General features: G+C 36.2%; 2 protein-coding genes, 3 long non-coding RNA genes and 1 other non-coding gene across 6 annotated transcripts in view; all 6 read left to right on the top strand.

Moving 5' to 3' along the window:
- Positions 1 to 4,836: 4,836 nt before the first annotated feature.
- On the top strand, positions 4,837 to 13,182 carry LOC145785913 (ZP domain-containing protein-like). Its single transcript, XM_082597608.1, has 8 exons — positions 4,837 to 5,056; positions 6,652 to 6,789; positions 9,160 to 9,359; positions 10,351 to 10,505; positions 11,148 to 11,277; positions 12,025 to 12,134; positions 12,299 to 12,335; positions 13,021 to 13,182. Exons 1-8 carry the CDS (start codon positions 4,837 to 4,839, stop codon positions 13,180 to 13,182), a joined length of 1,152 nt encoding a protein of 383 aa, XP_082453734.1.
- On the top strand, positions 6,165 to 6,238 carry Trnav-cac (transfer RNA valine (anticodon CAC)). The gene has a single exon. It is a non-coding gene; the product is annotated as a tRNA-Val (tRNA).
- A 10,815-nt stretch (positions 13,183 to 23,997) lies between the features above and the next one.
- On the top strand, positions 23,998 to 28,734 carry LOC145785914 (uncharacterized). The gene is made up of 5 exons (XM_082597609.1): positions 23,998 to 24,087; positions 25,286 to 25,492; positions 27,503 to 28,001; positions 28,221 to 28,273; positions 28,654 to 28,734. Exons 1-5 carry the CDS (start codon positions 23,998 to 24,000, stop codon positions 28,732 to 28,734), a joined length of 930 nt encoding a protein of 309 aa, XP_082453735.1.
- Positions 28,735 to 39,009: 10,275 nt separating this feature from the next.
- On the top strand, positions 39,010 to 41,025 carry LOC145786013 (uncharacterized). The gene is made up of 3 exons (XR_014291247.1): positions 39,010 to 39,094; positions 39,259 to 39,458; positions 40,864 to 41,025. It is a non-coding gene; the product is annotated as an uncharacterized LOC145786013 (long non-coding RNA).
- A 15,000-nt stretch (positions 41,026 to 56,025) lies between these two features.
- LOC145786012 (uncharacterized) lies at positions 56,026 to 57,908 on the top strand. Its single transcript, XR_014291246.1, has 3 exons — positions 56,026 to 56,119; positions 56,284 to 56,486; positions 57,748 to 57,908. It is a non-coding gene; the product is annotated as an uncharacterized LOC145786012 (long non-coding RNA).
- Positions 57,909 to 71,246: 13,338 nt separating this feature from the next.
- LOC145785972 (uncharacterized) overlaps positions 71,247 to 72,089 on the top strand; it is a 57,660-nt gene continuing 56,817 nt past the window's right edge. The window contains exon 1 of the long non-coding RNA XR_014291230.1: positions 71,247 to 71,313. This is a non-coding gene — a long non-coding RNA (uncharacterized LOC145785972). The remainder of the gene's footprint in view (positions 71,314 to 72,089) is intronic.

A 72,089-nucleotide genomic window follows, 5' to 3' on the forward strand; every position in this document is an offset into this window, starting at 1 on the left:
AAATTTTACAAATCGTAAATCGCGCAAATTTACGCGATTTACGCTTCTTTTAACTAATCTGTGGAAGCAATTTCAGAATCGCTTACTCTGTAGGGTTTTTGTGTAGCTGAGTTTTTTGTGTTCTTTAATTTTAGCCGCAGTTTTTGCCCGTTTGTGTGTAGATAAGAGCTACCTGTAATAAGTTAATAGCTGTTTATCTGCTAATAAGTTTCATACAAATATTACCCTGAAAGTGTTTCCAGAAAGCGTTATAATCCATTATTTAAGTGTAATTTTTCAAAAATTTTCCGGGGGAGCATGCCCCGGACCCCCCTAAAATACGCGTGCCTTCGGCACGCTCTAACCCCCACCAGCTTTATTTCTTCCCTTGCTTAACCCACCAGGATGCGCCACTGCACATCAGGTGGCGATGTCTTAAATCAAACATTTTGTCGTTCTCTTCAATTCATCAAATATTTGGCCCCCCCCAAAATTTTTTTCTGGCTACGCCACTGATTAGTCTTGTTTGTATTGGTTTTACATTATTAATTGCATATTTACTGCGTGATAAGAAAAGTCATTAAAATAAACCTGAACTGACGATAATATATTTGCTGGGCAACAAAAATTTTTAACAACAAAGTTTGGTCTATAAAGTTCGGTCTGAAATATTTGATTCACTCATTTCTGAAAATTTGCTTTAGTTTCGGTTCCCTATTCGCTCTACCACTGCTAGTTGATTTCAACTTTGAACACACTCATTTAAATATGTTACGACACTTGTTATAATGAGTCTTACAAGCAAGCTCAGGAAAATATAAATAGGCATTTTTCTCAACATCAATCCGACGTTGTAAGGTATCAAGATGATGTTATTTCGCTTGATCATAAAACTTGGCTCAACTTTACATTTTTCGGCTGGTGGTAACCAGGCAAACAGCTATAACATTGAGCTACTATGCTTTATAGCTTATGTTGTAACTGTTTCATAGACGATTAAGACGAACACCATTGTAGGGATTTGGTGGTCTGAGGCTAACATAAAAGTAAAAGAGTTAGTTAACAAAATCCATTCTATTGCTTGAACATTGTTTGCTATTGGAACAGCATGTTAGATCAAAGTTGGCTTCTAATCATACAAAGCCATTTTGGTTACTTGGTCAATCCTTTTGTAACAAGAATCAATAAATGGTTTTTGTTTGGAAATGAGTGAACAAATACTGTTGTGGCTTGGATGCGCGATTGCTTAGTCTTAGAGAATGCTCGATATGCCAAACTATATCCTTGTAAAACTATGCACATTTCGCCGTAAAAGAAAAGCGATAATTATTTATTAGTATAGTCTATTCTAGTACGTAGCCTACTCATGTACTAAGGCGATTTAAAACGTTGTTCTGTTTGTTGTTGAAACAAAATTTGTCACAGCAAAATTTCATTTCATATGAGACAAAAATAAACCAAGACTGCGACGAAACCAATAACCTCGAAAGAACAGCAGCACCTGGTCATGGACGTCGCTGCTATTATAGCAAAAATATAATGAAAAAATCATTAAGTATAGGAAAGTAATGTATTCTATCATGTTGAGATGATTCTGAAATCCTTGAAAGCCATGCTGCAAAATCACTTTGAAATTTCAAGCAGTCTACTAATATACGAATTTTGCAGCGCGTTTCATCATATGAGATTTTTTTAGGTTTGTTTTAATTGTATATCGAAGCAAAATTGCTTGTATTTAGAAAAGATTATTCACAAAAAAACCTATTTTAAAACCTAAATCGAGACAAGGGATTTTTCTCCCGAACGAATTACTTGAAATTTTGAAATATAAAATAGCATTGAATAATAGCGCTGTAAAAAACGTAATCAACATCACCTGGTGAACAAATTTTCTGAATTTACTTCTAGCCATGCATCGCCTCATTAGTCAATAACAGCAGCCCTTGTAGAACAGATGGAAGTTTTTCTTTGCTTTTTAATTACAATTCGTTGGTGTAGGGCTACTTAGTTACAGACAAATGCTTTGAGCGCATTGTAACTTTCAAAACCAAATTTCAAACAAAAGAATGCAGAATGATGATAATATTGGACTAACTTCCTATGTGCTCAAATAGGGGTAATTGCTCAAATATTTAAAAAAAATATATTTTTTTCCATTTTCTGTTTTTGTTGGTTTTGGATAAGTTAAGTCTTCTTCTACAAAATAAACTCATAAAACTTGGAATATGTAGCCTAGAAGGCATTGAAATTCAATTTTTGCGAAGGCCACTCTTATTTTTGACAACCAATTTATTGCGTTTGGTGAGCATTTTATTGCTAACTTTGCATGGTTGTTTTATCGTTATTTGTCCTTTCAAAAAGACTAAAATTTAATAAAATTTCCCATAATGCACAGAAAAAGCTGACTGTGCATGTTCACGAGTTATGTATTTCCAGTCGTATATACTTCACATAGTTTCTCAAAAGTGTTAACATTTCGGCTATTTTGAATTGTAAACTTTGGAGGGCAATATCTCCAATTAGTGTTTTGGTGCATGTGGCCCCACGGGAACAAGCATAACTTCATAACCAAACATCACAATCGTGTGAAATTTGGTATATATGCTAAGAACAACTATACCTACAAAATTATGAAAGCGTTTTTTATATTATTTAGGAAAAATGGAGATATTGCTAAAAATAATTTCATTGGCTGTTGCTAAGTTGCCATGGCAACCAAAATTAAATACAAAAACATAGTTTTGTGAGCAATTAATATTAGAACATATTCTGCAAGTTTGGTGCCTGTAGCTTAATTGGTTTTTGAGTTAAGCTTGTTATTGTTTTTTGTTACTATGGCCCCCGTTGGTTACCATGGCAACCAAATGATTATGAACGATATTTTTCAAATGTACTTACTTTGTGTTATAACAACATGCACAGCAAACGAATGTCCATTTTCTTATAGTCTCAAATTTATGCCATTGAAATATGTCAAAATTAAGGCACATTACCCTCTTATACTTAACTAACTTACTAGGCTACTAACTGCATCGAACGTTTTAAGAAAATGCATAGCTGTGTGTTAGGCAACTGGAAGGCGGTTTCCGCTGTACAGGAATAGCGAAGGACTTTTTATCACCATGTCAATGTAATTCGTTTCCACTCAGCAACTTGCTCGGAGTTTGCTTCAATGAAATGACAAAAACAACTTTCGAGCAATTTTCAACGAAGTCTTCTCTGTTCTAACAACCTAAACACAACTGTCTATTTCTGATCCTTGTAAAACTAGCAAAGAACTCTGTCTGCGAGTGAAAATCTATAAATTGTTGTGCAAGAAAGCTACACCTCAGCCTTTGAGTGTGTTCGGTTCCGTATTGTGTTCCTCTCTGGTATCGCTGCAAACATAGACGCCTACGCTTTGGTATCCTTAATATTTTGGCCTGAGGCATTGTTGTAAAAATCGAAAGCTTTTGGTTCCGCGTGAGTGCGCAATAAAGTAAAAGTTATTGCTTTGAGAAAAATCTACTCACTTTATCTTACGAGAATTATAGTTTATTTCTGGGTTCAAAATAAACTATGCTAGGAAGATATTTTTAGCATGTCTTTATTGGAACAGCTGTAGTGTTCTGGCAAGGTTGCATTGCTGTATCATAACACTCCACAGACAACAAACTCCATGTTTTACATTGATTCAACGTTTACAGACGTAAAAGCGTAAACGTACCTTTCAGATACATTACAGATCACAAACTTAAACCGAAAATAACAAAATATTATTGTTTCGTTTTGTCTTTTAGATGCAATTGTTTTAGTTCAAATAAAAAGCCTATACTGTAAAAATTTTACTGTATTGTAGTTCAAAAATATGAGTATTATTAGCCTACAGGTTTGCAATAGGTTCAGTATCACTAAGGAATAGCGAAAAATCCCGTCTAAAATGACACCGTGTGTGTCGCAAGGCGAAATTGCTGCTTCGAAATCTCGACACAGATTACAGGAACTGAATGAAAACCGGCGGAAGTCGCTACAATGGCACCTGGACAGGGAGTTAAAATGGCGCAGCATGCAGGATGAAGCCTAGGATTCAATTCTATTCCTCTAGTGCAGCTCTGTGCAGCTCTCCACACTGGTCTAACGTATAAAAATGAAATTTACAACCGAAATCAAAACACGTGTTTTTCTATTTATTTTAGTTAGAATTTTTGACATATCTAAAATTAAACGTAGAGAAAGTCAAAGCAAGAATTGTGAAGATTGTGAAGGGATATTAAAATATATAATATATTTCTGGTCACTCGTCGGTAGACTGGGTAACAACTGTTTACAAAACGATCATGAAGCATTTAGAAGCCTTGCTTAATATCATAAAGCCATATATTCCCAGTGTTGTACGTTGACGCCGTCAACTTTTTGTTGACGCTGAGGCTAGCGCCGTCAGTTTGTTTTTTAGTTGACGGAAGTGATAGCGCCGTCAACTATTTTGCCGATTTTAAGCGTCACCCGCTATGCGTCACTTTTCGTTTTCATAGAAAATCTCGTTTCACAATGAGAGTTAAATTTTGTTTGACGTTTTGACTTTCAGATTGATCGCAATGAACAATCTTTTCTGTGGCAGCTGTTCGTCTATCCAGTTATGCAGTTTCAAGTTTGTTTATCGTATCCTGGAAATCTGAGTTGAGAAAATTTGAAATCGAGAAAAGACGAAATCGTAAATCACTATAATAGCGCGAGAAATTAGCGCTAACGCCGTCAATTTCTTTAAGAGCTGACGCAGTACTTTACGCAGTAAAGTTTTTAGGCAATTTGCGCTGACGCTGACGCCGTCAATTTATTTCATTGACGCGTACAACAACACTGTATATTCTCAACACTGACATGCTAAATTCGACTAAACAATTTATGGAAAAGCTGAAAGATTTTAAATGTCCTCCTGATAGTGTTATGGTGAGTTTCGATGTGACATCGCTATTTACTAACGTTCCGTTACAAGAAACCATCAATATTATTTCTGATCATATTTCTAATAACAACCAACCGCATCGACCACTCATTGAGAAAAAGGATTTCATAAAATTGTTAAATCTGGCCACTGAAGGTATGTTTGTGTATAATAATCGCTTGTTTAAACAGATCGATGGCATCATCATGGGTTCTCCACTTGGTCCAACTTTGGCCAACTTCTTTTTAGCGCACTTAGAAACGAAAATGTTTGAAGTGTTTCGTGATTTTTACTTGAAAATGTATGCACGTTATGTTAACGACATTTTTGCAATTTTTGACAATGATCGATCTTATTCCCAATTTCTAAACCTTTTAAATGCTCAACATCAAAACATCAAATTTACGGTTGAAAAATCTGATAACACTATTGCCTTTTTAGACGTTGAAGTAAAAATAAATCATGATTCGTTTGACACACAGATCTGGCGAAAACCCATCAACACAACACTGGCCTACTTTTAATTTACCGTAGGCCCTACAACGCTTTTTGCCCAAATAGATGGATATCTGGATTACTTCTATGTCTTTTATCTCGTGCCCGTTTGGTTTGTTCGACGGACTTATTGTTCCACAATGAAACTAATAAGTTGAAAAATAAGCTGCATAGCCTATAGCGTTGCGTTGCCATATAGCTTTGCCAGATAAGGAATTCTGCCCTAATTTGATAAAAGTTTAAAGCTGTTGAAAAGAAAAGCTTGTATTTTTGATTTTTTTTTAGTCCTGGGCAAAGATCAAAACAACAATGAAAAAAGCATCGAAACCAAAACATTCGGCAACTCCGGTGTTAGCCACAAACCCTAACAATGATTTCAGATGAAGGAAATTGTTGAAGAATGTTGTATGGACTTTACAAGAACGTTTTGCAGCTTTGTCTGGACATTTATACCGCAATGTAATACGCAGCACGCGAATTATTTGTCCATGTATTTTTGTAATCCATAAACATGAACCTGTACATTCAGACAATCGCTTTCCGAAAAATATTTGAAAGATTCATACCAACCTATTCTTAAAAGCAATACGAACCCAAAGCGTGTACCATGAGGAACCACGCAAGGTTCAATAACTTATTTGTTTTCTTAACTGATTTGTTTATAACTTAGTTAAATGATATTTGCCATTCGCTTTTGTCTTCATAAACCATTCTGTTTGCAAATGGTAAAATTCTTTTTCGAACCGAATCGCCAGTTGGTTGAAATGTGGTTTTCGTAGTGTTAGTGGTTATCACGTTCGCCTCACACGCGAAAGGTCCCCGGTTCGAACCCGGGCGAACACATTTTCTATAATATTTGTACAGTTTTGAACTAAGATTCCATTTAATGATGAACAATCAGTTCAATCAATCAATCATTTTATTTTTCGTCATCAAATGGATACCCGTCATATTTTTTGATAAAATATGGAAAGCTTTTTTGGATACAAAACCGAAAGATATACCCAAAGAAGACGATTATAGCAATTTTTTTGATGTACCATTCTTGGGAAAAGATTCGGTAAAATTTAGCTAAAATTGTTAAAAAGAAATTCGTTTGTAACATCTACCCTGCATATAGAACGTTCAAAGTAGGCAGTTTCGTTTTTGTGTAAACTAGTTTTTCTTTTTCACCAATGTTTTTCTTTCTTGAAATTTTTTTGTCTAAGTTAAAAAAAAACTGTCAGGTACATAGCTGCAAAGGTATCTTTTTGCAGTTTTCAGCATCGACAAATGTTCCAGTGGGCAGAACGATTGTCATGAACTTGCTGCATGTCACACGACAATCGATGGATTCTACACCTGCATTTGCAACGAAACAACATTCGACAACAACACACAGGGAAGATTGTGCGGTAAGGTAGTTTACTTTTATTAGTATTGCTCAACGTCTGACGTTGAATTAATGTAAAAAACGACCGGTTTTACTCTCAGTCTAGGGCAGAGGTGACGAACCTGCGGCCCGGCAAAGAATTTTGTGCGGCCCGAAAAACAATTTGACAATCGCTCATGCATTAAAGACAAAAGACATCTCAAAGCTAAAATGCACTTTACAAAAAGTCGTCACAGGTCGAGGCTGACAGGTGAAAATCTTAGTATGCAGTTGAGAGTAGGGTTGGGATCCCGGGAAATCCCGATCCAGGAATCCGATTTTAACCCGTTTTTCTGATCCCGATCCCGGGATTAATTTTATTAAAATCTCGGGATTTCCAGAAAACATGTACAAAAGCTGATGTAGCGCTATATCGCTTGACGCTCATATTATTTTGGTTTCAATGCAGCTTTACAATATCAGCTGGTTGTCTTGAACACTCCACATTAGTGTGATAAAAATACCAACCATGACATAACAATGAACTACGCAATCGCTTCAGTCGTAGCATAAGTGCAATTGAGTATCTTAGTTAGAAAGACGGTTGCGCCATGGTGCTATTAGGACGGTTTCTGCTAATTCTGCCCTATCTTTTTACAAAGAAGAAATTAAAATTTAGCTCAGAATATCGAATTTTAAAGATGTAAGTTCAAAGAGAAAATCCGAGGTGTGGCAAAACTTTTTGTATTGTAAATCTACAGAAAAAGCAAAATGTAACTTCTGTCAAGCCGTTTTGAAAGCTTCAGTACAAAGAGACTAATAACTAAATTTGGAAATTAGCAAGGACGAAGAAAAGCTTTAGGTTTCGAATCGACGAGCGTCGGAATGCCGAACTGGTTCACCTTTTTGGGTACCTCAAGAAACCTTCCTACATTGATCAACCGCAGGCTCAGCTTGGTCATAAAATTAAACGTCAGAAACTCGCTGCCCAGGCCACGAACGTTCTTCAAAGATTGTTCCTAAGCTCAACTGTTGAATTGGATCGAGGCTCTACTGAACAGCATGAAGATGCCATGACAGAGGATAGCCTAGTAGCCATGTCACTGAAATAACTTAGCTCAAGAGCTGCATGCTTTCGTAGCTGAAGATGAAAGTGCAGAAACACAAAACTTTGACGTCGGCGCTCGAGTAATGCAAAAAGAAATGCTGCTATATGAAGCAAGCAAAAAAAAAGCCAGAAAACCTGAACAATTTATATGGGGCATTGAAAAGTACTAAGTCAACATCTGTTGAGGCTGAACGTGCATTTACAGCTCTTGGATATTTTGCCAGCAAAATCTGAAATCGTCTTAACGATGATACTCTCAATGCTCTCATGTTTTTGCGTCAGTATTACAATAAATAAATGTGGTTTTTGTAGCTTGCATGTGTATTTTCCTACTTTGCTAATCCCGAGAAATCCCGGGATTAAGGAGTAAAAATCCCGGGATTTCAAATTTGATCCCGAAATCCTAACCCTAGTTGAGAGTTGCCACATCGTCTGTTCGACCTAATATTGAACGCTTAGTCAAGCAAAAAACTTTTCAAAAATCCCACTAAGCAAAAAAATTCAAAGCTTCAATGTTATTTTTTAATATTTTATGCTTCAATGCTGCATTAGATAGCTTCAGCTGTATGATTCACACGGGCTTTTGTTTGTTGTTTGAAAAAGAAATTTCATTAACTGATTTGTTGTTTCGGAGCATAATGGTCGAAACATTTAGTCAACTTGAGCAAAAAAGATAGAGCCAAAAAAAAAAGAAATCATACTCATATGAAAGCAAACGCTTCCAAATTAAACTGTCTTCATTATCAGTGCAAGTACTGTTGCTCTATCCTTTTTGCTCAAGTTGATTTGTTTTTATTTTTACTGTTGTATGTTTCGATTCTGCGTAAGATAATTTCCACAGTGTGGGATTTATTACTTTCATCATGAATAATATCTTGACTCGCTTTTAAAAGATTTCATAGTAGGTTACGATTAAAAAGTTGTGTGGCCCGATAACTCATGTGTAATTGACAAAGAGGCCCGCCACCGCAAAAAGGTTCGTCACCCCTGGTCTAGGGTTACTTTATCTGTTCATATAATTAAACGTGCCTTTCAATGGATTCTGTTGATGCATCATTCAAAAGATGTTTTTTTACATTGTTGTTTCGTGTGTAAACATTGTTCTTTTCACCGATCAGGATGCCCACAATCTCTTACATTGATAAATTACTACACTTCGTTTACAAAAGGGTCGACTCTGATATCTTGAACATTTTAAGGAAACTTGGGTTTAAAAACAAAATATAAAAGGACACAGAATTACATTTCAAAACTTTTCTGTGATTTGATGATTCTTATTTTTTTAATATGTTTTCACTGTTTCAGAACATCCGTTTGAAAATACATGCACTCCGGAATTGATGTCAGTTCGTGTTATATCTTCTTATTTCAAAAAGAAAAATATCCAACTTGATAATCTCCATCTTGCTGACTTCTCCTGCATCGGAAACACGTCCGTGACGTCACCAGAACACTGGGAGTTTAGCATCCGTGGCGATCTTACGTCATGTTCAACATCAGTTGTGGTAACAACTAATTGTTTACGTGCTTGTAGCACTAATGATATTGACATATTGTAGTTCGCTAACGTATCAAATGTCGTCGACACAGAAACCTTCCAGAAGAAATCAATACTTTTTGCTGTACAACAAGTTACCCTACTCAGGATAATTATCCGTTTTCATGGTGTATCTTGTGCGCTAAGTATCTAACAGTAACACTAATGTTTTGGTTGATTGATTGTTTGTCGTACCCAGGCTTACACCTAGTGGTTGAAGATTTAGATTATGTGGACGGGAAGGCAAGGAAGCTTTGAGCCACATACCATGCATGCATGCTCTTGCTCGTCGTCGTGTGAGCCTCTGGGGCCGAGGGTCTATCCTTTTACCACCTCAGATTCACGATCTTCTCGGACTACACTGGAAGGCTACTGGAGAGCAGCCAGTCTTTGGTTTCATCATCCATGACACGCAGACCTTCCACTCCGTTAGGTGGCTTGAAGATGGAACAGTCATTGATGATGTGGTCTGCGGTCTGATCCTCGGCACCACACTCACAGGAGGAGGAAGAGGCCATTTCCCATTGGTGCATGGTTGAGCGAAAAAGCCCGACGCCCGTACGGAGACGGTTGAGGCGCACCCATGCCTGTCTTGGTAGTGTCAGGCCGATGGGGCGTGTGTCGGCGTCGGGGATGAACGAACAGAGTCTGGTAGCGCTTGACCTCCATTCAGAACTCCATTTTTGGTCCGCCCAAGCAGCCGCAGACGGGATGCTCTTGCTTTTGAGCGGTGTCGAACCGGCGCCCTTTCGATTGCCGTTCCAAGGTTCTCACCACTCGGCTATGCAGGCGATCGCACTAATGTTTATTAACTTACATGAAATAAAAACTTGTTAAAATGTTAATGAGATTGTATGTCGACTTTGGGTTAGATTTGATTGTTAAGTTTTTATAATGTACCAATTTTGCTTTGCGTTAAATTTACTTTTACTTTATTTAAAAATTTGTTACTTTTTCAGACAAACTCCACTCACATATCGTATCTAAACAAGCTAACCAATGCTGTGAAAAGCGGAGTGTTTGCGGGAACATTGATAAATTTGCCTTTTTCTTGTTCATACCCCTCATCGAATATCAATGTGTCTCTCCCGACTCCATACTACTCCCAAGCAAAGTAATTCGTTAGTTGAGCTCTGTATAAAATTTTTAGTATTTAGCCTACATATTCTAAGATGAGATTGACATTCATTTGAGTAATCAAGTGAATATCAATTAGCTCAGTGCTGGGAGCTAGAACCAAGACCAATTAAAAACAAGGCTCCTAGCTCTTGAGTAATCATGTGACAATATGGCAACACTTGAGTAATTTCCTGAAATGTGGGAAACGGTTTGAGGAATATAAAGTCCTTGCAATCTTTTGTCGTGGGTACTTTTTGTGAAATTTGCATCTTATAATATTGTTATGACAATAACGCATTTGCAGATATTAAACTGAAATAACTAATCAGAGCAAAAGAGCATAAAAAAACCAGTTTTTTCAGGATGTTTAAAGAGCACCCTTTCTTCGTCTCTTTGTGATAATCCGAGTCATGCTTCTCCTCTCCACTTGTCCTAGCATCCACCTTTATTTGAAGTCTTCCGTTTGCAATTTTTTATCTCTTTTTCAATTGGTCTAATTGTTACTGCACTGTGATGAAGTAAACTTGTTTACTATTTACACTTTCCATTTAAATGATATTGCATATTCACACAATCGTTTTTTATTTGGCTCATAAATTTATTTCATGTAAACCACTTTAAATCAATCTCATTTCAGTGTGATTACAATTTCCGGACCAAACGGTACTGGGACGTTTGTGGTCGGGATGAATATCTTCACTGACTCAAGCTATACAACAGTTAACAACGACACAATATTTGCCTCAACCGACATTATATTTGTTCAGGTGAGAAGGGGAGTGCTGTAACTGGTAGCAGAAATAGCATTGGCTGACCAGCCGTTACATTGGCTCTCCATCGAGTTGGCTGTATTGCTCTCCATCGAGTTGGCTGTATTGGTTGTAGCTCAGATATGTGTCAATTCAAAGTCGATAATTCAAAGCGGTAAATTCAAGGCGTTCAATTCAAAGCCGATAATTTATTTACGATAAAGACAATGACCTTAACACCAACCCAGGAATCTCTGAAGAACAGAGATCCCTGCCTTAACCCCTCGTCTTCGAATCATCGCCTTTGAATTGTCGGCTTTGAATCATCGGCTTTGAATCATCGGCTTTGAATTGTCGGCTTTGAATAATCAGCTTTGAATTGTCGGCTTTGAATTGTCGTGATACACTGTAGATCATGTTACAGTAAAATGAAAATGGTTTCTTAGTTCTAGCCTAAGTAATTATACACAATTTGTCAAACACGAGTAGCCTACATTGCAAAGACATTTCAGAAACCTATGGTCTGTTTTTATTAGTAAGATTTTGGCTTAGCTTGGCACAATGGTACACGATCCACAGATTGAAAAAAAACTATTTCTTTCAACTGGTTTTAAATCAAATCACCAGATACCAACACATCTCTCCATTCCCTACCAGAGTCCAATCACTAAAAAAATCTCAGAAGCTACAATTTTGGTAAATTTTAATTTGAAGTCATTTTGTAAAGAAACAAGCGGCAAGTCACATAAATTATTTTGTTTTCAGGTCAAGCTGACTGCTGATGATGCCAGTTTAATTTTGCTTGTGCGCGACTGTTGGGCGACTCCTAACAGAAATGGAAACGACCCAGATGCTTACACTTTTATCGCAAATGGGTAAATAATTGAGAAAGTCGTGTGACATTGTAATCGTTCTGCATCTGTGTAAAATTCCATTTATATAAATTTTTTTGACTAAAAGCTAGCCACATCTATTTCATTTCGCTTTATTTTCTTTCTCTTCTCATGACATAGGTTTTATTCAGTTTGTTGTCTTGCAGATGCCCAGTCCCTGGGAAGGTTGCTGATTCTGTCAAAGTGAGTCGCTATTGATATGAATTATATTGTAATTGAAGCCGTTTGCATCAAAAGTTGATAAGTCACATATTGGCATTTTGAGAAAACAACGTTTAAAGTTTACAATTATTATGCTAAAAAATTCATCTATTAAAACATTTTACTGCGGATATGTGAGTTTGACGGTGATTTTGATGCCTTTTAGGGGTGTAAGATGTTCTGTAGTTTTTCTGTATTTTTGAATAAAATGTGGTAAAAGGTAAAGGTCCCATACTCAGATACTGAGCTTTGGGGAATGAGAAGATAAGGTTGTCATTATACTAAGCCTTCGGCAATAAGGAGAGTAGGGTGGCCAGTTCTTTTCTCTCGGCCGCCTTTACTTCAGCAACTACGCCCACCCAATTTATTACACCCTGGGTAGAGGTGAGCGGTGTTTTTCAACAACCAGCTGAAGTCGGAGTCGAACCAGGTTTGCATAATCGGAAAGCCAACGCCTTATCCATTGCGCCATCCAACTGTTATAAAAAAATAAAATAAAAATATTGTGGACTTCCCTATAATTAGTGACTTTTCTCTCTAATCAACTTGTGCACAAAAATTTCACAAATCAATTTTCTGTCTAACAGAAGTTTGTGCAAAGCAGTTGTTTTTAAGCTTTTTAATCGTTTACAATTTGTTTTAAACAACATTGTTTCCTGTTGTTCAGGTAACTGCCAATGGAGTTGGAAAAGTTGTTAATTTGTACAGTCAAGTGTTTGGCTTTGTCGACTTTAACACCACATTCTTGCATTGCACGGTTGATCTATGCTCAAGCACTGCTGATGAGCAACTTTGCGCTAAAGTAAGAACAACCGCTTCTTCCAACTAATAGGATGTTGCAAATTTTACTATTGTGCCTTGTGTATTCTGTTTAGACCCTATATTCAAGTGAAGTTATGGTTTACCATGAGAATAATTGACTTTAATAAAGCTACTAGCTTTTGACTTGTTTGATATAGAAAAGTAGAATATACAGTGCCTACCAACCTTATAGCTATTTCCTTCATTTGCGGATGTTGATCTTCAACAGGATCGTTGCCAGGGTTTTGAATAGAAGAAATAAAGCATTTTTTATTCAACACAAGTCGAAAAGAAGACGTGTAGGATGCTAAGTTTTAGGCTAAAGCACGCCATTTCTATACATAGAAGTGAAATACACAGTAGCTTTAACAGGAAGTCCAGAAGGTACTTTTAGACCCGGGTCCGGGGTAATTTTAGGGGCCCAGAATCTTTCCAAAGGACCCGGGAATTTGAAAACACTAGCGCTTATTCTTTGAACATAGCGCGTTTTTATTCGAAGTGTCTTGATGACAAAGTGTCATTCATGCAAAGTCTAATGTGGACTTAATGGTAGGAATAACTGAAGACACAGCTTTTGAAAAAAAAAACTCTTCAAAACTACTCTTAAAAACATGGTTGACCATCTGTATTATTATACATATCATCTCATCCGCGTAAACCCATATTGAAAAGCAGCTCATTTTGATATGTTTTCGATTTTTAATTGATCCATTCTAATCACGTGATTGTAGGCTAACCCTATAACTTCCTTTATGTGACAATGTCTAAAGCCTATGCATTGACTTGAGTATCTTGCAATGATGCCTCACTCGCATCAAAAAATATGTGAACTTGACAAGCCAGAGGCCTTTGTCTAGTTGCAAGGAAACAAAAAAGAGGACAAGACTGAACGATTGATGCTGGTGACATGCCGCAGCCTTCATTCGCCTTCCCAGCCGTTGAAATTAAGCTTAGAATCATCATCTGCCTATTTTGTTGAGACACTTAGTAGTTTGGAATATCTTACAAGTTACAACTAATCTGGCTACGGGAGACCTGTTCGTAAGTGTTTCCAATAGTGGACTACAAGTCTACAGATCAAGAAGCAAGAAAGCGTTCTCCGTGTGTAGAAGTTGCTGTATAGTGGAAGAGAGTATATCAATGTAGAGCTAAACCACAATTATAAACATTAAACAACCTTGCTTGTTTCGTCTAATTTGTTCTTTTACTCTGTGTTAATACTTTGGTTGATCAGTTAAAAAGGGGTGTCACTGCTGTTTTCTTTGTGCATGTTACAGTGTTTGTACTATCTCAACCCCCAGAAAGCAAAATCCGTCAACGTCTGCAGACGTTGAATCAATGTAAAAATGGCCGATTTTGCTGTCTGGGCTCGAAGGATAGTATTGTAAGTAATATACACAATGAAAAAAAGTTACGCAAGTTCCCATACCGACAGGGAGACAACGAGACGACCATACGGTCTACTAGTCAATTGTCACCCTACGGAAATGACGATTTTGCCATAACAAGCTTACAAGAGAAAAAAAATAAAACGTTAAAACGTTCCCACGCTTCAGCATACGCACCAAAAAAGCATATTTAAGATAACGTAGACCTAAACACAAATGCAAAAGCAATATTATAAACGCAAAATATTATAAACGCAAAAGAGGGAAACAGAAAACAAGATGGCGAGACGAACTCTACCAATTCGACAAATACTGGACACAAACATACAAAGACAGACAAAATTATAAAGATATGGGGAAGGCCTTCAACCTGCAGGGGAACAACAATGGCTGACAATGATGATGATGAAACACAAATGACAAGTTGGTTTCCATAACATATCACTTACGATGCACTGTAGCTTTGTAAAATTAACGTTTTGATCTCTTTTTTGACACAACGAAGTGATAATTTTTTTAGCCTACTTGGAACCTCTGACCAGACCATTGGTCCCAATACCTGCATGGACTTTTTGCCAAGTTCTGTGTTTGATCTATTTATAAAATAGTTGTTGCTTCGTTGATATCTTGTGTTATGCTGATGAATGGATGAAGCATTTGTAAATAAATCACAATACGTAGACGGATATTGATTCATATGAACTTTGTACATATGTTTTTTTATTTCAATGTTATGTATGTCTTTCAGTTTCAAGATGTTCATTTTGAAAAATAAAAAAATTAGTGTGAGCATAGTAATTTTGTTTCGTAATTATTCTTATAACCTTTTTTGTAATTTTAATAGATCCAGTACACTGTCACAGGCCTTTCTCCAACTTGGTATACAATATTGCAAATGACAGTAAATCAAAGCCTGATACACATCTTTTATAGTGTCTGTGTTGACATAATTTCTGAGTTTAAGCAACGCCCATGAACCTTTTGCTACTTTTCCCCAAATTTTAACTATGTGACATTTCCATGTTAATTTGTTGTCTATGTAAACGCCAAGGTATTTTATTTGATATTTTTGTTGAATGCTTGTGTTACCAATGTTAATGTTAAAATTTTTTATGTATTTTTTATTTGTTATTAGCATGTATTCAGTTTTTGAGAAATTTGTAGATCTGGTTATTTTATTGTAGATCTGGTTAACACTTTGGGTCTTTGTTTGATTACAAGAACACTCGTCAGATCTTCGAGTTCAGCATCTTGGTCATCAAAGACCTCATCGGCTGATACGTACTACAACTACTGCATACACATGTTTACCGAGCCAGGGTTGTAACGTTTTTAGTGTAATCAGTTGCTTTTGTAGCCTAACGCTGTTGTGCTGTTACAGAATTGCCCTTCCAGAAGTTTGAGATCTTCAAGGAATTTCTTGAAACGTGCAAAACGAGAAAGCAATAATCATTTACTTTCCTTGGGCCCATTTCGACCTAAACCAGGTAATTATGTAAGTATGACGAGGCACTTCAATATAACACTGCAGTGGATTCAGGAAGGCACTTGTTCACGTGCTCCTCAAAACCGAGAAAAACATTGTTTTGGGTTTTGTAAAAATTTCTTGCTCGTTTGGTCGGTATATCACATTTACCTAATCGACCGTGTAAACCACTAGTAGTTTGAGTATAGTGAATATGAACGTGGGAAACAAAAACGTTTATGTTCCTCAAAATCAAAGGAACTTTGCTGATGAAATATTGTGAAGTAAGTATCGACCTTGCAGCTAGAAGCGAACTTCAATCTAATTCATTACATAATAAATTGAGCTTCAAAATATTAAGCAATGTCATTGAGTCATGCTAAAGCATGCATCCGACCTATAATTATTCAAATAAAATGCATAACTTTTCATTTTATACTTATAAGAAATACCCATCTGCTCGGCATGTTTTGCCACTATTATATTTATTATATTTCTTAAATAAGTAAGTTATGTGTTTGGTGACTTCGTTGGAAAAAAGTCTAAGATAAAGTTTTAATTTTCGATTTTAATTAATTACTGACAATCAGTTAAAAGATTTGTCGGTGTCAATTGCAAGTTTGCTTACATGCAAAATTATCAGTGGACTATGGTTTTTAAGAATATGTTTTCAACAGAATAATCTATTTCTAAGTTTGTTTATTCTACTTTTCAGAGTTGCAAAGGCTGCCGAATATATTTCAAAAATACAAGATGTTAATTTGTGGAGTGATTGGAGGGTTTTTGCTTTTGATGCTGGTTGTCATTTTAGCCTTCTCGTGCAACAGAAAATTTACGAAAGAAAACATCAAAACGCAAGATGGCAGTGTTAAGTCACAACATCACAGTGATGCCACAGTGTTGCAGAATCAAAACGCGTTACCTTTGGCTGTGCCGTTTTCCGGCGGTGACCGATGCCAATCGAATCCCTGTACGTGTGATAGCACCAATCTGTAACTTACAAGGAAAAACTCATCAAGAACAAATCTGATGCAAAACAAGATTAAAATTTTGTATCCTTCGTTTCTTCAGTTGCTTTGAAACAATTATTTGAAAGAAAAAATCAATAACAATTTGATTATCATGTCTAGGTGACTAAACCTGAATTTGTTTCGATAAACTATTCTCACCATTCAAAGCGTATTATGTCCAAACAAGACAAACAATAAAAATTTTGACGTTCTGCGTCCTTACAGAGCGCAATCGAGGAAACAATTAGCTACTTGATGCCTTTTCTTGCTTGCAGCATTAGGCTAACGTCGTGACGGTATACTGAAAAGAAACGCAAAACTAACGTAAACTGACGTAGCGTATTTGGTTTGGTGCCTGACGTAAGTTTTCTAATTGCAAACTGACTGCGCAGCGGGAAAAACAAGGAAAAGATTGTCGTTGGTCAGACCGACCTGCTACATGCCGATAATAAGTAATGGAATTTCTGCAATAAAAGCTAAAAAAGCTCAGGATTACTTCACAAACGTTTTAAAAAAAAATGTCTATGGTAAAATCAACATCTGAAAATGTTATAGCAAAATGCAGGTTTACGATTTATATAGCAATTATTCGCTCCCCTCCACAATAACTCAGTTTGTTGAGCGCATGGCTTTGAGAACGAAGAAACCGCAAAATCATACAGCACTGGCTCTTCTCTCGGGGTGTGCGTTTGAGCAACGTTTTTCATGGATTTCTCACCGTTCAGCGGCGCCTAGTTGATGGAATAATTCATAGACAATAACGCTTTAACAATCGGAAACTTTACTCTGGCAATCTCGGTAACCGGCCCTGCGTCAAAAGCCTCTACAAGTAGGCTATGCAAAATTACCAGAAATAATGTAAGTTTTTTCAGTCCACGCATGAAGATTTAAAACCAACCATTCTTTCAACTTTTCTGCTTATCCACCCGCCAGCCTATTAATAGCCTATACAAGATGTTTTAGACATAATCAGCTGCTGCTGCTGTAACTTTTGCCTAGCTAGAAAATCATTTTTGAGAAACAGGCATTCCACTAATCTACTGTACGACTCTAATATAGAATTTACTATAAGGATAAAAAGTATTTCGACAACTTACAGCAATCTCTTCAACCCTGGTCGTAAAATATTTTGAGTGAAGTTTGTTTTGTTCCCCTGGAAAAAATACATGTGTTAAGCCATAACTATCAAATCATATTGATCTTATTTCGAAATAAATCTCATTCATATCATTCCTTCGTTTTCGAGAAAACATCGATGATTAGCTTTTGGTTTTGAATCTTTACCCTCGGACTGATCAAGCCTTGATTGGTTATTCCTGGTAGTTTCACATGCTTGTTAGTGTAGAGGCTCTTGACAGTTGACACAGGGCCGGTTACCGAGATTGGCAGAGTGAAGTTGTCCGATTGTTGAAATGTTGTTGCCGGGGAATTATTCCATTCACTAAATGCCGCTGAATGGAGAGCAAGGCGCGTAACTACTGAGCTAACGGAGCGGATTATAGTTGTATTCTGTCTACAAATCCAAACAATCTACAAAAATCCAAGAAATGCTGGTGCTGCTTGGTAAACAGATAATAATCATTTGTTGTAACATTATCTGAAAAGATTTGCATATTTGTTTTCAAATTGCTCGTTAGGTGCTTTCTCCTTTCTTGTGATCTTGGTTGCGAGTGCGAGCAATTATTCTGGTGTCGTGAGCACACATTTTACCGGACTAACAGATATTTATTGCTGTCGTTCTCCAAATCATATTTTGTTTCATTAGTTTATTGCCTTAGTATAATTATTAAAATATATGTGAGGTATATTAATGCAAGGCTTAGGATGTAGGAATGTCATCACTTTATATCAATTTTATCTTTTAATATATATCAAACGGTTGCAACATCCTGAAGCTGCCTAATAGAGTGGCACGTCATGGATGATGGAACAAAAGACTAACTGCTCTCTAGTATCCTTCTAGCTTAGTTCAGAAATGTCGTAAATCTGGAGTGGTAAAAGAATAGACTCTCGGCCCCAGGCTCATACGATGATGACGATCAATTTTATTTGATGGACTTGAAAGCCAACAATAGTTTTGTCTAAAATAAAACATATAACAAATATATACAGGCGTGAAATGTCGATGGGTCAAACTCATTTATTCCTACAAGGAAGTTTTCTATCTTTTGGACATTTTTAATTAATTTCTACTTTAAATTAAAACGGGAGTCAAATAATTTTTTCATTGTAATAAAGTTAATGTGAGTCTGATGTTTTATTCATAGGATTGTGGATAGATATTGCCAATGCAATAAAACTTAAGTAAAAATGTCAAAGAGAATGATAATGTTGCAAGAAAATTAAGTTGTTGATTTCAAGTTTTGTTTTCCGTTGTAGACATAGAATTTAAACTGGTAAGCCTATTCAATCAAAATGATAACCTACATCATTACCATTGAATATTAAAAGTGCATACTGTAATTACTTAACACACTGCAAGAGTTAGAGTATTAGTTTGACTTTTTGCAAGAAGCGATGTAAGAAACAAGTGTTAGCTTTTCATCTTATAAAATTTGCAAGTGCATTCATAAACTCTGTGCCTCACCCAGGGCTTTTAGTTTCACAGTAAAGTAGCTGGAATTCTTTGGACCTCCGATTGCATTTCCGTCGTGTGCTGTTGCTACGGTGTTAAATTTTATTTCAAATGAAATATTTGAAATGAAGCGAGATGTCATCAACTCACATTTCCACCATTAACATTTTGCGCACCGCCACAATGTGGCAACATAGCCTATCACATTACACGTGTACAAATGACAAAAAATGAATTATATTTTTACTTTGTACGACGGTATGACACTTAAAAGAACGCCGGTTCGACACCGCTCAAAAGGCCCTGGCTGTGTAAATGGCTTTTGTCTCTTCGCTTCTTCCAGTTGTCGGTTGTGTTAAATATGTAATAGCAGTGTACCACACGTTGTCGCAATAGATACAAAATAAAACATGATTATTATGTATTTCGGTCCGGACACTCAATGCCATGCATGAAGGTGGACACGAAGATTGGCTTCCTTGCCTTGTCATCTATTTGATGTAAATCTTCAACTACGGGCCTAGTATGCCTGCATGCAGCAAATACTCTTCTCATTTTCTTCACGCAATATTCTTATCACTTTCACGTGATGAAGTACAATCATGGTCAATCACAGTCGTTGCCATGCACCAAACTTAAAGAAAACGACTTTAGAACGTCACAAAGATTTAATTCCCCAAGGCTAAATGAGAAAGACTAGTAGTTTGTGACTGTGTTTTAAAAGAGCCGTTTCCCAACTACCTGCAGCATTTCAGTTCAGCAACTATAATTGTAAATGTGAAAAGACAAGTAAAATAAGTTGTTTGTTTGACGTAGCGTGTAGTTTGTTATTATTGTTGCGAGATACGTGTATATAACTATAAGTGTACAATTTGTCGTATGTATATCGCATTCCGAAGGTGGGCCGAGGGTTTATCCTTTTACCACCCACTCGGTGTTTATGCGGCTGTCAGCCCGCAAGCCTAGACGATGATTAGCTTCCTGAAAAATCAGTACTGACAGGGTGAACCGCGAGAAGGTTATCGTCTTTCCCACCCGGCTGAAATCTGACATCAGAAAAGCTGGCCTGGGATCCCTGCTCAGCACACCACATCTCCATCGATTGCAAAACATCGCAAAGGACAAAACAGAATGGAGATCCTATCAACCTTGTTGAAAGACTGATCGAAGCCAGCGGATGTCAAACGGTTTGGCTACACTGGCGGCGGAGACAGTTACAATAATAATATCGCATTCCAGAGCTCACATTCGGCGTCGCAAATAAAGTGCTTGATCCAGCAAGTAATTCCAAAAACATTTACTGCAAAAGCTGACGGTTGTTAGTTTGGCTGTAAATGTAAATATTGTATATTTATGTCGATATACGAACACGTGACAATTAATGTACTACCAGCTTCCTTTATAGTGAGAAAATTTGTTGTTCAACGTGCTTGAACAATAAAACAACAAATCAATAGTTTTATTTCGTAAAGGCTAAACCTTAAAATCATTTGACCAGCTATCACTCACAATAGTTTTCAATAAAAATTTAATTAAAGTTCTTAAAAAAAATTTATTAAAATTTTCTATAAAATTTTATGTTTTGGAAACACTGTCATGAGTATTAGCATGGTAAAATAATTTAAAGGTTTCGACTTTAGGAAAAAAACTATTGATTTTTTTTCTTGGTGATTGCGTTTGTATTAGGTTGATCGCCCATTTGAGGAAGAATTTTTGTACCAGATCTCTTTTTCCCCTTAGCTTTTCTTCTTTTGACTGTTTTAACAATATTAAAACTTTGGTAGAGAGTTTGCTTTGTTGAACCATAGAGAAATAAAACAGAGTAACCTTAGCAGGTTTAACATACTTTTTTTACACACAAAAAATATAACATAATTAAAATAAACTCAAACGTTTTCGGCACGTACGTGTGTCCTCATCAGGAATTAAATCTGTAATATACATAAAATGAAAATCGTAAGAGTAAATTTGACTTTGCACAGTAGGCTAACTGTAACGATACTCTGGACTGAAAAGCACAAACTGAACGAGTGACACAGGAATGATTATGAGTAAATTATGCGGTGGGAAACAGATCACATGAGGTGTAAACTACAGGCATTGGACAAACAATTAGAACACACACAAAAGGAACGATGAGCCACAGGCGAATAACTGCCGGTTGAGAGACGGATTATTACGCTTGATTCTTAAGGCTTCCATGATCTCAGTCTGAAAATCAGATCTGCCTCGAGAGATGATTTTAAATTAATGGTCGATCGAGACATTGTCAGTGCACGTTTCACAACAGGCGATGTGCTCTTTAATTGCACTTTTGGTTGTTAAGAATGGATAATGCTCCCCGGCCCTTGTCAACAAATGTCTGGTTGACATAGCAATGCATCTACGGTTTGCGTCACGCAAACAACTAAATTTATACACAACATTCGAAGAAAGAGCAAAGGAGGGTAGGCGACTTCAGTTGAAAATATTGGTGCACTTTAAATGTTTTATACACAGGATGAATGTCAGATGAAAATTTCTTTTTGATAAGTTTAGCAGTTTTTTTGCAAAACTTGTTGAATTTTAAAACTGTTTAAGAGTTTATTGACTTAAACTTAAACATATTCATTAAACATTCAGATTTAAACACTTTCATGGCTGATGAACCAAAAGCCACGCCTGAAGAAGTAGATTTTAGTTATTTTATTAGAACACCCTTTCTAGGAAAAGATCCGCTAAGGTTACTCTGTTTTATTTCTCTATGATTAACAATATTGTTAAACAAATAGCACACTGCAAATCACAGATGCAACGCAAGAGGTGACTGAAAACAACGAAGAGTCGTGTAGTCATCGAGTCAGCTGTTCCTAGTTTATTTGAAATGCCAAAAAGTGACTTGCCAAGATAAACCTTGCTCTGGAGCTGTGTCGAACCGACGTTATGTTAGACCGTAGCGCAACCGCTCTCACCACTCGATCAAGCACGAAACACGAAATTTGAATACAGCATATCCCATACAGATTGCAACATATCCCCCCAGACAGCAGGTCAGTCGTTTTTTACAACGTCTACAGACGTTGAATCAATGTAAAAAGCGACTGATTTGCTGTCTTAGTGTTACTTCGATCAACATTCTTCGTACTGCCTGATCACCAGGACCAGAAACAAATAATTTTTACTTTGCAAAAAAGTTTCTGCTAATTTGTTTATTGTGAAAAAAATACACTTGTGCTTTTTATCATAATGGAGTTGCCTATAATATAGTTGTAAAATTTCGTCCCGTTCTTTTGTTGACCTGTCAATTTGCAGTAGGCTGCAAGCTTTCCAAATTGAAACCCAGACTTCTTTATTATTTCTATTAAAAAGCTTTCAACAAAATTGATAGTTCATTGATAGTTCATAGTTAAACGTTCCTTTATTTTTACTCAAGACAAGTTGAACAGCGTTTGTGAAAATTGAGAATGTTATCAAGTAAAATATCAATTAATTCATACATTATTAATAATGTGCCTCTATTTTCTCCCAGCATGTCATTAACTTACGTTTCAATAATAAGTTTCCATCTCATGAACTTATGTAAAATGGCTTGGACGCATCAATATCATATCGCGCTTCACTTCTCAGGCCATGAAGTGTCCAAAAACATTTGCCAGCATCGACTGGCAAGTTTTTCTTTTGCATTGCACAGCTACAATCGTCTGTAGACGTTGAATCAATGTAAAAAACGGTTGATTTACTGTCTTGGAAAGGACATGGAAAGATACTTGAATTTTCAAACGAATAAAAGTTATGTTGGCCAACTTCTCAGCTCAGTTTTTGAAAAGTAAATTTTATTTAATAGAAAAAGATATCTGATGAAAGAAGAATTCACAGCTTGATTAAACAAATGGTTTCATAATCTTACATTGTTGTATTATGAGAATTAGAACTAAAATTACGCAAATTGGAGAACGTTTGCAATACTCCTTCCGTTTTGACGTATGTACTTTGTCATTGTCATCTGATCAGTGAGTTGTCCTGCGCTATTCATATTGACAGAATATCTTGAGAAAGTTCATATTGCAATGAAAAGATTTCCTTGATAAATAATATGAAAAATATGTGAAGTATTATTTAGGTTTTTATTTCAGCTGGGAATTCATTAGCAAGGAAACTTTCAGGTGGCGAGATTCATTCGAAAACATTCAGTTTTCAGAACAAGCAAAACAAAAGTAGACCTACTCAACTGCAATGAATCTGAACAAAATGTAATCGTTGGATATTGCTTTCGCTTCTTTTCATATTTAAAAAAAATTACATGTATAGTATTTACGATTACAGACGATTACGATTACAGTATTTACGATTGCAGAAACATAAGAATCTTTGTTTCTGGATAATGCATTTACTTTTCATGCTGATAGTTTTCTTTGTCTGTAAGAATATGGTTGTGCAAGGTTGCACGGATCTTGGGACACCGCGAGAGCCAATAAATGTCCGTGCCCATAAAGCAGAGAGTATTGTGTACGCAGAAGTGGGTAAATCACAGCGTTGTGTATATTAACGTTGATTTGGTGTTTAAGTACGGTGAAGTTAGGTCACAGTTTTGTACCCAGACAGCAAACCAATCGTTTTTTAAATTCAAGCAATTTAAGGATAGCCTAAATTCAACCATTTACTTCAACGTTAAATTGCTGTCTGGGTAATAGCACAAGTTGGTAGAAAATTGAAGCCTTAAATGTCGCTCTTTAACTACCTCTCTATAATTTATATTTGGTTTTGTTTAAATTTCGACTGGCAATTTAACTCCATGCTGCAAAGTTAATTGCTTCATGAAGCATAATTACATAATATGAGTTTGTAAACATTGACTTAGGTGGAAGCTTCCTTGTTTAATTAATTGAGGTCACTTAAATGCTAAATATTTCCTGTGCTATGTGGAAGTTTTATAAAACCTTCTAATGTCTAAAAATGCATCAAATGATTCAATTGAACATTTACTTTAAAATCAAAAACTGTTTGAAATCATGTTGAATGAAATTTTTATAGAAGTAGTGGCACTAAGGTGGTGATGTAATTCACAGACAACAATACCTCAACAAGCGGAAACATCATTCTTTCAACTCTAGTAACCGGCCTTGCGTCATTGGTGCACAGTCTCTACAAGTATGCGAAACTGCCAGAAATAACCTATCAGAAGCTTTTTCAGTCCGAGGATAAAAATTCAATCAATCAAGCAAGCAAGAACAACGCAAAAGTTCAAAACATCGGACTTTTGTTCTTATTGAAATCGTTGAAGCATCGGTTTGAAATGTTAGTAAATAAAATGGAATCAAAAGTGAGAAAAACTAACTAGAAAAGGCGATCTGGTACTAAGGCACTTCCTCAAATGGGCGATCTACCTAATACAGAGACAATCACAAAGAAAAACAAATCTATAGTTTATTTTCTAAAGTCTAAACTTTCAGATTATTTGACTAGGCTATCACTCACTGCAGTATTTCAATAAAAATCTATAATTTAGAGTTCTATTGGACAAAAACTGCGGTTCCGCAACATAAATTATAAATTTTTATTGAAATACTGTTGTGAGTGTTAGTCTAGCCAAATGATATGAAGGTTTAGACTTAGATAAAAAATGGTTATTTTTTTAAATAAAATGAGTTTTTCTTGATACACCTTTTGTATTGTTTTTTTTTTTCTTTTTCTAATCATTTATCATTAATTTTAAGGTTAATCAATTATTTCTCTGGAAATTTCAACAACAACCATCCAATTCCTTCACAGCTGAATTCCGAATGCTGTGTCCACTTAAAAATAAAGACCAAGTAGTTTCTGACATAGAAGAGATTGCCGTCGCTGGGCTGGACGATCCAAACAGATTTGAGCCACGGTTCAACGTCACGGATATGGGTTGGTCTCCAGGACGTTGTTTAAACGTAAGTTAATGTCAGTTAGTATTTAGATTGTTGAAAAATGATTTCAGACAGCAAATAAATCTCTTTTTACATTGCTTCAACGTCTGCAGACAAACGGTTGATTTGCTGTCTGAGGAGCTGATGCAAGTAGTACTAGTGATTTTATGTTGTCTTCTTTGGCAACGAACAGTTTATTTACTTAACAATATTAACTACCAGTACCTGTTTTAACCTTATGCTGCGAGTTTGCTATCTTCTTCGTTTGAACCTTCTTCGCCACTCCAGGGGTCGAGGGGCTCTGCCTTTTACCACCCTTGAGCAGTGGCGGCGACGCGGTCTAGATGTTTGGGCAGGTGTCGAGCAGCCATTGAATTGATTCGTCATCCAATTCGCGCAGACCACGCACACCATTTGGCGCATGGTAGATGGCGCAGTTACAGATGGTGTGGTCTACGGTTTATTCCTCCATGCCACACTCACAGATCGCGGATGGAGCCATCCCCATTTGTGCTATTACCACAGCGAACACGCAGCATCAGGCTAAAACAGGTCGTTAATATCAACATTGTGAAGTAAGCAACGATCATGCTGCTAAAAGCGATACTCAATCTATTGCAACAGTTTATTTATTGATGCTATACTGCACCATATCTAACTACTCAAACGCTTTATCCAACTTCTCCCTTTTCATTGCAATTTGTTTTTATGGAAAGCTACAAGTGTTTCTGTTTATTAAGCCTACCAAGTAATGTCAATATAATGTTACACTCTGCTATGTGGTGAAAGCGATTGAGGCTCGAAAGGAGATTGGTTCGATAATTTTCAAAGGCACTTGCCGAAAGGTTGTGGGGGGAGGGAGTTGATAGTAGACACAAGCATTTTACTTTTTGACTTATGCAGCATGCTTTGCTCTGCGGTAAGTCAGATTTGTCAAAAAACATAAAATTGTATACCTATACGGCTAACAATACTTTGACATTAAATAACATGATATATCATGCAGGGAGCTCCTTGCATGCATGCCATAACTTCAGATCATAAAATAACATGGAGCAAATTTAAAATTCTAAAAGTTCAAAGTAATTATTATCAAAACCATATGTTTTCTAAAAGTTGGTTCATCAGTCAAAAGGTCCATGTAACGAATCGTTATGATGACCACTTTTCTAACTGTTTGTAGACAGCTAAAACCTCAATTGCTAAGGCAACAGGGATCAGTTGAACATTGTCGCATCCCAAGACTTTTGTGCTGCATCTGAAAGCTGACTGTTCATCTCCATACACTGAACCTTTAATTGTCGCGACGACTATCAGGCGGAAAACAAAAACCAAAAGATACCAAGCCTGCCCAGTTTGTAGAAAAGTGGTGAGACGCCCGCTTGAGACGCCCTCTCAGAAAGCCTTCGACACGACGACAACGCCCCTGGACAAGATGGTGGCGAAAACGTGCAGTCTCGCTCCACGTTCTGATTTATTTTGAGTCCAGGTGTTAAGACGAAAGACAACACAGCAACTGTTTGTAAAGAGCCATTGAAGGTGCTGGTCTGATGTATTTAAATTGTTTTCATGTTGATTGAAAACTGTGCAGTGTTGAGTATTTAATTTGATTCCTCAGGACACATACGGTTTACTCTCTTCCCGCTCTGCCGTTATTTTTGAAATTGAATTTCATTGTTTGTGTTTTGCCATGCTAGACAGGTAGTCACTATCAGATCTTACCCCTGAAGAAGTCAGTCATGTCTGATTGATAAAACGTCGAAATAAAACCAGATTATCACTTTATTCATCTTGTGGTAGTTCATCTTAGTTTGCACCAGAACAACGTATTTCATGTTATTTCACTAAATACCTGGTGAACAGCCTTATTTAATGTTTAGCATAAATTGATATTACTTATAATAAATTATGAACCTATCTTTGTATATGTGCAGTTTCAGAGTTTCTGCAGGTGTGTGTGCTAAAGGTACTTCACATACTGTAATTTATTTTTAATCTAATTGATTCACAGATAAATAGATTCTCTTGTTGCAGGCGCATGTGGAATTGGGGAGACGTTATTTTCTTTTCATTCGAAAATTTAAAGATGAAGAAAAACATCTAAATGGTCTTCCAGTTGTCTTTGCTCCAGATGAGATCAATCAACAAAATTCGGTGATTACGGACACAGCAGAGCACAGAAGATCCTTGGAAGAGTTTATTACATCTGACTGCCAATTGCCAGAGCTTTTCCCAAATGATAAGTTGTATGATAAAAGCTTGGAAGAAGATGCATTCGACGAACCTGAATATTACATTGAGCCATCACTTCTGAGCACAAACGACCTGAAAGAAATAGAACCAACCGTATTTTCTAAGGATTCCACAACATTAACAGGCACAAACACAGACGAGTACATGACAATTCTTGTGACAGAACTGTATAGAAAGAAATCAAAAACAAAGAAAAATGCTCCAAAGTATTCCGAAGGACCTCAAAAACTAAAAGGGATAAAATTTTGGCAGACATCTCCAAAACAACGGTCAAACGCAAGTTTGTCCCAATTTCACTCCACACTGCTAATAATTTTTTGTTTACTTGTAATTTGTGTTGTGTCAGAAACTGGGAAAGGTTTTGAACAATGAGCAATTAAATTTAAAGTGATTGTCAATGTATAAGGCCTACAACTATTTGTTACCACCACGCTTGAAATAAAACTAGATGATATGGTAACTCAAGTAGTCGTTTCATATTACTCTTTGTTGTTTCAAGCTGTGCTCTTAAACAGGAATTTTGCGGAAGCCTGGGATTCCGTGGAGCATGAAGTGAGGTTTAAAGGGCTCCGCAAGGGTTCTTCGTTTTTTAACGGAGATGGTTTCTTGCTTCAAGATATTGATGCGTCATTCCAAATTTTTAGCTTACCGTGTCAATGACCGAAAAAGAAACATTGGTAGTTATTGCGTCACTGGTTATTGTTTTGCTCTTAACAAAAACGTTATTGGTAGTAAGGTTATTGCGTGATTATGTTTATTAGTGGGAATTCTGTGACAGACGCAAAAGTTAATCAAGGGTTTCGAGGTGGCCAAAAGGTTGAGGAACGCTGCGGTCTGAAGCCATTTCCTTCATTTTATAAATTAGCGTTCAGCTTAAATGACAACGTTAATCTCTCGAGAAATCTTATGACTACTTTTTTATTTGCTCTCAGAGCACTATGCTGGCATTTGAGGCCCTGCCTAATATATACATCACAAATAACTTATGCCACAGGAAGCAACTCGAAGTTTGAGTTCTCAAAGTTAGATGAGTACGCATGATTTTCGTGAGAGAGGCATCACGAAGTTTTCGTCAAAAAAAAAAGGATTTTGTTTTTAGAAATTTAGCTTAGGCCTGTACATGATTAGTGTAGGCCTACACATGCCGCAAAATCCGTTATTTCTACATTGATTTTTCGCCTGCAGATGAAAGTTAATAAACGATAAAATGTCCATCGGAATTAAAAAAAATGCTGTGACAACTTTTTCAACTCAAAATCATCAACAACATCAAAGCTTACTGCTGCTAGATCAAGTTGACTACACGAACAAAAAAACCACGATCAAGCAGTGCTGGTAAAGTGTGCGCTTGAGAAATGCATTCCGTTGTAGCGGCACCTAGTGGATAGAATATTTTACAAACAACAAGACTTCAATAATAGGAAACTTCACTATGTCAATCTCGGTAACCGGCCCTGTGTCAGCGGTTTAAACCCCCAAGAATTAAGCCAAGTTGATCATGTTCAAATGCGAGTTGTCCCAAAAAACTGTGGAAATTGAAGCAAGCTAAAGCTTAGACAGGACGCCAGTGAAATGCAGAGCGATAATTAAAAACTGGTTTGCGAGTCGAAAGTACTGTAGCCTGGTGGTGCGGTACTGATGAGCCCAGCCTTATGGGCAAAACACTAGTGGGTATCTCTGTCAATTCGTGCTAAAATCCGCTGCCAAAACATGCAGTTTCAAAGTTTAAGGTAAAATATCACACAGAAGCAATAAAGCATTAAAAAACTATGACACAAATTTGATTTCAAAACAGCGTCCGCCAAAAACAGTTTCCGTCTGTACAAAACAACCTTTCATTGCGGATGTTTCTGTTTCAAAGACGGACTTTTTAAGTGGTAAAAACTTTTAACGTGCGCTTCTTCGAGCGTGTGCTGATTTCCTGATTCCATAACCATCACGGCGGTGTAGGTTACTGTAATTGACTTGAAACACGCAATTCGTATGCTTTTGTTGCGTGCATACATTAATCAGGCTAATCTTATCCTACAACTTAGCAAGCACTCTGACATATTTTTCTTTATCACTGACACCACTGTACCAGACAAATCTGATATTTACTTTTCTTTTTTATGTTACAACATATTGTAACTATTGTGACAATATGTTTGCAATGGTTATACCCGATGTGTCTACTGCAAGACACTTTCAAAAGCAAACAAAACAATATTGCAAATAAACATTAATTTTATATTGGTAGAGACAAGGGCAGTGGCCAACATAAGACTTCTTTGAGGGGCGCATTAGGCTACTATTTTTGTTTTTTGAATAAACTTTGAATTGTTTTGATTTTGAATTGAAAACAAGTAATACTTGAAACCACCAATCCTTTCTGTGAATGATGAAGTTGGAGTGACTAATTGGTAGCAAACAGCATTTCAACTTTATCGAATTGAGATGAAGGCTATGAAAGGTGGTGCAAAAGCCATGAAGTCGCAAAGTATGGTGTCATCTGTAGACATCAATGCCGGCTGCAAGCAAGCTATCGCTCATTTATAATTTTTTATTTGCCATTTTAGCTGCTGGGGCCGAGGGTCAATTGTTTTACTACCCCAGCTTCACGACGTTCCCTGACCACACTGGAAAGCTGGAAGAAATGTTCTAATGAAACGAAGCCTAGTGGATGACTTTAGCAGTTGGATCTCAGTTGAAACAAACGGGTGCCTTGAAGTCAATTGCTAGAACACCTACTTGGATGGTTGATTGAGATGGATACATGGGCAGCGTTATCATATTAGGACGATGGCAGTTAAATGAACAAGGTTGGAATTGCTGTGGATAATACGTCGACGTAATTTAAAGAACCCAAACTGTGCCTCTCACCATCAAATCCCTTGAGATGATAATTTGGAGCCTGGAGCTTCCAAACAACATAGGCCTAAATCTAAACAAATTAACACTAAAGAATACTCGTGTTTTCTTAGTTCCACGCTTCCATGAAACCATTCCGGATCCTAATATTATTATATATTATAAAGCAGCACTTCAAAGAAATATTATAAAGCAGCATTTCAAACGAATATTATAAAGCAGCACTTCAAAAAAATATTATAAAGCAGCACTTCAAACAAATATTATAAAGCAGCACTTCAAACAAATATTATAAAGCAGCACTTCAAACAAATATTATAAAGCAGCACTTCAAAAAACAAAAACACGATTCATCAAAAACAAGGAAATCTGTAATCCAAGTTCTTGAAAAAAATGCTCTTTCTAATGAACTTATCGTACAAAAACATTTCCTACGAAAATCCTGAACAAATTTGTAAACAACTTAATTACCTCTTTACACACATTAGCGAAAAATTAACTTATACATGAACTAAAATTTGAACCTTGATTCATTCATTGGGCCTTCGTGCTAAGAACTAATACATCTCGGCAATGTTTAATTTATCCGTTGCTCTCTTCTCAACACGTCCAAACCAACGGAGACGGTTAATTGAGTCGTAGGACATCCTCTGCCTTTGGAAAGCCAGGTTGGCATATAGAGTGCCTGAGCTGGTGTACTGGATCTCTTGTGGCCTGTTGTTGCCAGGGCCGTTGATAGGATAATTTAGGCCGGTAACAATGAGATCCTCGGACCTCAAATCAAGACAATTCTATAAAAAACTCATTATATCGAAACAATATGCTGTGGTAGTTTAAGTTCTCAGGTCACTTGGAAAAGTTACTGGCCTCTAAAATCAATTTGGACCTGAGTAAAAAATACCCCCTGGACCCCCATATCAACGCTACTGAATGTTGCAGAACCATCTTATTGCGTTTCCATTTCTTGTAATTCTCCTCATGTAATTTTTCACATTATCATTTCTTTTGTCATTGGTCACTGTTACAATCATACCAACAAAGGAAAGGTGTGATGCACTGCACCAGAGCTGTATCTCAGGTCTGGACTTTGGAAGAATATAATGCAAGATGGATTTTAAATCGTGTGTTGTCGAAAAAAAGTTTGTTTTGTACCAAACAAACTTTGTTTCGTTTGTTATTGTTTAATAAACAAAGGGTTTATTAAGTAGTAAACACTAATACCACGTGCTAATTTCCTGTTTTCGCAACCATCATGATGTGGGCTAAGTGTGAATTAGGCTCCTTTACTTTAAATACGCCATTTGTATTCTTTAGCGCGTGCATAAGTGGTTTCGTTTCATTTTAAAAATCATGCAAATAAGATATGAAACTCAGAAACGTGGCCCAACATCACACCCGCATAGATCACTAGGCTACCTAGGTTTATTTTTGTTCTGATACTGAAAGTATAAATGGTGTCTGAAGGGACAATGTTATTTAATTTGTTCATCTGGGAATTGTCCAATGTCCATGCACAGCAGATCAGTTTAAAAATCAGAAATTTTCAAATTTTTTATCTTCTCGCATTGTTTTCCATGAATCTGACCATGAGAAATTCGAAAATGAAAACCATTTTGCTCTCAAATGATGCGATTTCCTGCCTCAAGAAGTCTAAACATTTCCATTTTTGATCTGTTAAGCCATGATCCTGAAAGTTGAACCCTTTATTTCAACTGAAAGCACTTTCAACTAATGACTTACTGATAACTCTCAAGTACAAATTAACTTTTGAATATTTGGCATCATTTTGGGAAGTGTGGGGGCATTAAGAAGCAGCACTTAGCGTAGGCCTACCATATTTTCATCGCCTAAAAAGAGGATACGTTTCGCCAGCAAGTAGAATTTTAAGCTGGAAAACTTTTTTATTATTTATTTATTTGGATTTTGTTTCAGACACAAGTAGAATTGGTCCATAGGATACAAACACACAAAGAAAACGAAATACAACACCATACAGAGAACAAGTAGCAGCTATCGGTACTACACAAATATTAACCACAAGTTTCAGGCTGTTTCACAAGTTTCAGATTGACAGAACGTTTAACTTATTCTTTCTCATCTTTAGTGCTTCCTTAAGACAACAAATAATTTTATATTATTAAAAGTCAGCAAAAAAGTGAAAAAAATACCTAATTTTTAGATAGTTTCAGTCACAGCAATGATCGCAAAAATCCGCAAAATGTGACAAATCAGGCACGATCTCCAGGTACCCAAGCCTTCGAAATTGTTAAATTATGGGCAAGAAATATGATTAAAACAGCAGGCTGCAGTTCATAGGCGTAGCCAGGGGGGGGGGGGGAGGGTAGGGGCGAAAGAGGCCATAGCTCCTCTCAAAATTTCAAAGTTTGGATTCCGAAGTTGAGCCTTTTGTTGAAAATATAACAAAATTTATAGAAAATCATATCGATTTTTTAAGACATCTGGCAATTAACACCCCCCAGAACTTGTTTTAGACACACAGAAAGACACCCATAAATTTTGTAAAAACAAATGAACGAAGTATTTTTAAGTCACATAAGTAGTTTAGTCACATAAGTAAGTAGTTTACTACTACATTCCGGCTTTGCGTGAAAATCCTGATTACTTCTCCACAAAGCGTTCTCAACCATGACCGCAATGACCTGAACGTTTTGCTGAAGCATATAGGCTACACAGAACCATGTGAAGTAGCCTACTCAGAGTACAAGAGCTGACGCCCCGTTAGCTTAGTGGTTGCGCGCCGGGCTCAAGATCAGGTAGCGCTGATTCGACTCTCCGGGTGTGCGCTTAAAAAACGCATTTCAGGAGTGCTCTGCATTCAGCGGCACCAAGTGAACTGAATAATTCCCCGGCAACAAACACTTCAACAATCGGAAAACTTCACTCTGCCAATCTCGGTAACCGGCCCTGCGTTAAGAGCCTCTACAAGTGTGCAAAACTACCAGGAATAACCTATCATCAAGGCTTTGTCAGTCCGAGAATATACGGTAGATTAAAAACCAAGCTGACAATGCCCAGAATAGTGGAGGTTTACAGTGCTAACGTCTGCGCTGAATCGATTTCCAACGTTCGGTATATGTCCAGTACATGGACGGATTGAGTAACTCTCTTCGGGAACGGTTCAGTGACAACCTTGATTTTTTGCGTTGCTATCCTTAAGAACTTCTTTAGAGTGCCAAATATTATCCAAGCGTGCACTGTGCAATCAGAGTCATCCTGGCCTTGCCAGCAACAACAGTTGAGGCTGAAAAGGCTTTTTCATGCATGAGGAGAGTCAAGACCTGGCTACTCTCAACAATGACTTCCGATCGCCTCTCAGATTTGTGTGTGCTTCATTGCCATTACGAAAGGATCAGTGAGGAGAAGATCAATCGAGTTGTTACGAACATGGCTGGCGGGAGGCGACGAATAGACTTTTAATCGCGATGTTGTCATTTTCTGATCATGCAATAAATTGATTTTGCTTTATGTTTAAAAATACTTTTTGAATCTCTCAGAAAGTCGATTTTATATTAACAAGGTCAAGGAATGATTTTAAACCATCTTTCTTTTGCTGTATGTTTGGATGGTTTTTATCAAAATGTTGATGGGTTTTACCTGTCGAGTTTTTTTTCTGCGAGTTTAACGTAATATGTAATAGTGTTTGTGCTGGGCATTCTGAAATGTGGTAGCGGTAGCCTACATAATTTGGTTTGCATTTTTTTCAATAATCGAATTCTTTTTTTATAGACTGTGCGTCTGAATTGAACAACCAATTAATTGCAAAAGCTTGCAGCTTACTTTGCCAACTAATCAACCCTTATACGTTTTTGTGTCTATAGCATGGCTTGGTCTATAGGCTTCTACAGTAGGCTACATCAGGTGATGGTGTCTTAAAACAAACACTTTGTAACTCATCAAATATTTGCCCCCCCACCCAAAAAAATTTTTTCTGGCTACGCCACTGGGCTGCACATATCCGTTACGATGCTAAAACGGCGTGAACTAAAAAGCTCTTCCTTCCCTTGCAAAGCTGTACCCTATCCATGCCACGATTTCTTTTGCTGTCTTTCGATTTGTTTCAAGTAACAAACGAACCAAACTGAGTTCGTAATCATAGGCGTAGCCAGGGGGGGCGAACGGGGCCATGGCCCCCCCCCAAATTTTCAAAGTTTGGATTCCGAAGTTGAACCCTTTGTTGAAAATATAATATAATTTGTATAAATTTATATTGTTTTCCAAGACATCTGGCTATTAACACCCCCCAGGACTTGTTTTAGACACACAGAAAGACACCAATAAATTTTACAAATCGTAAATCGCGCAAAGTTTACGCGATTTACGCTTCTTTTAACTAATCTGTGGAAGCAATTTCAGAATCGCTTACTCTGTAGGGTTTTTGTGTAGCTGAGTTTTTTGTGTTCTTTAATTTTAGCCGCTGCTTTTGCCCGTTTGTGTGTAGATAAGAGCTACCTTTAATAAGTTAATAGCTGTTTATCTGCTAATAAGTTTCATACAAATATTACCCTGAAAGTGTTTCCAGAAAACGTTATAATCCATTATTTAAGTGTAATTTTTCAAAAATTTTTTGGGGGAGCATGCCCCCGGACCCCCCTAAAATACGCGTGCCTTTGGCACGCTCTAACCCCCACCAGCTTTATTTCTTCCCTTGCTTAACCCACCAGGATGCGCCACTGCACATCAGGTGACGATGTCTTAAATCAAACATTTTGTCGTTCTCTTCAATTCATCAAATATTTGGCCCCCCCCACCCAAAAATTTTTTTTCTGGCTACGCCACTGGGCTGCACATATCCGTTACGATGCTAAAACGGCGTGAACTAAAAAGCTCTTCCTTCCCTTGCAAAGCTGTACCCTATCCATGCCACGATTCTTTCGCTGTCTTTCGATTTGTTTCAAGTAACAAACGAACCAAACTGAGTTCGTAATCAACAACGTCTACAAGCGTTGTATCAATATAAAACGTATGTAGGTAAAAGATTAATTTTTGTGAAAGTGTGAGCATGGCCTTTAAAATGTCGTTTAATATCTTACAATGAACCAGGCAATGAACGTTCAACAACAGCTCCATAAAATGCGCCAATTTCTTGCAGAATTTATAAATCAGCATGCTACATTGGTAGGCCTATACAAAATGCTAAGAAAACAAATAGCCTACAAACCGTCGCTGAAACGTCATCAAGCAATATAATCCCGTTGAAAATATATTAAGCATGAAAACCCAAACTGTCAAAAAAGAGGGCATTTGAGCATTTTTTAGTGTCCTCGGAGGACAATTCATTTTTATTGAAAAAAGAGGACAAATCCTTTTAAAAGAGGACATAAGGTAGCCCTAACTTAGCGCCACCAGTGGTGAGAAGGCATTTTGCTTATTTCAGACAACCTATACACGTATTTTGAAATTTCTCGATGGGTCTAGTCTGACAGAAAGAGACCTCAGATTTATTTGTGACGATGGCATCAATATGAGGTCATGAGAGGCCAAAGTGACCCATTCTTAAATTTTGAACTTTGCACAATAATGATCTATTAGAGCAGGGGTGTGCAAAGTGCGGCCCGCGAAGAAAAATTGTGCGGCCCGCGTAAGTGTGCCAATTTAAATTGTGTTATTGGAAAGCTCATATACAGACAGGAAATCGTTTCCACCATCCAACTTTGAGAGACAATGGAATGAATCTTGAGAAGAAAACTGAATTTGCAGACCAACTTGAAAAATTGTTGTATGACTTTTGGCTCCTTTCAAGAACTTCAAATCTCATGAACATTTGTTTGGTATTCTCTTCGCCATTCAACACAGACGTTGACAAAGCACAAGCTGATATCCAATTTGAACTGATTGAGCTTCAAAAGAAAACGGATTTGAAAGCAAAGTATTTAGCAATGAATCTTGGCAATTTTTACCAAAAACATCTAAACCAAGATGACTTTCCACATTTACAAAAATTCATGGCTAAATGGCTCCTTTTTGCTCAACGTATTTGTGCGAACAACTTTGTTCTAAAATGGACGTCATGAAATCTCTTTATCGAGCGGTTCTGACAGACGAACACTTGAAAATGGACTTCGAATTGAGAGCACTTCTATTAAAGTAAATTTGGAAAAAGTCGTCGAAAAAAAAAGCCAGCTGCAAATTTCTCACTGAATTCGTTTAAAATCGGTGTGACAATAAATTTGAATAGCAGTTTACTTCAGAAATTTATGAGTCTTAACTTATTATTTCTGCAAGGAGATAATCCCTAATAATGTTAAAAGAATAATATGAATAACAAAAAAACTACTTTTTTTATGCCTACTAGAAAGCATATGTTAAATAAACGTGCGGCCAAAAACATGATTTAAAATGCAATTATTTTGTAAATTAATAAATTCATGTACTGCCAATAGTATTTTCGATCAAATTCTTGCTTCAAAATGCTCAATACGTTTATAAGTGATAGCAAACTTAGCCCTATCTTAATCCGAGCTGTTTTTGTACTCGGAAAGCCCTCACCGGTTATTTTAGCCCCGTTCTAATTAATCGCTAATAACTGGAGGTATGAAAATCACAGAACCAAAATATTTTACAAGGTATTAGCCATGAGTATTGTACGTATAGAAATTAAAGTTTTTTTTAACAAATTTATTGAAATAAATTGTTTAAGATGAAAAGACGTCAGAAAATCGGTTTTAAAAAAATAAATTTTTGTATTATAAATAAACTAAACAAAAAATTACTTGTGCTCATTAATATAAGGCATTTTTGAACGTTTCTACATTTCAAAGTAATTGCACTGTCATTTATATTGCACTAACATTGACATATATATAACAACCATTGCACGAAAATGTTTAGTTACTTGAGACGAAATGCTTATTGTGAAGGACAGGAAGGTAGAAAAATGACCAGTTGAGGTGACAGGTAAAATTTGCAAAGAATAAAAACTAAAAGTCAAGAAATTTCCCATTTCTAACATACTGTATTTCCTTCTGTGGAATATTTCACTAATAGAGTGGGGCGTCTTCATAAAACCCCGTGTCGCTACAGATAAGGTTTAAAAAGGAATAAGAAGTAAACATTTTGAAATATATTCTGCTACCTAAGACCAGTTTGTTGTCAAACAGCTGGATGTTGGTCTATGAGTTTCGGAGAACACAGGTTAATGACAAAGAATTAAAGCGAATGTTGTTTCACCAGAGGTTGGTGTTCCGAACAATTTTTAAATCAAACATCACATAAAATCGTTCAGGTTTACTGAATCTTGGCGTCTGACGTAATGGACTATTGCTAGAAATTAGCAAAGATTTCATCACCTCTGGTCACACCTGTTGAAACATTACATCATCGTTAAATCTTGAATTGCACAACCGTTTGAACACCTGTTGAAATATTACATCATTGTTAAATTTTGAATTACGAGATATGGTGTAACTGTAAGCCAAAGCCAACATGTGTCTGATTAGCTTCATAATGCCTTTCATTATTACGTCACAGAAACTGCTTACATGCGTTTGAGATATTGCAATCTATTTTCGTCATTTTTAAAATTGTTGCTTAAAAGTTGGTCGCATATATAACTGTTTTGCTTAGTGCTTGCCAGCTGAACGAAATTTCCGTCTTTATCTCAGTACTTGGTATTGTAGTGACAAGGTTTTAGTGGCGTACGGTGTTGCGTCCCAATTTCGACAGCCAATGGCTATTTTTACAAAAATACAATTCTCGAATACACGTTTTCAAAAGAGTGTTTCTTTCGGTCATTACATACAAACGAACGGATCCAGGAATCTTATGTTACGATTTTCCCACGAAGACATTATGGTTTACCGCTGTGACCAGTTGGTGTGACGACAGGATCTACTGCTACCCAGCGGGAGTCGAAAGTACAATCTACACAGTTTCAGTAGGCCATTGGAAGGTGAAAATGAAATGAATTCACAAAGCAAGACGTCAATAAAATTTTATTACAACTCTGAACACTTGTTATGGATGAACGTTAGCACAGAGATATATGCGTAACTGTTAGTATTTTCCTTCAATCGAATACAGAGCGTAACAGTATATAGGTGAGAGGACCATTTATTAAGTTTTGCTGACACTGTGTAAGTCAAAAGGTGCAAAGAAAAAAAATCAAGGTAACACTGGCCGAGAAAAGAAACTATAATGTAGAAACATAATGTAGAATAAACCTAAATATGCAACATTAGGTTTTCTATGCTTCATCAATATCGAAATATGTTGAAACGAGCTTCCAGATAAAATATTTTTCTGCAATCTAAAATACTTCTTCCAGAACTATCAACAATTGTCCGTGCAGTTGTTGTTTAGCTACTGAACGAGAAATCAATGATCATGACAGGAACAGGAAAATTAGTTTTGCCCTGAACATCCCGCTTCTACCTTTATAAGTCGTGGCAAGTCGAATATTGTCATTAAGTTAAATACAAAACTATCAACAATGAATAAGTTGGTTGTGTTCGCTTTGCTCTTTGCTGTGCTACTTTTGTCTGCGGAGGCAACAGTAGTAAGAAGGTTTGTAACATTCAATTAAAATTAGTTTATTATTAATTTGTTGAAACCCAACATTGCCTGATCACTAAACTACACAATGAAGTTTGTAGCATTTTAATCTAAATTGTTTTGATAGAATGCTGTATATGATGGCATTGCCTAATTACTAAACTTTCATTTTTCAGAACGTATTGCTTGTATCAATGCCAAAAAAATCGGTGCCGTAGACAGGATCGACGTTGTATCAGACGACGACGCAGATGTGTTCGTCACTGCCTCCGCCCAGGTGATGAAGAAGGAGATTTGTTTGACGAGGATGACGAATATTCACTATATCCATATGGTGCTGACGCTGACGAAGGTTATTAACCAACAAATGATTTTGGTAAGTTTAAAAATAGTGAAACAGTTGTTTTTCATATTCATCTGTTTAACTTGTTAATGAATAAATCAAAAGCATCTTAAGATGCGGTCAGGCTTGTTGCAATCTGTAGATTTTTGAATGTTTGTGCTAACAGTCAAACTAAAAATTTAAAAGTAACATTTTACGATCTGTCGCTACATCACTACAATGATAATTTTTGAAAACTTCTTTTACAAAATCATTTGAAACACTTGATTGTATCGACTTTCGCGCATCCATCGCATGTTTGGCTTAGGGTTGGTGGTTCCTTACCCTTTCCTTGTTATAACCAGTTCTCGCACACTTCCCTAGAATGGATAAAGATAGAAGCCACCTGCAATTTAGAATGTTGCCTGAAAGCCTTGTAAACAAACATGGCTTCATGCGACAATTTATAACTGACCTCAATTATTCAACACTCCCGCATCCCATCGCAGTAGGTCACGAATCCATTTGTAGTGCGTGCACCACTGGTTAAAAAACCACTGCTCCAAGCGCTTACAAAGCATCCAGTGCCAGTGCAGCGAGTAAATTATTATCCTGAAACATTCCTTTGCTGAATGGCAAGTAGGAATAAGACTCACGTTTCAATATCCTTAGATGTGATCCAACTTGGCCGATGGACATTAGGCTACAAGTTGACGGACAACAACTCATTGAATATGAAACAGTTTTAAAACCGTGCTTCAAATATTTTTTTAAATGTGTATTCATAAAGACTAACGTTGCTTTAAAGTTCGAACTATGTTTAGTTAGTGAAAGCCTCAAACAAGTTTATCAACTGTATACTTAGAAACTTTAGATTTAACAAGCAACAAACTTGAGGAAAGTTGATCAAATGCTGCGATGTCATAAAAAGTTGTTGAGTCGTCACAAAAGCATGGATAGTAACTAGCCTACGTCACAATGATGTAACACTGGTCTTTGACCTCAATAATATACGTGAAAGGAAAAAAATTAAGTTCAGATTTACTCTTCTAAGTTAACAAAATGGGTTCTTGGAATGCTCAACATCAGACGAAAAAGCTTCTTTAAAAACTTCATCCCACAAGCAACTTCACATACTTGTAGATGCTTTGAACTATTAATGCAAACTTTGTTACTTAGGCTATGCAATTGACTGATTTTCGCTTTTAGAAACATGATCATTGCTTACTTATTTTGACAGGTTGTTAATATCTACATTATGAATTTTATCACTGGGATTGATCGAATTGCTGTGGTCTGTACATTATTCCATACGCTAGATGCTGCCAAATATTGTGCAGAACACTTACTTCTTAGCAACACAGCAAGTCCAATTGTAGACAATTTGGGTTTTGGAAAAGCAACAAAAACACATTTTTAGTTGAAACATTAACGGCAATCTATGTTTTTTTTTATTCAGAAATTGGAATGACATTGGACAAGAAGATTTAGAACATGGAAACCATTTTGCGCACTTTGCAATATATAATTATGCTGATAAAACTGCTCGAAAATATTTTTACGAAACCTTAAAATGTACTGCTGTAAAATTTGTGTTTACAGAAAATAAAATCATATCATTCACAAAGTGTGTCTAAAAAAGTTGAAGATAACGCGAAAAATCTTGTTTATCGGATTAATAGAAAAACACTTTTTCTTCAATAGCCTAAAGCACATGGTATATTTTAAGCTAATTGAGATAAGTTATGAAGTGAAAATGTTATCTGGGAAGATAGGGAAAACTCAGGCAAAAGTTTCGAATTCTAGCCTGCTGAAAGGCTACAACACACTATACAAACTTTCGAGAAATAAATTATTGAAATCCTCTTGTGGTTATAAAAAAAAAAAAATTTGAAATGGTGTGCTAACGTAAATTTTAAACAAAACGTCTATCCCAATCCAATTTTAATTTGATGAATTTGGTTGCATACAAAGTTTACATCTCGATAAAAAGAATATTGCTTCTAAAAATGTCTAAAAAATGACCAAAACAAGGTTATAACTTATTTGTTGAAATTTTCTGTAGAGCAAGCCCCCACATCCCTTTTCGTTGTATTTATTTGGACATTAAGTTTTTTATTACATGTTAATTTATGTTATAAATTTTACTTTGTTAAAACTCTGGTCCTTTCCCAACTTTTCTTTAGATTCCCTTCTGCATTGTCGGCATGGTCTATCAACTATTTTATTCTATAATATGTTAAAAGTAGTTTACTCATTGCTGAAATGATAAATGTAAAATTTTTCCCCATATAGTAAGAGTGTGCCGCGGTAAAGGCATTCTGGTCCTATTTTTATGTGCAATAACTAAACATAGAAGCCCACTAGTGGATTTCGGGGAAGGGGGAGGGCGGGTTGGTGCTCACACGGCCCTGTCTTTGAGTATACCTTTTTTCATAAATTCGGTTCGGCGCTGCATATGAAATCTACGGTGGGAATAAACTACGATGAAGTTTATATCATTTTTCAAAACGGCGCTTTGGTGCTGCGAGACTGTGATGAGAGTTTTTTCATCTTTCGTCGTTACAATTGCTGCTATTAGTTTTTCGTGGGGTTAACTTCGAGATTTTTAATTTTCATTTTAAAGCCGGGAGATTGTCGAATGACCAAAACTTACAAATGAGAGTATGCCCAAAAAGCTTGTTAATTGTTACGCCAGTCTTAATTTGCAAGAGTGCATGGATTAGAAAGGTTGAAAAAAGAAAGGTTGAAAATCACTGAACTAGAAGATTGATATATAGGCAATGCTTTAAATCAAATATAGTTATTACTATCTAAAGCCTTTACAAATTGTTTCACCTAACGGATCTTCAGAAGGTCTTATTCATAAATTTTGGTGAAAAATTCAAAGCCGTTTCGGTGACGACGAAATCTATTGCTAATGTTGTGATGGCTATGATGGCTGTCCCTCGTCTTCAAGGATGATGGTTTTCGCAATGAAAACGCTTACGATGAGTTTTTAAATGGCTAATGAGTCAAATCCTAGCTTAAAAATTTCGGTTACATTTGGGACATTCAAGAGGTTCTGGCAGAGCCTGTTGTGGGTGTAATTTACGTTTTTTTTTTTTTTTGTAGTTATTTTCTTTTTAACCTTTGAGATTTGGTTTCCAAACGTTACAACACCTTCCTGAGTGCAGATCTCTAAATCAACATATTCTTTGTGGCTTCCTCGCATATTGATGCGTCATTCCAAGTTTTTAGCTTACCCTGTCAATAGCCGAAAAAGAAACATTGATAGTTATTGCGTCACTGGTTATTGTTTTGCTAAGAACAAAAACGTTATTGGTAATAAGGTTATTGCGTTATCATGTTTGTTAGTGGGAATTCTGTGACAGATGCAAAAGTTAATCAGGGGTTTCGTGATGATAAAATGGTTGAAGAGAGCTGGAGTCTGAAGCCATTTCCTTCATTTCATGAACTAGCTTTCAACTCAAATGACAATGTTAATCTCTCGAAAATCTTATGACTGCGTTTCTTTTTTGCTCTTAGCGCTTTGAAGGTTGGGCTCCTGGAGTCTTGCTCAGTTTGGGGAGGGGGGGGGACTGTCGATTCTTCTTATGCTTTAGGAGTGATATCTCTGTTATTTTTTAAGGCACGGTTTCAAAATTTGGGATTCACTTTGTAAAATTATTTACGCTGAGCATATCCGAAAATTAAAATTATGTGAATTTTAGAACTGCTCATATACGTTGAAATGTTGAGGTGACTTTTGACTGTAATTGTAGCGTGAGTTTACACATTATTTTTTGGTAGAGTGATGAAAAACATGCATTGCAATGTTGTGATTAAAATTTTTTTACATTATCTCAATTTGAATCTATATTTTTCATGCAAAATAATATAATAATGCAAAATAGCATATAATAATGCAAAATAACATATAAATAGAATATGAAATATTTCAGAGGATGTGCTGAGAAATGCCTTATATCTCTCAATTTATAACCTTTATTCCCTCAAAATTTCAGCTCAATAGAGGTAAATAAAAGTTAGGAAAAGTCAAGAAATCTCGTAGTCGTAGCCTCAGTGGTTTTAGAGATACAACTGTTGATACAAAAAAGTTGAATTGACAGCCCCCTCCCCAACCTTCAAAGGGTTAGAGCACTATGTTGACAATTGAGGTCATGCCTTATAACCACATTACATAATACTCCACATCAAGCAACTCGAAGTTTGAGTTGTCAAAGCTAGCTGAGTTACTATTTCTACCCTAACACAATGGCGTACGCATGATTTTCGTGAGAGAGGCATCACGAAGTTTTTGTCAGCAAAAACGCTATTTTTTTTAGAGATTTAGCTTAGACCTGCATATGATTAGTGCAGATTTACACATACAGCAAAATCCGTTATTTCTACATTGATTTAACGTCTGCAGACGAAAGTTATTAAGCGGTAAAAATTTCAATTAGATTTAGAAAAAGTGTTGTGAAAACTTTTTTAACTCTAAATCAACAACCACATCAAAGCTTACTGCTGCTAACTCAAGTTGACTACGTGAACAAAGAAACGACAAGATCAAGCAGTGCTGGTTAAAGGGATATTAAAGGAAAAACCTGACTTGGCGATTGTACACGTTTTTTGTGTTTAACATGCTACCATAAAACGATTTTCAATAAAAGTTTGCCCCATTGCGGTCTGATCACCATTCCGCGCCCGATTTTGTCAGAGCTTTTAAAACGAGAATGGGCGTGAGCAGCGAAGCGTGCGACTGTACAGTATACGTCATTATAGGCGAGCAATCATTTGATCGCGCAATAGTTGTTACTGCGGGCGATTTAACTGTAGGCTATGTATGTATGTACATCAAAACAGCAGATTTCATCATCAAAACATCAGCAGTTTGCTCAAAAACATCAGATCTGATGTTGAAACATCAGAAGTGGTAACGTGGCTTTTGTTATTGCTGTCGATAGTGACGTATTCTCGAGCAGTGTTTGCACTTTTTGGTCATTTTGAAAAAAATAAAAAATAAATGAAACATCGGATTTTGGGCCTTGTCAGTGCCATTGAAAACAAATTTTTTTCCGTAATTTTTTTTGAAATCTATTCTTGAATGTTCAGTTTACGCATTTTAATGCTTAATTCCGTTTGAAAATTTCATTTAGTATGCCTTTAAGTGTGCGCTTGAGAAATGCATTCTGTTGTAGCGGCATCTAGGGGATATAATATTTTACAAACAACAAGATTTTGACAATCGGAAACTTCACTCTATCAGTCTAGGTAACCGGTCCTGTATCAGCAGTTCAAACCCCAAGAATAACTTTTTAAAGGTTTTATCAGGCTGAAACTAACCAATCAAGCCAAGTTGATCATGTTCAAATTTAAGCGAGTTGTCCCAAAAAACGATGGAAATTGAAGCAAGGTATAACTTAGACAAGACACCAGTGAAATGCAGAGCGATAATTGAAAACTGGTTTGCGAGTCGAAAGTACTGTAGCCTGGTGGTGCTGTACTGATGAGCCCAGCCTTATGGGCGAAGCACTAGTGGGTATCTCTGTCAATTCGTGCTAAAATCGGCTGCCAAAAACATGCAGTTTCAAAGTTTAGGGTCAACTGTCACACAGACGCAATAAAATATTCGAAAACTATGACACAAATTTGATTTCAAAACAGCGTCGCCAAAAACAGTTTCCGTCTGTCCAAAACAAACTTTCTTTGCGGATGTTTCTGTTTCAAAGACGGACTTTTAAGTGGTAAAAGCTTTTAGCGTGTGCTGATTTCCTCATTCCGTAACCATCGCGACGTTAAGTGTAGGTTACTGTAATTGACTTGAAACACGCCATTCGTATGCCTTTTTTTGCGTTCATACTTTAATCAGGCTAATCTTATCATACAACTTAGCAAGCAGACAACTCTGACATTTAGTTTTCTTTTTTAATTATTTTGACAATATGTTTGCAATGGTTATACCTGATGTGTACTGCAAGACACTTTCAAAAGCAAACAAAACAATATTGCAAATAAACATTAATCTTAATTTGGTAGAGACAAGGGCAGTGGCCAACGTAAGACTTCTTTGAGGGGCGCATTAGGCTACTATTTTTGTTTTTTGAATAAACTTTGAATTGTTTTGATTTTGCATTGAAAACAAGTAATACTTGAAACCACCAATCCTTTCTGTGAATGATGAAGATGGAACGACTAATTGGTAGCAAACAGCATTTCAACTTTATCGAATTGAGATAAAGGCTATGAAAGGTGGTGCAAAAGCCATGAAATCGCAAAGTGTGCTGTCACCTATAGACATCAATGCCAGCTGCAAGCAAGCTATCGATCATTTATAATTTTTTATTTGCCATTTTAGCTGCTGGGGCCGAGGGTCAATCTTTTTACTACCCCAGCTTCACTCATACGCCATCATCACGACATTGCCTGTCTACACCGGAAAGCTGGAAGAAATGTTCTATTAAAACGAAGCCTAGTGGGTGAGCTTAGCAGTTGGATCTCAGCTGGAACAAACGGGTGCTATGAAGTCAATTTCGGTATCACCTACTTGGATAGTTGATTGAGGTGGATGGGTAGCGTTATCATGGGAAGCGTTATCATATCAGGACGATGGCAGTTAAATGAACAAGGTTGGAGTTGTTGTGGATAATGCGTCGACGCAATTTAAAGAACCCAAACTGTGCCTTTCACCATCAGATCCTTTGAGATGATAATTTGGAGCCTGAAGCTAGGCCAACCTCTAAACAAACTAACACTAAAAAATATCCGTGTTTTCTTAGTTCAGCGGTTCCCTGAAAACATTCCGCGTCCTATAATTATTTTGTAACCGCCGGTATCCATCCTCTGGTCTCCCTGTGAACGCTTTTGTCTATATGACAAGGACGTCGCCATGGGGTGTGTTGGGAGAGCAATCACCTCCTTAAAAAATGTCTTGCCCCCACCCAAAAATTTTTTTATACTATTACAACGTTTTAATGATATTATATTTAATGTTGAAAGACGCTTTATAAAACAATTTGTTTCATTCAAAAAATATATGCCCTGAAGCTGAAGCTCTTGTTGGAATCCAACTTGAGGGACACTCCCGTAATTTTTTCCGGTATTATCAAAAAGTGTAGCAGTATTTTGTCATAAAAAGTTTGTTGTTTTTGCATTATTTACTCACTTATGGAAGTTTTGTCGCAGTTTTTCCAAAAACAGAAGCCAAGAAAATAATAATTGTTATTTATCGTACATGCACCAAATATTTTAAAGCAGTGCTTCAAAGAACAAAAACACGATTCATCAAAAACAGGGAAATGTAATTCAAATTCTTAAAAAAAACTAAAATAAATGCTCTTTTATGAACTTATTGTAGAAAACAATTCATATGGAAATCCTGAACAAAGTTGTAACCAACTGAACTACCTCTTTACACACATTAGCGAAAAAATTAACTTTTTATATGAAGTAAAAGTTGAACTTTCATTCATTTATTGGGTCTTCGTGCTAAGAACTAGCACATCTCGGCAATTGTTAATCCATCCGTTGCTCTCCTCTCAACACGTCCCCCTACTATAAGAGCTTCCCCCTACTATAAGAAATGAATGCAAAACTGTAAAAGGCTTTAAATCAAAAATGAACAAGCTAAATCTTCCTTGAAATAATCCTATCTAAGTATAACGTACACCAAACTTACTAATATTTTTTTTGCCCAGAAATGATAAGCCAATGCGTGTAGATTTATTAGCAAAATAGTAAGGTTGTAAGTACTCCTACTGGCCTTCTGGTTCTTGTGTTTTTTTTTGTCCACAGAAGTTCTACAGAGTCTGCAGAAGTTTTTCCATCCTCTTCGACCAATCGCCACCTTTCGGTGAAGCGGTGGCCATGTGCTCCAACCAGTTGTTTTATATCAATATCTTGGACTGGATCGTCATGCTATTGTCTGTTTGTTTATCTATTTTTCTAACATGCCGAATTGGATTTTTTTTTTAAACTTTTGTTGTGGTTTAACGTGTAAAACATACGGTAACCCAAATTTATCATATTACTCTGACATGCCACTACTACATCCCAGCTGGCGATGCCTGTCGTTTTTGCATTAATTCAACGTTTGCTAACGTTGGATCAGTGTGGAGGTGACGAGTTTAGCTGACTGGGATCTAAAATTATCGATTTATCAACGCAACTTTTATCAAAGCACGCTTGATATCTTCAAGATATAACTTCCCTGGGTAGGTATAGATAAATGTCCGCAAGATGATGATATTGTTTTTGCTAGTTTGTTTTATTTATTTTTGTCATTGTTTTCATGTCGTCAGGTTATAGCCTATCTATTTTGTGAGTCGTGCAAGGCCTATGGTGCGTTGCGCTTGAAATGGCTTTGCCCGTGGTAGGATTTCTTTGTGGGGTTTTCTTTGCCTGCCTTGCTCTTGTTTGCTATGACCTAAACGCATCAAGACGTGTTCCCCTTACGACAATCAGCACTCTTGATAACGCACCATGGCCGATCTTCATAGCAACTGTTCATACAAATCTTAAATATATCAGCTAAAGCTATGTAGGCTAATAAAGCTATAGCCTAAATATATGTTGTTTATTTGTTTTTTTGTAACTTTTTCTATTTTTATTTCCCCTTTATATTTTAAATTTTTCTGAAGGTGTTGCGACCGTGCCAAATTTCTTTCAACTCAATAACTTACTTCGGTCTCAAGCACGTTTTAACGTTCGCGTTTTGTCGCTTCTACCCTTTTCTCGACCTTTGCTATGTTGACGTGTATTGTTTTGATATGATGGTCAGAAATAAAAACAACTGAACTGAACTGAACTGAACGTCCAAACCAACGGAGACGGTTATTTGGATCGTAAGACATCCTCAATCTTTGGCAAGTCAGGTTGGCAGGTAGAGTGCCAGAGCTGGTGTATTGGATCTCTTATAGCCTGTTGTTGCCAGGGCCGTTGATAGGATAATTTGGGCCGGTAACAATAAGATCCTCGGACCCTAAATCAAGACAAGTCTACAAAACTCATTATATCGAACAATATGCTGTGGTAGTTCAAGTTCTCGGGCCCCTTGGAAAAGTTACTGGCATCTAAAATCAACTTGGGCTTGGGTAAAAAATACCCCATGGACCCCTATATCAACGCTACTGGATGTTGCAGATGGATCTTTGCGTTTCCATTTCTTGTAATTCTCCCAAAATGATTTTTCACATTATTATTTTTATTGCCATAAGCCGTTGCTACAAGTACACCAAGCAAGGAAAGGTGCGGCACAGGTACACTGCACCAAAGCTGCAGCTCGAGTCTAGACTTTCGAAGAATATAATTGTAATGCAAGATGGATTTTAAATCCTTGTGTTGGCGAAAAAATTTTGGTTTGTACAAAACAAATTTTTGTTTCTTTTGTTATTGTTTAATAAACAAAGGGTTTATTAAGTAGTAAACACTAATACCACGTGCTAGTTTCCTGTTTTCGTAACCATCATGATGTGGGCTAAGTGTGAGTTAGGCTACTTCACTTGAAATACACCATTTGTATTCTGTATTAAAGCGTGCATAAATGGCTTTGTTACATTTCAAATATTAAGCAAATAAGATATGAAGTTCAGAAACGTGGCCCAACATCACACCCGCATGGATCACTACCTAGGTTTATTTTTGCTCTGATACTGAAAATAAAAATAGTGTCTGAACCGACAATGTTATTCAATTTGTTCATCAGGTAATTGTCCATGCACAGTAGATCAGTTTAAAAATCAGAAATTTTCCAATTATTTAGCTTCTCGCATTGTTTTCCATGATTTTGACCATGAGAAATTCGAAAATGACAACCATTTTGCTCTCTAATGATGCGATTTCCTGCCTAAGAAGTCTAAACATTTCCATTTTTGATTTGTTAACCCTTTGAAGGTTGGGGGGGGGCTGTCAATTCAACTTTTTTGTATCAACATTTGTATCTCTAAAACCACTGAGGCTGCGACTATGAGACTTCTTGACTTTTCCTAACTTTTATTCACCTCTATTGAGCTGAAATTTTGAGCAAATAAAGGTTATAAATTGAGAGATATAAGGCAGTTCTCAGCACATCCTCTGAAATATTTCATATTCTATTGATCAAAATTTTCCCACCAGCTGGATGAAAGTAATTAATTTGGCCTCGTTAATCAAATGATTCGTTAATCAAATGATTCAAATTGAGATTATGTAAAAAAAATTTAATCACAACATTGCAATGCATGTTTTTCATTACTCTACCAAAAAATACCAAATAACCCAAACGTCATAAGTCACCTCAACATTTCAACGTATATGAGCAGTTCTAAAACTCACTTAGTTTTAGTTTTCGGATATGCTCAGCGTGAATACTTTTACAAAGTGAATCCCAAGTTTTGAAACCGTGCTTTAAAAAATAACAGAGATATCACTCCTAAAGCATAAGAAGAATCGACAGCCCCCCCCCAAACTGAGCAAGACTCCAGAGAGCCCAACCTTCTAAGGGTTAAGCCATGATCCTGACAGTTGAACCCTTTATTTCAATTGAAAGCACGTTCAACTAATGCCTTACTGATAACTCTCAAGTAAAAATTAACTTTTGAATATTTGGCATCATTTTGGGAAGTGTGGGGGCATTAAGAAGCAGCACTTAGCGCCACCAGTGGTAAAAAAGCATTTTGCTTATTTCAGGCAACCTATACACATATTGTGAAATTTCTCGATGGGTCTAGTCTGACAGAAAAAGACCTCAGATTTATTTGTGACGATGGCATCAATATGAGGTCATAAAAAACCATAGTGATGTCATCTTAAAATTTGAACTTTACACAATAATGATCTACTAGAGGGCAAAAGATTAGCACATTAGTCTGTGAGACAAGACAGAAAAGTTAGTATACTGCGTTGTTACTACTTAGGCTACTGTTCGTGTCAAATCGCAAGAGTTAAAAATAATTGAATTTTGTAAATAATAAAGAACACTACATTTTCAAAGAAAATGAATGAATGTTAAAAATCTGCTGCTGCGCATCTACTGTAAATGGATAGATAAACTTAACAAAAAAAAAACCATGATTTAAAATGCAATTATTTTGTAAATTAATAAATTCATATACTGCCAATAGTATTTTCGATCAAATTCTTGCTCCAAAATGCTCAATACTCTTATAAGTGATAGCAAACTTAACCCTATCTTAATACGAGTATCCGTTATTTCTACATTGATTTAACGCCTGCAGATGAAAGTTATTAAACGATAAAATGTCCATCGGAATTTAAAAAAATGCTGTGAAATCTTTTTCAACTCAAAATCATCAACAACATCAAAGCTTACTGCTGCTAGATCAAGTTGACTACACGAACAAAAAAAACACAATCAAGCAGTGCTGGTAAAGTGTGCGCTTGAGAAATGCATTCCGTTGTAGCGGCACCTAGTGGATAGAATATTTTACAAACAACAATAGGAAAACATTCAATAATAGGAAACTTCACTCTGTCAATTTCGGTAACTGGCCCTGTGTCAGCAGTTCAAACCCCCTGGAATTAAGCCAAGTTGGTCATGTTCAAATGCGAGTTGTCCAAAAAAGCTGTGGAAATTGAAGCAAGCTGAAACTTGGACAAGACACTAGTGAAATGCAGAGCGATAATTAAAGACTGGTTCGCGAGTCGAAAGTGCTGTAGCCTGGTGGTGCGGTACTGATGAGCCCAGCCTTATGGGCGAAACACTAGTGGGTATCTCTGTCAATTCGTGCTAAAATTGGCTGCCAAAAACATGCAGTTTCAAAGTTTAGGGTCAAATGTCACACAGACGCAATAAAACATTCGAAAACTATGACACAAAATTGATTTCAAAACAGCGTCGCGGCAAAGAAAGTTTCCGTCTGTACAAAACAACCTTTCATTGCGGATGTTTCTGTTTCAAAGACGGACTTTTTAAGTGGTAAAAACTTTTAGCGTGTGCTTCTTCGAGCGTGTGCTGATTTCTTGTTTCCGTAACCATCCCGGCGTTAAGTGCAGGTTACTGTAATTGACTTGAAACACGCCACTTGTATGCTTTTATTGCGTTGCACACTTTAATCAGGCTAATTTTATCCTACAACTTAGCAAGCACTTTGACATTTCATACTCTGACATATTTTTCTTTATCACTGACACCACTGTACCAGACAAATCTGATATTTACTTTTCTTTTTTATGTTACAACATATTGTAACTATCGTGACAATATGTTTGCAATGGTTATACCTGATGTGTCTACTGCAAGACAGATTCAAAAGCAAACAAAACAATATTGCAAATAAACATTAATCTTAATTTGGTAGAGACAAGAGCAGTGGCCAACGTAAGACTTCTTTGAGGGGCGCATTACTATATTTGTTTTTTAATAAAAACTACTTTGAATTGTTTTGATTTTGAATTGAAAATAAGTAATACTTGAAACCACCAATCCTTTCTGTGAAAGATGAAGTTGGAGCGACTAGTTGGTAGCAAACAGCATTTCAACTTTATTGAATTGAGATGAAGGCTATGAAAGGTGGTGCAAAAGCCATGAAGTCGCAAAGTATGCTGTCATCTGTAGACATCAAAGCCGGCTGCAAGCAAGCTATCGATCATTTATAATTTTTTATTTGCCAGTTTAGCTGCTGGGCCGAGGGTCAATCTTTTTACTACCCCAGCTTCACGACGTTCCCTGACCACACTAGAAAGCTGAAAGAAATGTTCTAATGAAACGAAGCCTGGTGGAAGGGTTTAGCAGTTGGATCTCAGTTGAAACAAACGGGTGCCTTGAAGTCAATTGCTAGAACACCTACTTAGATGGTTGATTGAGATGGATACATGGGCAGCGTTATCATATCAGGACGATGGCAGTTAAATGAACAAGGTTGGAATTGCTGTGGATAATACGTCGACGTAATTTAAAGAACCCAAACTGTGCCTCTCACCATCAAATCCTTTGAGATGATAATTTGGAGCCTGGAGCTTCCAAACAACATAGGCCTAAATCTAAACAAATTAACACTAAAGAATACTCGTGTTTTCTTAGTTCCACGCTTCCATGAAACCATTCCGGATCCTAATATTATTATATATTATAAAGCAGCACTTCAAAGAAATATTATAAAGCAGCATTTCAAACGAATATTATAAAGCAGCACTTCAAAAAAACATTATAAAGCAGCACTTCAAACAAATATTATAAAGCAGCACTTCAAAAAACAAAAACACGATTCATCAAAAACAAAGAAATTTGTAATCCAAATTCTTGAAAAAAAATGCTCTTTTTAATGAACTTATCGTACAAAAACAATTCCTACGAAAATCCTGAACAAATTTGTAACCAACTTAATTACCTCTTTACACACATTAGCGAAAAATTAACTTTATACATCAACTAAAATTTGAACCTTGATTCATTCATTGGGCCTTCGTGCTAAGAACTAGTAGGCTACATCTCGGCAATGGTTAATCTATCAGTTGCTCTCCTCTCAACACGTCCAAACCAACGGAGACGGTTAATTGAGTCGTAGGACATCCTCTGCCTTTGGAAAGCCAGGTTGGCATATAGAGTGCCTGAGCTGGTGTACTGGATCTCTTATGGCCTGTTGTTGCCAGGGCCGTTGAGAGGATAATTTAGGCCGGTAACAATGAGATCTTCGGACCTTATATCAAGACAATTCTATAAACACACTCATTAATCGAAACAATATGCTGTGGTAGTTTAAGTTCCCAGGTCACTTGGAAAAGTTACTGGCCTCTTAAATAAACTTGGACCTGAGTAAAAAATACCCCTGGACCCACATATCAACGCTACTGGATGTTGCAGAACCATCTTATTGCGTTTCCATTTCTTGTAATTCTCCCCATGTGATTTTTCACATTATTATTTCTTTTGTCATTGGTCACTGTTACAATCATACCAACAAAGGAAAGGTGCGATGCACTGCTCCAAAGCTGTAGCTCAGGCCGGGACTTTGGAAGAATATAATGCAGGATGGATTTTAATATCGTGTGTTGCCGTAAAAAATGTTGATTTGTACCAAACAATCTTTGTTTCGTTTGTTATTGTTTAATAAACAAAGGGTTTAAGTAGTAAACAGTAATACCACGTGCTAATTTTCTGTTTTCGTAACCATTATTATGTGGGCTAAGTGTGAGTTAGGCTACTTCACTTGAAATACGCCATTTGTATTCTGTATTAAAGCGTGCATAAGTGGCTTCGTTACATTTCAAAAATCAAGTAAATAAGATACGAAGTTCAGAAACGTGGCCCAACGTCACACCCGCATAGATCACTACCTAGGTTTATTTTTGCTCTGATACTGAAAGTATAAATGGTGTCTGAACGGAGAATGTTATTTGATTTGTTCATCTGGTAATTGTCCATGCACAGTAGATCAGTTTAAAAATCAGAAATTTTCAAATGTTTTAGCTTCTCGCATTGTTTTCCATGATTTTGACCATGAGAAATTCGAAAATGACAACCATTTTGCTCTCAAATGATGCGATTTCCTGCCTCAAGAAGTCTAAACATTTCCATTTTTGATCTGTTAAGCCATGATCCTGACAGTTGAACCCTTTATTTCAACTGAAAGTTCTTTCAACTAATGCCTTACTGATAACTCTCAAGTAAAAATTAACTTTTGAATATTTGGCATCTTTTTGGGAAGTGTGGGGGCATTAAGAAGCAGCACTTAGCGCCACCAGTGGTGAGAAGGCATTTTGCTTATTTCAGGCAACCTATACACATATTTTGAAATTTCTCGATGGGTCTAGTCTGACAGAAAGAGACCTCAGATTTGTTTGTAACGATGGCATCAATATGAGGTCATAAAAAGCCATAGTGACGTCATCTTAAAATTTGAACTTTACACAATAATGATCTATTAAAGGGCAAAATATTAGCACATTAGTCTGTGAGACAAGACAGAAAAGTTAGTATATTACGTTATTGCTACTTAGGCGACTGCTCGTGTCAAATCGCAAGAGTTAAAAAAAATTGAATTGTGTAAATAATAAAGAACACTACACTTTCAAAGAAAATGAATGAATGTTAAAAATCTGCTGCTGCGCATGTACTGTAAATGGATAGATAATCTTAACAAAAAAAACATGATTTAAAATGCAATTATTTTGTAAATTAATAAACTCATATACTGCCAATAGTATTTTCGATCAAATTCTTGCTTCAAAATGCTCAATACTCTTATAAGTGATAGCAAACTTAACCCTATCTTAATACGAGCTGTTTTTGTACCCGGAAAGCACGTCACGGGTTATCTTAGCCCCGTTCTAACTAATCGCTAATAACTGGAGGTATGAAAATCACAGAATCAAAATATTTTACAAGGTAATAGCCATGAGTATTGTGCGTATAGAAATTAAATTTTTATTCAAAAAATTTATTGAAATAAATTGTTTGAGATGAAAAGACGTCAGAAAATCGATTTTTATTCTAATTTTCCAAAAATAACTTCAAAATTGAAATTTTTGAATTATAAATGAACTAAACAAAAAATTTTACTTGTGCTCATCAATATAATCCTTGCCTTCCCGTCCACTTAATCTAAATCTTCAACCACCAGGTGTAAGCCTGGATACGACAAACATTATTATAAGGCATTTTTGAACGTTTCCACATTTTAAAGTAATTGCACTGTCATTTATATTGCACTAACATTGACATATATATAGGCTAACAACCATTGCACGAAAATGTTTAGTCACATGAGACGAAATGCTTATTGTGAAGGACAGGAAGGTAGAAAAATGACCAGTTGAGGTGTAGAAAATTTGCAAAGAATAAAAACTAAAAGTCAAGAAATTTCACATTTCTAGCATATTTCCTTCTGTGGAATATTTCACTAATAGAGTGGGGCGTCCTCATAAAACCCCGTGTCGCTACAGATAAAGTTAAAAAGAAATAAGAAGTAAACAGTTTGAAATATATTCTTCTACTTAAGACCAGTTTGGTGTCAAACAGCTAGATGTTAGTCTATGAGTTTCGGAGAACACAGGTAAACGATCAAGAATTAAAGTGAATGTTGTTTCATCAGAGGTTGGTTTGATGACAGGATCTATACTACCACCCAGCGGGAGTCGAAAGTACAATCTACACGGTTTCAGTAGGCCATTGTATGGTGAAAATGAAATGAATTCACAAAACAAGACGTCAATAAATTTTTATTACCACTCTGAACACTTGTTATGGATGAACGTTAGCACAGAGATGTATACGGTAACTGTTAGTATTTTCTTTCAATCGAATACAGAGCGTAACATTATATAGGTGAGAGGACCATTTATTAAGTTTTGCTGACACTGTGTAAGTCAAGAGGTGCGAACAGAGAAAACAATCAAGGTAACACTGGCCGAGAAAAGAAACCATAATGCAGAAACAAATTTAAAATAAACCTTAATTTACACCATTAGGATCTATGCTTCATCAATATCGAAATATGTTAAAACGAGCTTCCAGATAAAATATTTTTCTGCAATCTATAATACTTCCTCCAGCACTATCAACAATTGTCCGTGCAATTGTTGTTTAGCTTCTGAACGAGATATCAATGATCATGACAGGAACAGGAAAATTAGTTTTGCCCCGAACATCCCGCTTCTAGCTTTATAAGTCGTGGCAAGTCAAATATTGTCATTAAGTTAAATACAAAACTATCAACAATGAATAAGTTGGTTGTATTCGCTTTGCTCTTTGCCGTGCTGCTTCTGTCTGCGGATGCAGCAGGCAGACCAAGAAGGTTTGTAACATTTAACTAAAATTAGTTTATTGTTAATTTGTTTAAACCCCACATTGTCTAATTGCTAAATTACACAATGAGGTTTGTAGCATTTTAATCCAAATTGTTTTGATAAAACGCTGTATACGATGGCATTGCCTAATTACTGAACTTTTAATTTTCAGAACGTATTGCTTGTATCGATGCCGACAAATTCGGTGCCGTAGACACAATCGGCGTTGTATCGCTCGACGAGCCAGATGTTTTCGTCACTGCCTCCGCCCAGGTGATGCACCAGGAAATTGGTTGGAAGAGGATGTCAAATCTCCAGTATATCCTCCATTTGATGCTGACGCTGATGAGGGTTATTAACCAACAAATGGTTTTGGTAAGTTTAGAAATAGTGAAACAATAGTTTTTCATATTCATCTGTTCAACTTGTGAATGAATAAATCAAAGGTATCTTACGATGCGGCCAGGCTTGTTGCAATCTGTAATTTTTTGAATGTTTGTGTTAACAGTCAAACTAAAAATTTAAAAGTAACATTTTACGATCTGTCGCTACATCACTACAATGATAGTTTTTGAAACTTTTCGTTGCAAAATAATTTGAAACACTTGATTGTATCGACTTTCGCGCATCCATCGCATGTTTGGGTTAAGGTTGGTGGTTCCTTACCCTTTCCTTGTTATAACCAGTTCTCGCACCATTCCCTAGAATGGATAAAGATAGAAACCACCTATAATTTAGAATGTTGCCTCAAAGCCTTGTAAACAAACATGGCTTCATGCGACAATTTATAACTGACCTCAATTATTCAACACTCCCGCATCCCATCGCAGCAGGTCACGAATCCATTTGTAGTGCGTGCACCACTGGTTAAAAAACCACTGCTCCATGCTCTTACAAAGCATCCAGTGCCAGTGCAGCGAGTACATTATTATCCTGAAACCTTCCTTTGCTGAGTGGCAAGTGCGAATATGATTCACGTTTCAATATCCTTAGATGTGATCCAACTTGGCAGATGGACATTAGGCTACAAGTTGACGGACAATAACTCATTGAATATGAAACAGTTTTAAAACCGCTGCTTCAAATATTTTTTTAAATGTGTATTCATAAAGACTAACGTTGCTTTAAAGTTCGAGCAATGTTTAGTTAGTGAAAGCCTCAAACAAGTACGTGAAAATATACTTGAACTATACGTGAAAGGAAAAGAGTTAAGTTCAGATTTACTCTTTTAAGTTTACAAAATGGGTTCTTGGAATGCTCAACATCAGACGAAAAAGCTTCTTTAAAAACTTCATCCCACAAGCAACTTCACATACTTGTAGATGCTTTGAGCTATTAATGCAAACTTTGTTACTTAGGCTATGCAATTGACTGAGTTTCGCTTTTAGAAACATGATCATTGCTTACTTATCTTGACAGGTCGTTAATATCTACATAATGAATTTTATCACTGAGATTGATCGAATTGCTGTGGTCTGTACATTATTCCATACGCTAGATGCCGCCATGTATTGTGCAGAACACTTACTTCTCAGCAACACAGCAAGTCCAATTGCAGACAACTTGGGTTTTGGAAAAAAACAAAAACATATTTTTAGTTTAAACATTAACGGCAATCTATGTTTTTTTTATTCAGAAATTGGAATGACATTGGACAAGAAGATTTAGAACATGGAAACCATTTTGCCACTTTGCAATATATAATTATGCTGATAAAACTGCTTGAAAATATTTTTCCGAAAACTTAAAATGTACTGCAGTACAATTTGTGTTTACAAAAAATAAAATCATGTCTATCACAAAGTGTGTCTAAAAAAGTTGAAGATAACGCGAAAAATCTCATTTATCGGATTAATGAAAAAAAACTTTTTTTTCAATAGCCTAAAGCAGATGATGGTATCTTTTAAGCTAATTGAGATAAGTTATGAAGTGAAAATGTTATCTGGGAAGATAGGGAAATCTCAGGCAAAATTTTCAAAGTCTGCTGAAAGGCTACAACACACTATACAAACTTTCGAGAAATAAATTATTGAAATCCTTTTGTGGTTATAAATAAAAAAAAAATTGAAATGGTGTGCTAACGTAAATTTAAAACAAAACGCCTATCCCAATCCAATTTTAATTTGATGAATTTGGTTGCATACAAAGTTTACATCTCGATAAAAAGAATATTGCTTCTAAAAACGCCTAAAAAATGACCAAAACAAGGTTATAACTTATTTGTTGAAATTTTTTGTAGAGCAAGCACCCACACCCCTTTCGTTTTATTTATTTGGACATTAAGTTTTACATTACATGTTCATTTATGTTATAAATTTTATTTTGTTGAAACTGTGGTCCTTTCCCAACTTTTTTTAGACTCCCTTCTGGATTGTCGGCATGGTCTATCAACTATTTTATTCTATAATATGTTAAAAGTAGTTTACTCATTGCTGAAATGATAAATGTAAATTTTTTCCCCACTTAGAAAGAGCTTGCCACCTTAAACGCATTCTGGTCCTATTTCTATGTGCAATAACTAAACATAGAAGCCCACTAGTGGATTTCGGGAAGGGGGAGGGCGGGTTGGTGCTCACACGGCCCTGTCTTTGGGTATACCTTTTTTATAAATTCGGTTCAACGGTGCATATGAATTCTACGGTGGGAATAAACTACGATGAAGTTTATATCATTTTTCAAAACGACGCTTTGGTGCTGCGAGACTGTAATGAGAGTATTTTCATCTTCCGTCGTTGCAATTGCTGCTATTAGTTTTTCTTGGGGTTAACTTAGAGATTTTTAATTTTCAATTTATAGCCGGAAGATTGTCAAATGACCAAAACTTACAAATGCCAGAATGCCCAAAAGCTTGTTAATTGTTACGCCAATCTTAATTTGCAAGAGTGCATGGATTAGAAAGGTTGAAAATCACTGAAATAGAAGATTGATATATAAGCAATGCTTTATAAATTTTGGTGAAAAATTCAGAGCCGTTTGAGTTCGGTGACGACGAAATCTATTACTAATGTTGTGATGGCTATGATGGCTGTCCCTCGTCTTCAAGGATGATGGTTTTCGCAATGAAAACGCTTACGATGAGTTTTTAAATTGCTAATGAGTCAAATCCTAGCTTAAAAATTTCGGTTACATTTGGGACATTCAAGAGGTTCTGGCAGAGCCTGTCGTGGGTGTAGTTTACGTTTTTTTTTTTTAAGTTTTTTTTTTTTTAACCTTTGAGATTTGGTCTTCCAAACGTTACAACACCTCCCTGAGTGCAGATCTTTAAATCAACATATTCTCTGTGTCTTCCTCGCATATTGATGCGTCATTCCAAGTTTTTAGCTTACTCTGTCATTGGCCGAAAAAGAAACATTGATAGTTATTGCGTCACTGATTATTGTTTTGCTATTAACAAAAACGTTATTGGTAATAAGGTTATTGCGTTATCATGTTTGTTAGTGGGAATGCTGTGACAGATGCAAAAGTTAATCAAGGGTTTCGAGGTGGCAAAAAGGTTGAAGAGAGCTGGAGTCTGAAGCCATTTCCTTCATTTCATAAACTAGCTTTCAACTCAAATGACAATGTTAATCTCTCGAAAATCTTATGACTGCGTTTCTTTTTTGCTCTTAGAGCACTATGTTGACAATTCAGGTCATGCCTTATAACCACATTACATAATACTCCACATCAGGCAACTCGAAGTTTGAGTTGTCAAAGCTAGCTGAGTTACTATTTCTACCCTCACATAATGGCGTACGCATGTGTTTCGCGAGAGAGGCATCACGAAGTTTTTGTCAGCAAAAACGCTATTTTTTTTTAGAGATTTAGCTTAGACCTGCATATGATTAGTATAGGCCTACCCATACAGCAAAATCCGTTATTTCTACATTGATTTAACGTCGGCAGACAAAAGTTATTAAGCGGTAAAAATTTCAATTAGATTTAGAAAAAGTGTTGTGAAAACTTTTTTAACTCTAAATCAACAACCACATCAAAGCTTACTGCTGCTAACTCAAGTTGACTACGTGAACAAAGAAACGACAAGATCAAGCAGTGCTGGTTAAAGGAATATTAAAGGAAAAACCTGACTTGGCGATTGTACACGTTTTTTGTGTTTAACATGCTACCATAAAACGATTTTCAATAAAAGTTTGCCCCATTGCGGTCTGATCAGCATTCCGCACCCGCTTTTGTCAGAGCTTTTAAAACGAGAATGGGCGTGAGCAGCGAAGCGTGCGACTGTACAGTCTTTGTCACTATAGGCGAGCAATCAGTTGATCGCGCAATAGTTGTTACTGCGGGCGATTTAACTGTAGGCTATGTATGTATGCACATCAAAACAGCAGATTTCAACATCAAAACATCAGCAGTTTGCTCAAAAACATCAGATCTGATGTTGAAACATCAGAAGTGGTAACGTGGCTTTTGTTATTGCTGTCGATAGTGACGTATTCTCGAGCAGTGTTTGCACTTTTTGGTCATTTTGAAAAAAATAAAAAATAAATGAAACATCGGACTTTGGGCCTTGCCAGTGCCATTGAAAACAAATTTTTTTCGGTAATTTTTTTTTAAATCTATTCTTGAATGTTCAGTTTACGCATTTTAATGCTTAATTCCGTTTGAAAATTTTATTTAGTATGCCTTTAAGTGTGCGCTTGAGAAATGCATTCCGTTGTAGCGGCATCTAGTGGATAGAATATTTTACAAACAACAAGATTTTGACAATCGGAAACTTCACTCTATCAATCTCGGTAACCGGTCCTGTGTCAGCAGTTCAATCCCCAAGAATAACTTTTTAAAGGTTTTGTCAGGCTGAAACTAACCAATCAAGTCAAGTTGATCATATTCAAATTTAAGCAAGTTGTCTCAAAAAACGGTGGAAATTGAAGCAAGCTAAAGCTTAGACAAGACACCAGTGAAATGCAGAGCGATAATTAAAAGCTGGTTTGCGAGTCGAAAGTACTGTAGCCTGGTGGTGCTGTACTGATGAGCCCAGACTTATGGGCAAAACACTAGTGGGTATCTCTGTCAATTCGTGCTAAAATCGGCTGCCAAAAACATGCAGTTTCAAAGTTTAGGGTCAAATGTCACACAGACGCAATAAATCTTTCGAAAAGTATGACACAAATTTGATTTCAAAACAGCGTCGCGGCAAAGAAAGTTTCCGTCTGTACAAAACAAACTTTCGTTGCGGATGTTTCTGTTTTAAAGACGGACTTTTTAAGTGGTAAAAACTTTCAGCGTGTACTGATTTCCTGTTTCCGTAACCATCGCGACGTTAAGTGTAGGTTACTGTAATTGACTTCAAACACGCCATTTGTATGCTTTTATTGCGTGCATACTTTAACCAGGCTAATCTTATCATACAACTTAGCAAGCAGACAACTCTGACATTTACTTTCTTTTTGTGTTACAACATATTGTAATTATTGTGACAATATGTTTGCAATGGTTATACCTGATGTGTGTACTGTAAGACACTTTCAAAAACAAACAAAACCATATTGCAAATAAACATTAATCTTAATTTGGTAGAGACAAGGGCAGTGGCCAACATAAAACTTCTTTAAGGGGCGCATTACTATATATGTTTTCTAAATAAAAACTACTTTGAATTTTTTTGATTTTGCATTGAAAACAAGTAATACTTGATGACTAAAAACGGGGCTGCAAAACTTTTTGGGTAAACAACGTCAGTCGGATTTCGTGTCACATTGGCACACCGCTGAAACCATCAATCCCTTCTGTGAATGGCGAAGTTGTAGCTACTAACGTTTGGTAGCAAACAACATTTCAACTCTATCGAATTGAGATGAAGGCTATGAAAGGTGATGCAAGACATGAATCCGCAAAGTGTGCTGTCACGTATATACATCAATGCCGGCTGCAAGTAAGCTATCGATCATTTATTACTTTTTATGTGCCGTTTTAGCTGCCGGGGCCGGGGGTTAATCCTTTTACTACCCCAGCTTCGAGACGTTTCCTGACTACATTGAAAAGCTGGAAGAAGTGTTCTACTGAAACGAAGCCTGGTGGGTGAACTTAGCAGATGGATCTCAATTGGAACAAATGGTTACCTTGAAGTCAATTGCGAGATTACCTACTTGGATGGTTAATTGAGGTGAATGCAAGGGCAGCGTAGCCTCATCATATCAAGACGATGGAAGTTAAATGAACAAGGTTGGATTTGCTGTAGATAATGCGTCGACGCAATTTGCAGAACCCAAAGTGTGCCTCTCACCATCAAATCCTTTGAGACGATAATTTGGAGCCTGAAGCTTCCAAACAACATTGGCCTAAATCTAAACAAACTAACACAAAAGAATACTCGTGTTTTCTTACTTTCGCTGTTCCTTGAATATTCTGGTTGTGGATGAACGTTATGGCACAGAGCTTAGTATTTTCTTTCAATCGAATAAAGAGTGTAACAGTATATTGGTGAGACGACTATTAATTAGGTTTTCCTGACACTGAATAAGCCAAGAGGTACGAACAGAGAAAACAATCAAGGTCACACTGACCGAACAAAGAAACCATAATGTAGAAACATGTAGAATAAACCTAAATTTACAAAATTAGGTTCTATGCTTCACCAATATCGAAATATGTTGAAACGAGCTTCCAGATAAATTGTTTTTCTTCAATCTTTAATATTTCCTCCAGAACTATCAACAATTGTCCGCGCAGTTGTTGTTTAGCTACTGAACGAGATATCAAAGATCATGACAGGAACAGGAAAGTTAGTTTTGACCTGAACATACCGCTTCTAGCTTTATAAGTCGTGGCAAGTCGAATATTGTCATAAAATTAAATACAAAACTATCAACAATGAATTAGTTGGTTGTGTTCGCTTTGCTCTTTGTTGTGCTACTTCTGTCTACTGATGCATTAGCAAGAAGAAGAAGAAGGTTTGCAAAATTTAACTAAAATTAGTTTCTCTATTAATTTGTTTAAACCCCACATTGCCTAATTACTAAACTACATAATGAGGTTTGTAGCACTTTAATCCAAATTATTTTGATAGAATTCCGTATATGATGAGTTGATGACATTGCCTAATTATGAACTCCTAATTTTCAGACTGCCTTGTGTGGCACGATGCTTACGATTACGGTGCCGTAGACACGATCGGCGTTGTCTCATACGACGAGCCAGATGTATTCGTAACTGCCGCCGCCGAGGTGATGAAGCAGGAGATTGGTTGGAAGAGGATGCCCATTATCCATATGCTCAATATGATGCTGACGCTGATGAGGGTTATTAACCAACAAATGATTTTGGTAAGTTTAGAAATAATGAAACAGTAGTTTTTCATATTCATCTGTTCAACTTGTAAATGAATGAACCAGATATATCCCAAGATGCGGCCAGGCCTGTCACAATCTGTAGACTTTTGAATGTTTGTGCTAACAGACAAACTAAAAATTTAAAAGTAACATTTTACGATCTGTCGCTACATCACTACAATGATAATTTTTGAAACTTTTCGTTGCAAAATAATTTGAAGGACTTGATCTTATCGACTTTCGCGCATCTATCTCATTGTTCGCGTTGCTCTAACCCAGTGGTTCTTAACCTTTTTTTCCCCAGCGCCCCTTTTCAGAGATTTCCATAGTCTGGCGCCCACCATAATATAAGGGCTGTAGCCTACTAATGACATTTTCTTCCAAGACTATAAGGCTAGCCTACAGCCAGTAGTAATTAGTTATTAGTTAGTAAGAAAAAACTAGTTTAAGCCGATGTTAGTTTTAATACTAAAAAATCAGCACAGATGTGCCTTAAGGCTCTTAACTTAAAAGTCTTAAGGCACATCTCTGCTGATTTTTTAGTAGTTAGTAAGAGTTACACTAATAACCATTATTGACTGACTATTATTATGACCAGTCCTTATGGTTTGCTTGCACTGCCTGCCAAAAGCTGACCACAAAATGCCATTTACTTACTACAAGGAAAGGGAAACAATGCCCATTATCAACAACAAAGGCCATGCACAACACCATCCGACGTCCACGCTTGTCGGATGGTGTTGTGCATTGTGCTGTATAGGCCAACATAGAATGCTCTGAGAGAGAATCACTACTTCCCTTGTTAAACACAATCTCTATACTGTATATAGCTCCTCATCCTCGGTGGATTCTCGTACCCCCAGCAGAACTACTAAAGCAAATTTGCAGTGAGGAAAATATCGTTACACCTTCTGAATGTAGTGCCCCCTATAACGCCCCCTGAATATTTCCGCCCTTCTAAAAGTTAACAGCGCCCACTAGGGGGCGGTAGCGCCCAGGTTAAGAACCACTGCTCTAACCAAATGGTTCTTAAACTTTTTCTTTGTTATAACCAGTTCTCGCACCCTTTTATACAAAGGATAAAGATAGAAGCCACCTATAATTTTGAACATTGCCTCAAAGCCTTGTAAACAAATGAATAAATCAAAGGCATCTTAAGATGCGGTCAGGCTTGTTGCAATTTGTAAATTTTTGAATGTTTGTGCTAACAATCAAACTAAAAATTTAAAAGTAACATTTTACGATCTGTCGCTACATCATTATAATGATAATTTTTGAAAACTTCTGTTACAAAATCATTTGAAACACTTGATTGTATCGACTTTCGCGCATCCATCGCATGTTTGGGTTAGGGTTAGTGGTTCTTTACCCTTTTCCTTGTTATAACCAGTTCTCGCACCATTCCCTAGAATGGATAAAGATAGAAGCCAACTATAATTTAGAATGTTGCCTGAAAGCCTTGTAAACAAACATGGCTTCATGCGACAATTTATAACTGACCTCAATTATTCAACACTCTTGGCCGATGGACATTAGGCTACATAAGTTGACGGACAATAATAATTATTCACTGAATATGAAACAGTTTTAAAACCGCTGCTTCAAATATTTTTTTAAATGTGTATTCATAAAGTCTAACGTTGCTTTAAAGTTCGTACAATGTTTAGTTAGTCAAAGCATCTAACAAGTTTATCAACTGTATACTTAGAAACTTTAGATCTAACAAGCAATAAACTTGATGAAAGTTGATAAAATGCTGCGATGTCATAAAAGTTGTTGAGTCGTTACAAAAGCATGGATAGTAATTACGTCACAATGATGTAGCACCGGTCTTTAACCCTTTGAAGGTTGGGGGGGGGCTGTCAATTCAACTTTTTTGTATCAACAGTTGTATCTCTAAAACCACTGAGGCTGCGACTACGAGATTTCTTGACTTTTCCTAACTTTTATTCATCTCTATTGAGCTGAAATTTTGAGCGAATAAAGGTTATAAATTGAGAGATATAAGGCATTTCTCAGCACATCCTCTGAAATATTTCATATTCTATTGTTCAAAATTTTCCCACCAGCTGGATGAAAGCAATTAATTTGGCCCATGTCTCGTTAATCAAATGATTTAAATTGAGATTATGTAAAAAAAAATTATTCACAACATTGCAATGCATGTTTTTCATTACTCTATCAAAAAATACCCAATAATTCAAACGTCATAAGTCACATCAACATTTCAACGTATATAAGCAGTTCTAAAATTTACATAGTTTTAATTTTCGGATATGCTCTGCGTGAATAGTTTTACAAAGTGAATCCCAAATTTTGAAACCGTGCCTTAAAAAATAACAGAGATATCACTCCAAAAGCATAAGAAGAATCGACAGCCCCCCCCCAAACTGAGCAAGACTCCAGGATCCCAACCGCCTAAGGGTTAACCTGAATAATATACGTGAAAGGGAAAAAATTAAGTTCAGATTTACTCTCTTTTAAGTTAATAAAATGGGTTCTAGGAATGCTCAAAATCAGACGAAAAAGCTTCTTGAAAAACTAGTACTTGTAGATGCTTTGAAGTATTAATGCAAACTTTGTTAATGTGATTTATCGAATTGTTGTGGTTTGCAAATTATTCCATCGGCTAGATGTCGTCCAGTGTCGTGCAGAACACTCATCTCTCAGCTATATAGCAAGTCCAATTGTAGACAATTTGGCTTTTGGAAAACCAACAACATATTTTTAGTAAATTAACGGCAGTGTATGTTGTTTTTTTCTTCTAGAAATTGGAATGACATTGGAAAAGAAGATTCAGCACATGGAAACCATTTTGCGCATTCAGCAATATATAATTATGTTGATAAAACTGCTCGAAAATTCTTTACGAAAACTTCAAATGTACTACTGTACAATTTGTGTTTACTGAAAATAAAATCATGTCATTCACAAAGTTTGTCGAGAAAAGTTGAAGATATTGCGATAAATATTGTTTATCGGATTGATAAAAAAAACTTTTTTTTCAATAAAGCACTTGTTGTATTAGCTAATTGAGATAGGTTATGAAGTGAAAATGTTATCTGGGATGATAGGGAAGCCTCAGGCAAAAGTTTCGAAGTTCTAGCCTGCTGAAAGGCTACAACACATTATACAAACATTCGAGAAATAAATTATTGAACTCCTTTTGTGGTTGTAAATAAATAAATTGTAATGGTCTGCTAACATAAATATTAAACAAAACGTCTACCCCAATTCAATTTTAATCTGATGAATTTGGCTGCATACAAAGTCTCAATAAAAAAAAGTATTGCTTCTATGAATGCCTAAAAAAGTGACCGAAACAAGATTGTAACTTTTTTGTCAAAAATTCTGGGGAGCAAGCCTCCACACCCCCTTTCGTTTTATTTATTTGGATATTAAGTTTTGTATTGCATTGTTCATTTATGTTATAAATTTCACTTAGTTGAAACTCTCGTCCTTTCTCAACTTTTTTAAATTAACTTCTGCATTGTCGTCATGGTCTATCAACTATTTTATTCTATAATATGTTAAAAGTGGTTTACTCGTTGCTGAAATGATGAATGTAAATTTATTCTCCACATAGAAAGAGCGTGCCGCCCTAAACGCATTCTGTTCCTATTTTTAAGTGCAATCACTAAACATAAAAGCCCACTAGTGGATTTCGGGAAGAGGAGATAGGGCGAGATGGTGCTCACACGGCCTTGTCTTTAGGTATAGTCTCTCTTTTTTCATAAATTCGGTTCAACGCTGCATATAAATTCTACGGTGGAAATAACTACGATGAAGTTTATATCATTTTTTTCAAAAAGGCAGTTTGGTGCTGCGACACTGTGATGAGAGTTTTTTCATCTTTCGTCGTTGCAATTGTTGCTATTAGTTATTCTTGGGGTTAACTTAGAGATTTTTAATTTTCAATTTATAGTTGGGAGATTGTCAAATAACCAAAACTTACAAATGCCAGAATGCCCAAAAAGCTTGTTAATTGTTACGCCAATCTTAATTTGCAAGAGTGCATGGATTAGAAAGGTTGAAGAAAGAAAGGTTAAAAATCACTGAAATAAAAGATTTATATATAGGCAATGCTTTAAATCAAATGTAGTTATTACTATCTGAAGCCTTTACAAATTGTTTCACCTAACGGATCATCAGAAGGTCTGAAAAACATGCAAAAAGTAATGAAGTTGAGCACTTTCTTTTGATACTACCAACCAGTTATTATGAATCTGGAAAAGATTAACTACGGTTATTCTTTAAAAAACATCGCAATTTCAAGTAAAGATCGATATTTGAAGATGATGTTAGGTAAGATTGAATATTTAACATCTTTTCAGGAATTATCGACTCATTACTTTTTGCATGTTTTTCAGACCTTCTGATGATCCGTTAGGTGAAACAATTTGTAAAGGCTTCAGATAGTAATAACTATGTTTGATTTGATTCGCTCTGCTTTGCCTTTTTGCTTAGCATTGAGCACTTTTGTAGTATTAGGCCTAATAGTTTTCATTGTTTTTAAGCAATGCTTTATAAATTTTGGTGAAGAATTCAAAGCTGTTTCGGTTACGACAAAATATCAGCTCAGTTCAGTTCAGTATTTTTTTATTTCTGACTATCACAACGAAAAAACATTATATGACAAACATAGCAGAGGTGTAGAAAAAGGTAGAGGCGACAAACCGCGGACATTATAAGGTGTATGATACCAAAGCTCTAAAAGCAGGATAATCAATTTAAGATATGGCACGGTCGCAATACTTCATAACGCACCTATATTGGTGAAAAATTCAGAGCTGTTTCGGTTACGACAAAATATATTGCTAATGTTGTGATGGCTATGATGGCTGTCCCTCGTCTTCAAGGATGATGGTTTTTGTCATGAAAACACTAACAATGAGTTTTTAAATGGCTAATGAGTCCAATCCTAGCTTTAAAAGTTCGGTTACATTTGGGATATTTGAGATCTTACGGGAGAGCCTGTTGTTGATGTAATTGATGTTATTTTTTTGTAGTGTTTTTCCTTTTAACCTTTGAGATTTACTCATCTCAAACGTTGCAACATCTTCATCAGCGCAGATCTGTAATCCTGACCTATCCTCTGCAGCTTCCTCCCAATTTGTGTAATTAATATTGTACTTTTTGATTACTCTTCAGAGAGTCCTTGTATGATGGACACAAGTCGACAAAAGTAGCTTGTAGTGGACGCTGCTGATTAGCATGCCCGCCCGCGAATGTCTCGTGAAATCTCACAAATCACAAGCAAAATTTGAGGTGCACGTTTAATCCACAGAAAAACATGCTTAATTCAATTAATGAATTTATGGAAAAGTTATAAGATTTTAAGTGTCCACCCAATAGTCGCATGGTGAGTTTTGATGTTGTGTCTCTGCTTACTAACGTGCCTCTGAAAGAAACTATTACTATAATTGCTGACCATATTTTTAGTGAAAACCAACCTAATCGACCGCCCACTGCGAAAAAATTCTTCATAAAATTATTACATTTAGCCACAGAAGGCATGTTCTTGTACAACAATAGTTTGTTTCAACAGATAGATGGCGTCACCATCGGTTCCCCATTGGGCCCAACACTGGCAAACGTTTTCTTGGCACACATCGAAACCAAAATATTTGAATTTAATCGTGATTTTTATCCCAAACTGTATTTACGTTATGTTGATAATATTTTCGCCATTTTTGATGATGATGAATCGTGCTCAAAATTTTTAAACCTTTTAAATTTGCAACATAAAAATATCGAATTTACACTTGAAAAATCCAATGATACCATCGCTTTTTTTGATGTTGAAATTGAAATTAAACACAATTCTTTTGACACCTGGATCTGGCGAAAACCTACCAACACTGGTTTGCTTTTAAATTATAACGCTCTATGCCCTAGCAAATGGAAATCTGGTTTAATCTTGTGCCTGTTATCTCGTGCTCGTTTGGTGTGTTCTGATGATCAGTTGTTTCAGAAAGAAATCAAGAAATTAAAAAACATGTTTTATTTAAATTGATGTCCTTCTCACTTTTTCAATAAAGTCTTAAACACCTTCATGGCTGATGAACCAAAAGACACGCCTGAAGAAGTAGATTTATTTTATTAGTATACCCTTTCTAGGAAAAGATTCAACAAGTTTTGCGAAAAACCTAGCTAAACGGATAAAAAAGAAATTTTCATGTGACATTCATCCTGTGTATAAAACTTTTAAGTGCACCAATATTTTCAACTAAAGTCGCCTACCCCCTTTGCTCTTTCTTCGAATGTTGTGTATAAATTTAGTTGTTTGCGTGACGCAAACCAGACATACACTGGTATGTCAACCAGACATTTGTTGACAAGGGCCGGGGAGCACTTAAACCCAAACCTAACAACTAAAAGTGCAATTAAAGAGCACATCGCCTCTTGTGAAGCCTGCACTGGCAATGTCTCAATCGACCAATTTAAAATCATCTCTCGAGGCAGATCTGATTTTCAGACTAAGATCATGCTGGAAGCCTTAAGAATCAAACGTAACAATCCATCTCTCAATCGGCAGTTATTCGCCTGTGGCTCATCATTCCTTTTGTGTGTGTTCTAATTATTTGTCCAATGCCTGTAGTCTACACCTCACGTGATCTGTTTCCCACCGCATAATTTACTCGCAATCATTCTCGTATCATTATTTGTTCAGTTTGTGCTTTTAGTCCAGAGTGTCGTTACAGTTACAGTGCATAGTCAAATTTATCTTACGATTTTTCATTTTATGTATTGCAGATGTAATTCCTGATGGGGACACACGTACGTGTCGAAAACGTTTGAGTTTATTTTATTTTAATAATGTTATATTTTGTGTGAAATAAAGTCTGCTAAACCCGCTAAAGTTACTATGTTTTATTTTTCTAAATAATAAACAACAGTACACTTTCAAAGAAAATGGCCATCATACACAGGTGAATATTAAAAAGATGCTGCTGCACACCTACTGCAAATGGTTACACAAACTTAACAAAAATAAGCATTATTTAAAATGCAATTAATTTGTGACTTGGAAAGTTCAAAAAATGCCAGAAGTAGTTTCGATCAAATTCTTGTTTCAAAATGTTCAATACTCTTTTAAGTGGTAGCAAACATAAAAACAAAAATGAATAAGTAAACATTTTGAAAAATATTCTGCTACTTAAGACTAGTTTGGTGTTAAACAGCTGGATGTTAGTGCATGAGTTTCGGAGAACACAGGTTAATGACAAAGAATTAAAGTGAATGTTGTTTCACCAGAGGTTGGTGTGATGACAGGCTCTACTGCTACCCAGCGGCCGTCGAAAGTACAATCTACACGATTTCATCAGGCCATTGTAGAGTGAGAATGAAATGTATTCACAAAAAAGACGTCAAAATTTTTTATTACAGCTCTGAAAACTTGTTATGGATGAACGTGATGTATACAGTAACTCTCAGTATTTTCTTTCAATCGAATAAAGAGTGTAACCAGATAGGGTGTAACAGTATATAGGTGAGACGACCATTAATTAGGTTTTGCTGACACTGAAAAAGCCAAGAGGTGCGAACAGAGAAAACATTTAAGGAAACACTGGCCGAACAAAGAAACCATAATGTAGAAACATAATTATGTAGAATAAACCTAAATTTACAACAATAGGTTCTATGCTTCACCAATATCAAAAAATGTTGAAACAAGCTTCAAGATAAATTGTTCATCTTCAATCTTTAATATTTCCTCCAGAACTATCAACAATTTTAGTTACTGAACGAGTTATCAATGATCGTGACAGGAACAGGAAAATTAGTTTTGCCCGAACATCCCGCTTCTAACTATTCAAGTGGAAGACTATCATAAAGTTAAATACAAAACTATCAACGATGAACAAGTTGGTTGTGTTCGCTTTGCTCTTTGCTGTGCTACTTCTGTCTGCTGATGCATTAACAAGAAGAAGAAGGTTTGTAACATTTAACTACAGTAAAATTAGTTTCTGTATTAATTTGTTTAAACGCCACATTACCTAATTACTAGGGCAACTAAAAGTCAATAAAATCAAAATTTTTCTGCCTTGTTCAAAGTTTATAAAACGTCCATAAACAAAATTGCAGGCTGACACGAAGAGAAGTTTCAAACTTATTAGGTAAAAAAGGTCAAATTTCATGGTTAGGTCAAAATTTTCTTTTAACGTAGTTTTTCTTCTCTCTATTGATATTTTATTAAAACTACACAGATACTGATTTTTTGTTGCAATTTCTGTTGCTATTCTGATGTAATAATCCATTTGTTGCAGTTTCTGAGGTAATAATCTTGTTTCGCCGACTACTGACGATTGAATAAGTAGGCTAGGCGGGGAAGGCATGTAACGTGGTCTTTGTTCTTGGTTAGGTGAATTCTCAAACCATTAGTATTGTGTTTTAGCTTCCTGTTGTTCTCAAATTTGTCTTTAGCTAGCCTATAATCATGCCCAAGGTTAAACAATATATACAAGCAATTAGCAAGAATCTGAAGGAATGACATCAAGTGCATTGTGAAAATATGACGAGATGATGTTTCACTACATATAGCCTGTTGAGGAACTTCCAAGCAACTTCTGTATCAGTAGAGAAGCTTCTCCATTTTAGAAAAATTTAGGCGATAATGTGAAACATTACTTGGTGTTGAAGTATAATACTGCAGAACCCTCTCAGTAATTTCGGGATATTTAAAGATACTCTATATTTATCTTTTACAGTT

This window comes from Aplidium turbinatum, chromosome 16, assembly GCF_918807975.1.
Source record: "Aplidium turbinatum chromosome 16, kaAplTurb1.1, whole genome shotgun sequence".
In the NCBI taxonomy this organism is placed as follows: Eukaryota; Metazoa; Chordata; class Ascidiacea; order Aplousobranchia; family Polyclinidae; genus Aplidium; species Aplidium turbinatum.

Coding starts and splice junctions, on each gene's coding strand:
- LOC145785913 (XM_082597608.1), top strand. CDS start 4,837: ATGCTAAATTCGACTAAACAATTTATGGAAAAGCTGAAAGATTTTAAA. Junction 6,790..9,159: donor CACACAGGGAAGATTGTGCG/GTAAGGTAGTTT, acceptor TCACTGTTTCAG/AACATCCGTTTGAAAATACA. Junction 12,135..12,298: donor TACACTTTTATCGCAAATGG/GTAAATAATTGA, acceptor GTTGTCTTGCAG/ATGCCCAGTCCCTGGGAAGG.
- LOC145785914 (XM_082597609.1), top strand. CDS start 23,998: ATGGTTGTGCAAGGTTGCACGGATCTTGGGACACCGCGAGAGCCAATA. Junction 25,493..27,502: donor CTCCAGGACGTTGTTTAAAC/GTAAGTTAATGT, acceptor CTCTTGTTGCAG/GCGCATGTGGAATTGGGGAG. Junction 28,274..28,653: donor GGGATTCCGTGGAGCATGAA/GTGAGGTTTAAA, acceptor ATTTGCTCTCAG/AGCACTATGCTGGCATTTGA.